The sequence below is a fragment of the Sminthopsis crassicaudata genome, chromosome 6 (genome assembly GCF_048593235.1).
Source record: "Sminthopsis crassicaudata isolate SCR6 chromosome 6, ASM4859323v1, whole genome shotgun sequence".
Taxonomy (NCBI): domain Eukaryota; kingdom Metazoa; phylum Chordata; class Mammalia; order Dasyuromorphia; family Dasyuridae; genus Sminthopsis; species Sminthopsis crassicaudata.
In genome coordinates this window covers 241,630,233-241,691,180 of record NC_133622.1, presented here as the reverse complement: position 1 = coordinate 241,691,180, position 60,948 = coordinate 241,630,233, and the positions used below count along the sequence as shown (strand labels likewise).

The window sequence follows — 60,948 nt, the reverse complement described above, 5'->3', positions numbered from 1 at the left end:
TTGTCCTCCTTTAATATTCATGTCAGGTCCTTCTAACTGGAGAAAACTTTATTTCTAAAAGGGATATGCCCTACTAAACAAAAATGGAGGAATTGCTTTCATGATAATTCAGCTCCCTTCCTTCCAAACCAGCTTCCTTAATGCTTGGAATCATTGCAAAGTAGAATAAAGTTCTGGGATAGTAATGGGGTAACTAGATGTTTTCAAGTAATCATTAGATCAAGTGCATTAAAACAGATTACTAAACAGTTCTTAGGCTGCATATTTTCTAAGGTCTTTTTCAACTCTAAGATATTGAGAAATTCTTTGGATGGAACTATATGTTTGGAGATATTCTATCTAAAATTTTTTTGACTGCACTTTTCACATCTTTGTTTCTCAGACTGTATATAATAGGATTGAACATGGGGAAAACCACAGTATAAAAAACAGCCACAACCTTATCTGTATCTGGGGAGTATTTGGTGCTAGGACGCAAATACATGAACAAAAGTGTCCCATAAAATAAAGTTACAGCTATCAAGTGGGAAGCACATGTAGAAAAGGTCTTACTTCTCCCTCCAGATGATTTGATATTCAGAACTGTAATGAGAATACAGAAGTAAGAAATGAAAATGATCACAAAAGTACTGGTCTGGATGAAACCACATAAAGCAAAAAGCAGGATCTCATTGAGGGAAGTGTTGGCACAAGACAAAGCTAATAATGGTGGTATGTCACAAAAAAAGTGATTTATAACATGGGATCGGCAGAATGGCAAACTGAATGTCAGACTTACATGAACCAGGGAAGTCATGCTTCCACTGAAATAGGCCAAGACAATGAAACAGACGCACACTTTCCTGGACATAAGCGTTGAATACATCAGTGGGTTGCAAATAGCTGCATAGCGGTCAAAGGCCATAGCAGCCAGAATGAGGCATTCTGCATCAGCAAAGCAAGCAAAGAAGTACATTTGAAGGGCACAACCATACAGAGAAATGTTCTTCTTAGAAGATAAGAAGTTCACCAGCATCTTGGGAGCTATGGCTGTGGAATAGCTGAGGTCTAGAAAGGAGAGATTACTGAGAAAATAATACATGGGAGTTTGAAGATTAGAATCAATATTGACCAAGGCTATTAAACCAATGTTTCCCACCAAAGTCAAAACATAGATGACCAAAAATAAAAGGAACAGAGTGATTCGGAGAGGTAAGTAATCTGTGAAACCAGTAAAAATAAACTCAGTTGGTGGAGTGTAATTTCTTTCAGACATCTTTTCTGGGAAGAACTTCATAAATGAATTAAACAGTAGGTAGGGTTTTCAGCTGAGTTGTGTATTATTGGATAAATCCAGAATGCATTCTATCTTACTTCTGTAAAAATGAATAGAGAGATAAGAATGTCTTTTCTGCCTCATCAAAAATACATCCTCTATTCAAGTCTTATATTTAAGGGAAAGTCTTAAATGATGTGAAAGAATGGTGTCAAGGAGCAAAGATTTTAGGTAATCACAAAATGTTATTTCTAATTAAATAATAATGACCACAAATATTTGTATGGACTTTTAAAATGCCTTATAAACTTACAATTTATTTTCTCCTTTATACTCAAAAATTTTACAAGGATAGTACTTTATTTATACCCATTTTGAAAGATAAAGATATTGAGGCCACATGATTCAGCTGATTTATCAACTGCCAGAAGATAATTTTGAATTAGATGTGACATTTAAACTCAGTTGTTTCTGACAAACACAGTTTTCTATTCATCTTGTCTTATCATACCTTTCAAACTATAATAATAATAGACAATATTTTGGATAGACCCATTTTGAAAGATTAGGAAACTGAGGCCAGATAATTTAAGTGGTTTCTCCATTGCTATGAAGATAATTTTGAGAAAGATGTGGCATTTGAACCCAGGTGTTTCTGACAAACACAGCTTTCTATTCACCTTGTTTTATTGTATCCTCCAAACAATGAAAATAATAAGAGTTTGAGGAAACAATATAAATTAATAACAACATATTACATTTATACTAAATGTCTCCTGAGGAATTCCATTGCTTCCTAAAAACAATAAAAATAAGAACAAGACATCTAGGTGGCATATAGAGTACTGCATAAAATGCCAGGAAAACCTGGATTCCAATAAACCCACAGACACTTATTAACTGTGTGGTCCTGGCCAATTTATTTACTCTTTCTATGCCTCAGTTTCCTTATCTGTAAAATGTGCATGATAATAGTATATACCTCCAATGGTTGTTATGAAAATGAAATTATTTTTAAAGCATTTGGAAAATATTAAAGCCATATTTTAATTCTACCTATTAACAAGAAGGAACTGGAAATGGTAGACATCTATGGTGTTTAAGAAAGCAGGACTAAAAAAATCCATAAGGAAGTTTTCTTTCTTAAACTAGAAAAAGCTGGAATCCATATCAGTGCAAAGTAATTAGAATTTGTTTACTTTTATAAAGTACATTGAAGACAATATAGTAGAAAACACATTGTTCTGGAGTCACAGAACTGAATTTGAATCACTATTCTCACCTTTACTGACTTTGTGACATTAGATAAGCAATAGACTAATGCGGAATGGAAAATTAGATGTGTGATTTCATTGACACAGGAAACTCATGAGGAAGCTCCTTGCCTGCCCCTTTGCTGGCTTATATTTTCTGATTTAGGGAGTTTCCTAGAGAGAGTATAGATAGCTTTCCAGTGCTATGTAGTCAGTTTATGACAGAAAGAATATTTGAAACCAGATTTCCTAGGCACAAGGCTGGTTTTTTATTCATTTTGATACCCTTCGTCATAGGCATTTAGGTGAATGAAGTCATATTTAGAATCATCAGAGATGTTAAGGATCTTCCAAGACTGATCATGGCTTTAGGGATAAGGTATTGTACTTAGACTCAAGTAACATCTTGATTCAAATACTATCTCAAACACTTACCAGATGTTTGATTCTCCATAAAGTTGTTTAATTTCAGTTTGTCTTTGTTTCCTCCTCTGTAAAAGGAAGATAATAGTACTTACTTTAAAGGGTCATTATTATAAGACTATTGTTTTCTTATGATGAGATAATATTTGTAAAGTGCTTTGTTCTCTAAAACAGGATATAAATGAAATATTTTTTTATTGTGTCTTCTACCTCATTAGTAGAATATAATCTCCACCTAGAAAGCTATTCTTAAATTTATCTCTTGCATAAAGTGCCGTATCTATTTATCAAGTTGGTATTGAATTACCAAATAATTTATTGAATACTAATTCACTGAGACCTTAATTTTAATGGATTTCAGGATGAGTTCATGCATAAGGAACACATTTTAGGGAAATCAGCTACTCAAAGAATAGCACATTCAGGTAGTTACCAGAATTCTGGTTCTCTGATGAAAGGAACTGTTTTCTTTAAGGAAATTTATACCCATTTGGATTGGCAATCGAACTGACATGTAATACATACACTGCAAATTCTCATCCAGAAAAGTATCTTAAAATCATTGTGTAAGCATCGACATTGTAAGGTGGACATTTTCTAATCATTACAATGAGGAAGAAAAGCCAAACTGCATACACCTAGAAACTGCTAAGGAAAAATGAAATCAGGAGAGGTAAAATTATCTCTCATAAAAAAGACCAGAAAAGCTTTCATAGAAAAGGGCAAAAAGAGGGAGGTAAAGGGAAATGAAAGAATTCTTATTCTTATAAGAATTAATAATAAGAAGAATTATAATTCATAGAGGGAATAATATACACATTCAATTTGGTATAGAAATCTATTTTACCCTATAGAAAAATAGGAAGAAAGGGGGAAAAAAAGGGCATGGGTGATAGAAGGGAGAGCATATTGGGAAAGAGGTAGTCAGAACCAAAACACTCTTGAGGAGAGGCAGGATAAAAGGAAAGAGAGAATAGGACAGATGGAGGAGAAACATAGCAATAATAATTGCAAAAAGAATTTTAAAGCAAGTTTCTCTGATAAACCCTTATTTCTAAAACATAAGGGAAACTGAATCAAACTTATTAAAAAATACCCATGCCCCATTAGATAAATGATCAAAAATATGAGCTATGCCCCAAACTATAAAATTATGTATATCCTTTGATTTAATGTTACTATCAGGTCTTACTCCCAAAAGAAATTTAAAAAAAGGAAAAGAATTGTAAATTGAGGGGATTCCCATCAATTGGGAATGACTGAATAAATTATGATGAAATACTCTTGTGCTATAAAAAATAATGAAAATTGGGATAACAGATGAAGGAAACCATGGAGTAAATGCTCAAGTTGATCCTGCTTGTTACAATCTACTCTTAAATTTTCATATTTATACCTCGGATTTCAACATATGCCATCAATCAGAACTTGATTTATTATTATTGATAATCTACTTTAAGAAGTTGATAGAGATCATATTAATAATGAAGATTAAATTTAAAATGTATCTTGCATAATTTTTTTTTCAAAGATCCAATTCAAATGTATCAGTCCTTCCTTGGATGATTCAGTGTAAAAGATGCTAGAAATTAGACAATGGAAGATCTGGAACTGAGTTCCTGTCCAGCCTCTTGTTTTCTGTATAACTGTAGATAGATCATTTAATTTGTTTTTTCCTCTATTTTCTCATCCACTAAATAGCATTCTTGCACTGGGTTATTTCGAGAAAAGCCTTTGTAAACTATAAAATAATGTATTAGTGAGTCAAGGTGAGCTGGTATAATGATTCCTAATAAAAGGGAAGATGTGTATTATATATTGTCATAGTGAAGTATGATCAGAATAACCACTGCTCAGTGCCTGATGCAAGTTTAGTATTTAATATTTATTGACTAACTGGCATAATTTAATCCTATAGAATTTGACAACCTCTGAATCTTCCATTTGAAATTCATGGAAATCATTTTTGAAACAGATTAAAATCACATGTCAATCTAAAAAAATTGCTAGATCTCTTTAAAATTCAAAAGGTATCCTATCAAGTACAGATGACACTTAATGATATGTCCTATTATGACAAAGCAAAATTTTTCATTTTACTTCTCTTGAGTTTAGCTTATCTTGTCTCAAGCTCTAATTATTTGTATTGAAGAGTATGTCTTAATTATACTTCAGCATGCAATTTTATTAATTTCTTTATATTTTATTCTAACACAGATCATATCATATCTATCCTGAAACTTACTAGACAGCCAGATTTATGTCCTGGTAGCAAAATTGGTGAAAACTTTCCATGATCAGTGATGCTAGTTGCTAGCTAAATAAGATAACAAATAACACAAAATGATTGAATATAGAATTTTCAATTTTGCAGGATCTCCAAAATTTTTCAGGGCACTGACATATATTCAAAGACCCACTTTAATCTCCACTGTGTAATAACAAAGTGTGATATTTTGTTAACATGTTTGTTAAGGTGTTGATAAGGAAATACCTTATCCAGTCAATATTTCCTACAATTGTATAGAATACAAAAATAATATATTGTTAAAGCTTAAAGGTATGTGATACATAATTTAGAAATAAAGGGATCGTGTAGCATAGAATATAACATAATAGTCTCCACAAGGAACCTTAGAATAAAAAATAGAGAGTCTTGGAGTAGGATAATACTTTTGTATATAGAATATAAAATAGAAGTGCTACTATGTATAGAAAGTTATATTTGGTAGGCTGCAGTTTCATGTACAATCATCTTTTTCCTATATTATGCTTTATGTATTTTTGTATTATGCTTGTTTTATTGCATCAATTAGCAATAAAAACATTAAAAGTATTGTGAGGGTCCCAAAATATAATACATAGACTACATCCAAAGTATCTTTTGGATATAGAATGCTAAGAATATAAATGAATATTAGAAATGGAAGGATACTTCAATCATAGATAGTTAAGGGTAAAACAAAACTGAAGGATGGATATATGTATGCATGATATATATGTGCATATGTTAAATGTATGTATATGTATGAATCCATCTATCTGTCTTTCTATATAAATCTTAAGGATCACCTATTCTAGCCTTTCCTATTTTAAGATGAGGAAGACTTAAATCCCAAAAGTCTTATGTTCATATAGCCAGTTTCCTGTTAAAATTCCTGTTTAAAAAAAACTAAAAAACAAAAAACAAACAAAAAAAAAACAAAGAAACAAATATGTATACATCATTTTCATTCGTCTCTTAGTCTGTCAGTATCTCAGATGAAGGGATTTTGGTTCACATTTCCTCATATTCTCTGTATTGTCTAGCATAGAACATAATACTGGTGCTTACTTCCTACTTGTTAAGTGATAGATTTTCACAACTCTAGCCTTGGAGGATGTGTTACAAGACACTGTTAATTCATGCAAGAAGAGCCCTTCTCAAATCAATGTTTACTAGTTTGGACATCAAGAAAGCTATTTAGACAAGGTTTTTATCTACAAGTTAATAAGGCCATTCCATTTATAATTGTATATAAAAGATGTGATGTTAAGCCTACAGAGATTTAAGGACATAAAGCTTGTATTTTCCAAAATAAAATCTACTTTCAGATATGTAAAGTCTAAGATTAATTTCTTGCAAAAGTACTGCTTAAAATTAAACTAAATTTAAAAAAAATCAACAACAACAGAAACAAACTAAACAAATAAAAACCAGATAATAATAATAAAAAATAATACCAATCAAATTTCTACAAAGACCAATTATTTGATATTTTTGCAAGTTAAGGGGATATGGCCAGGCTTTAATGACCCACTGGCAGCCATTCACAATTATAAACCTGTCAGCTTTAATATTCCCAATATCCACTGAGTTAATACTTACCTCACTTGGACAACTGCCCCCTAAGAGTCACTGATATTAATGTATTAAGATAATGTATTCCTCAATATTGGAAGCATAACCTAGTCCTGGTCTTTCAGAATGCAAGCAATAGAACCATTTTGTACAAGATTCCCAGCTCATTATTACCTCCACAATTTTGTCTTTCTTTAAGCAATTTTCAAATATGTGATCAAAATGTACAATGATTTTGGACCCCTTGAAAGTCTCCTTTTCAGAACTTACATGAACAATATAGGGACATTTCTCTCCTTGATATTATGAGCCACTTGTGTGAAGAATGAAGACTATTTATATCTTTCCCTTTGGCATGTGGGACATTTTCCCTGGAGCAACTTTAACTCTGTGGCTGAGGATAAGTAATTAACTTCATCTCAGAGCAGCTGGATGTTTTAGTTTTTATTTTTTTATTAAAATGATGTTGAATACAAGGCAATGTGCATGACTTCCCCCCTTCCACATGTATTCTGATGTCATGAGATCAGGGGTTCCCAATTGACTACTGCCAATCAATGAAAAGTAGAAAGGAATGCATCAGAACTAAGTATTAAAGTTTCATATTTCTCTATGTTTCCCCTTCATATTCCTACAGAGTGTAAAACAATTATTGAAAAGTGAAGGAATTTTCAGGATCAAATTTGATATTTTTGAGAAAACCAGTTGCAAACTTTCTGTACATGTCATTCAATTTTTGATTCTTTTTTTGCATATTGAATGTAATTTCCATATATACTCTTTTTATATCTTCTCTTTAATCTCTAGGTCTTTTCATTCTTCTTGATGTCTAGTTTATATCTAGCTTCATCTATTGCTACTTTTGCTCAAAAGTCCTATGGAAACATATCAATTTCATCTATGTCTAATAAGATCCCAGGCAGGAAATGGTCTTTATTTGGAAAGAAATGGATATTGAAGGGAACATTTTTTTTTTCTTTTGGCATATTTACTGACAACCATTAGAAAATAAGTTTCTTTTTGAAAATAATTATAAAGTCATAGGATTATAGGATATTGCATCTAGAGTTATAAAAATCAGAGACCATTTTTTACAATCCACCCCCTCACTGCAACATTCACAATTAAACCATGAGACAATAGAATGTCTACAAGTGTTAAATAATTCCTAAGGTTCCACAGGTGATAAGGGGCAGGTGGGATATGATCTCAGGTACAATTCCTCCAAATTCAGTGAATTTTTCCATTGTAGCATACATGTGGAAAAATAATACATCAGTACATATTTATAAATATATTCTGGGTACTGTCCAAAAAACTTGGAAACCAAATATTACAAAACAAAAATGCCTCTCTATCTTTAAAGAATTTTCATCCTGATGATAGTAAACATGAATCAGCATACCTAACATATAAAAAGTGCTTATTAAACAACTCATTTAATTGTCTGTAAAAACTTAATTTGATTAAAACTATCCTTAAGAGAATAGGAGAATATTTTTGTTCAATGTTTCCTAGACCTTTTGAACTTCTTAAAGATTTGTGTAATGTTCTCTTCTTTAAATTGTAATTGTTCTCTGTGAGCAGGTTTCCTGGGGAGCTTCTGGAGGCAGCCTTAGTTTCAATTCAGTTTCAGTAATCCCAAATGTTACATTTGGTAGTATCTTGAATCCCAAATGCAGCCAGGAGTTAAAGTCCAAATCCTTTATTTTTTTTCTTCCAAGTCTTGTCTCCTTCCTTGGGCCCAGTTAGCTTTAATAGAGGACTATCTCTCTCCTTGGTGCCTGAGAGGTCTTGTCCAAATGTCTCCAGGCAGCACAAAGATGGAAGATGGAAGGAATCTTGACTCCACCTGTGAGAGTGGGACTGTGGGTTTCTGTGGGCTTGTGAATATCCCAGAAGTCAATCCTAGTTGTGAATCTCTTAAAGTCTCCTCAAAGTCGTCCTTGACTCTGAGAGCTTCCTGCTTATATGCTGCCACTGAGCACACACCACTCATTTCATCACTAGAAAACCATTATTTGTTGTATGATTAAATCAATGCTAAATTAGATTTAACTATTGTCTCCTCAATTCCACTCAATACCTTGTTTCAAGTTCTGCCCCATAAGATCTCCTTATAGGATTAGATCAATCATACTGAACCATGCTAAATTCGATAATTATTATCTCTATTCATTCCAGTGACTTAGTACCTTGTAAGAATCCTAACAGATTTGTGGAATGAAAACATTGCAAAAGTTCATGTGTTATGTAAAGACTAGTTATTAATGAAATTGTAAGAACCTTGATAATAAATTCAGAATACCTGTATTCAAGTCTTAGCTTTTTTTTTTTTTTTATATTATTACTAATTAGCTGTGTGAATGAATATATAGAATGGTAGGATCATACAATACGTACTAGAAGGTCTTTTGGAGGCCATTAATTCTAGCTCATTTATATTAATTTTAATTAGGAAATCATAGAAATTTATGGAAATTAATTAGGAAATTAGGAAACCATGTATCAGATATATGAAATAACTTTCCCAGTGGCACACAATTAGTAAGTATCTGAGCTAGGATTTGATTTGAATCTTCCTGATTCTAAATTCAGTACCCTAAATACTATGCTATGAGTTGAGAGTTTTCATTTACAAAATAATCATAACAGTAATGTATTTCTCTCGTTGACCTTTTTAATGAATAATATTAATGTAAATATTAAAATTCTACTATTACTATTATATTGAATTATACAGAGGTATTCAGGATATAGGATAGATATTTCAAAGAGGACCAGTATAAGATATGAATGGGATGTCTTTATTTTATTTAATGCAATGAGTTTTTATGAAGTGCTTACTATGTGCACAAAAATGTGCTCATAATTTTTACAAAGTCATTATTAGAAACATCTCTTGATCTTAAGAATTTGAAAACAATAACAATTAGATGATGAGAGTATTTTTCCAATGAGATCCCAAATCCATTGAGCAAATAATTTATGAAGATCTTCTATAAGAAGGGAATGCTGCTTCACTCTTTCAACCTCTTCCTAACTGAATTTTTAAACTTTTTAATAATGCTTTTGAGGGTTCTATTTATAGGACTGATACAAAGGTTAATTTTGAAGGAACCCAGAATACAAAAGTAATAGAGAGTATTCATAAGTGTGAAATGTTAAGGAGCCTTTAGAAAAATCTCTTTCAGTTCTCCTATTGATAATTTAATGCTTTAAAATTCTAGCTATGTCAAACTATTCATTTAACTTGTACTTTTTTTATCTTAAGGGAAATTGTTATAATGCTCATTCGTTATTAAAAAAATAAGTTCACAGTAAACATAAAAGTAATTGATTGTCGTTAAAGTATGAATTGTTAAGCTTGGCCCATTGGAATTCACAGAATTTTTTTTATTATTAATTGTAGCATTCTGGAAAAAAAAATGACATTTTTCCTTAATGGGGATTTTGACAATCATCTCAGTAATATTTCAGGATATAACATGTTCTAGGGAACAGAAATCATTTAAGATATTTTAAAGAGATAATGGTAAAAAGCCTGTGACAAAATCATGGGTCACAAATGAAAAGATATTTTTTAAAATGTTGCATGAGTATGGAAAAAATACTCTTTTTTATTCCTTCATGTCCCTATTTTTTCTTCAAATTCAAGTAGAGTGTTTGAATGCAATTCTTAAGGTGTTTACACACACACACACACACACACACACATGCACACACACATACACACACACACACTCACTCACACACACACACATACACACCAGAATATGATTTAGTAAAGAGTTCATTAGAATTAAAATAATCCTTTTGACATTATGCTGATGTAGTATCTTAGGGAACTCCATTATTGTTTTTCTTCTCAATTTTCTCACCTTCAAAATGGAATAATAGTTATATTGCCCAATTTGCAGAAGTATGACAAATACTGTTTTAAAAAATAAGATGTGTGTAACATATTTAAAACATTTTGTAAACTTAGAATTACTTCATCCATTTCATTTACTTTGTTTGTTTTATTTTCATAGTCCAAAATGGTAAATATTTGTCTTTTTACTATCTTTTCAAGGCAGTTTTGTTTTATATTGAGGCACCTAGATGTGGCAGTGGATAGAGTACTGAGGCTGGAGGCAGAAGACTCAGCTTCCTGAGTTCACATTTGGACCTCAGATCCTAGATAAATTACTTAACTTAATCTACCTCAATTTTTCATCTGTAAATTATTTTGAAAGTAAATAGCAAATCATTCCAATAACTTAGGCAAAAAATCTCCAAATTGGGGTCACAAAGAATCAGACATAATTGAAAAATGATAAACAAGAATAACATGGGTATAAGAAAGAGCTTGGCAATTATTTTGTCGATTGCCATAGCGACCAGAGTTTATGAGTGCAGTGTAGTAATTATAAACATTAAGTCCATGCCAATAAATAAACAATGAAAAATGTATGTTCATACATAAGAACATATAAATGCTTAAACATAATTATGAAGAATGCATATGCATATCCAAATACACACAAATACACACATCTACTTGGATGTAAATTCATTTTAAATTTAATTCTATTAAAATTATTATTATTTATTATCATTATAGCTTTTTATTTACAAAACATGCATGGGTAATTTTTCAACAGTGACCCTTGCAAAATCTTCTGTTCCAACTTTTCCCTTCCTTCTCCCCACTCCTCCCCTAGATGGCAGGTAGTCCAATATATATTAAATATGTTAAAGTAAATGTTAAATCCAATATACGTATATAAGTTTATACAATTATCTTGCTATACAAGAAAAATCAGATCTAGAAAGAAAAAAAAATCAGAAAAGGAAAACAATAATGTAAGCAAACAATAATAGAAAGAGTTGAAATGCTATGTTGTGGTTCACACTTATTTTCCCATAGTTCTCTCTGTGGGTGTACCTGATTCTCTTCATTACTGAACAATTGGAGCTGGTTTGAATTACCCCATTGTTGAAAAGAGACACATGCATGAGTGATCATTATATAATCTTTTTTGTTGCCATGTATAATGATCTCCTGATTCTGCTCTCTTCACTTTAGCATCAAGTCATGCAAGTCTCTTCAAGCCTCTCAGAAATCATCCTGTTCGTCATTTTATGCAGAACAATATTGCATGACATTCATATACCACAATTTATTCAGCCACTCTCCAACTGATGGGCATGCATTCAATTTTCAGTTTCTAGCCACTACAAAAAGGGATGCCATCAAGATTTTTGCACATGTGAGTCCCTTTCTCTTCTTTAAGATCTCTTTGGGATATAAGCCCAGTAGAAACACTGCTGGGTCAAAGAATATGCACAGTTTGGTAACTTTTTTGAGCATAGTTCCAAACTGCTTTCCAGAATATATGGATTCATTCACAATTCCACCAACAATGTATCAGTGTCCCAGTTTTCCCTCCATCATTTGTCATTTTCTTTTCCTGTCATCTTATCCAATCTGAGAAGTGGGTAGTGATATCTCAGAGTTGTCTTAATTTGCATTTCTCTAGTCAATAATGATTTGGAGCACCTTTTCATATGACTGGAAATAGTTTCAATTTCTTCAACTGAAAATTGTCTGTTCGTATTGGGTGTAAATTCTTATAATGATACAGACAAATATACTCAAACAAACACATAACTATATTCATATAGGTAAAGCATTTTTTCTAAGGAACTATGAGATGATACCAAATTATGCTTAAACTATATCAAAATGGTTTAAATATCATATTAAATTATATTAGTCAATGTAAATTATCACTTTGTTTAAGAGGTAAAAATCATAACAAAATGGAATATTAATAGTCAATAATATATGAATAAGACTGCATATTTTAATAGGTCAGCTAACAATATCAGAGTAAAATTTTCCACAATTTAATCCAATGTATGTTAATAACTTAGATTCATATCGAGACCTTTTAGTACATATGTTATTTTTATTTTCTATACATCACATGCTGAAGAATGTGATTTACTCATTTCTATGAGGTCAAACCTTATACAGGAAAATGGTGAAATTGGAATTCAGCTTATGAGAGATCACAAATCAAATCTTAGAGAAATTTAACTTCTCATAAATCTACTTCACCTTTCTACTTCATAATTACTAAATATTTTTTTTCCCTTCATCACGCACTCCTGTTATGCAAACTCTTTCCAACAATGTATATGATAAGCTTTGACTCTTTAGTAAATCTCAAATAATTGTCTAATACACATAGAGATTAAAAGATTTGTTCAAAGATCTCACCTACATAGTGTCAGAAGTAGATTTATGCATAGGACTTCTTGACTCCAATTCTAAAATTTCATTTGCAGAATTGAATTGCCCTTTCTATCGGGCAATGATGAAACAAATTAAGTTGCTGATTCTTCTTTTTTATGAAGCAGGATTTTCAACAGGCAAAATCAATAATGCATTACCTTACTAATATTAAGAAAATTTTCTGTACTTCCAAAATAAGGGTCACACTCTTCCAGAATAGTGCTTTCCTTGTTGAAGCTTCTTAAACTTCATTGAGGTCAGGTAGATGGTACTTACTGATAGAATGTCTGCCCTATAGGAAGGAAAACTCATCTTGCTGAGTTCATATCAAGTTTCAGACAATTACTAGCTATATGACCCTGAACAAGTCATTTAGATTTTTGTATCAGTTCTATACCTATAAAATGATCTGGAAAAGTAAATGGAAAACCCCTCTGAATTTTTACCAAGAAAATGCCAGATGAGCTCGTCAAAAGTTGTACACAGTTGAAATAACTGAAGAATCTTCATTGTAGTGATATGATAAAAATGGAACATATTTTACTTTCTTAATATGTTGTTGATGTATACGTGATTATTCTGGCTTATTCTGCTTTATTCCTTCAGGAAACCCATGCATGTATGTTGAAAAAGATAATATTGAAGATGAAAGATTCGGGTTAGAGGAAATATCCTTTGTAATATCTGAATGCAGAGGTTTCAGTGCTCAAATTATGTGGGTTAGAAGAAGATCTTAGGAAGTAACATCACAGTATTTCTAATCTTCAGTATTTTGTGCCTAGATAATGACACTAATCTCTTAAGTACTTGTTTTTTCATAACTTCTCTGTGATACTGCTTAATTATTGTTATTATTACTTAATTATAATTATCTTTATTATTTTCATCACTGGGAAATGATAACTAAAATTTATAGAATGCTTGAAGATTTGGAAAGTGTTTAGCATACTTAACAAGAAGATGCCCAGCTTTGCCAGAAAACTTGAAGGTATAGGGAAAAATCTTTACCTCTTTAGAAGATCTAATTGCCATTTTCATAGTTCGAAGTCTTTAGTAAGTGACACTATCCTAACAAAAGTTAGAGTTACCCCTTTGCAATTCTCATCTTTTGCTCCTACTTCTGTCCCTCTGGGGCTCAGGCAGAACAAGATTAATCTTTTTTCCCTCATGTAATGCCACTTCATCTTATGAATATCAATTAAAAATACTGTCTTGTGACTACATATACAGTTTTAAAAATAATAAATTATGCTCCCAACTATCCTATGTCATATCATTTACTCCATTTTAAACTCCCAGAGAGAAGGAATTAAGTCTTTTTCCTCTCTACATCTTACTTTATGTTAATCAAAAGTCTCTGCATATAAAAAACAATCAATGAATATTTGTTCAATGAATGATCACTGTGAAGACTCACCTCTGACTAAAATACATCATTAACTTTTAAACTTTGGAAGGGAAGAAGAATATTTATTCAACTTTGCATCAAGGTTGTCTTCATTATATAGATGTTTAAATATTTTAAAATGGTGAATAAATGGGTGGATGAACCCTTAAAAGAAACTTTTAATATCAAAATGTATAATACTTTAGTCCTTAAAATTAAAAGTCAATATGTAAATAATATTCTGTATATCTGAAAGAGCCACTTTCCTTCATAGGAAACCTGCAATTCACTAAGGAAAATAAAGGAGCATCTATAGCTATGAATTTTAGGTTTGAAAGAGACTTGTATGGGTATTCAAGGAGGACTAGTACCTTTTATGTGAAGCATTTCTGAGCTTTTTTTCAAGGCTGTTCATCTACCTTTGAAGTCCACCTGTAACTTCACTTTCATATTTAGCTCATCTGTAGTATTACAGCAGCACACTATGGTAAAACTATGCAGTTGGGCTAAACCTGATTGAGGGTATCCAATGAATTATGAACCCTTCAGTAATTTTGGCAATGGGAATAGTGCAAACATGTGAAGACTTTCCCTATTGGAAGGGGCAGATATGTATTGTTTATTCCAACTACCATGAAGGCGGGAAAGCAAGCTGTTCAGGGTAATATTATGGGCTAGAACTTGAAACAAACTAATACTTATGTACTTAGTTCACACCTTTAAAAGAGTTCACACATTAGTTTATATATTGGAATTCACACTTTTAGAAAGGAGCTTCAATTAAGATGGACTTCATGAGATTCACAAGACAGAAGCCCACAAGCTCACTCTTGGAGGCAAAGTCAGATTCATTCCAATTTCCACCTTTGTGCTGGCTGGAGACATTGGGAAAACGAGAGGCTGAAGCTGGCAGAGACAAAGGACTAGCAGCAAGAATTCTCAGAACCAAGGAGAGAGATAGGCCTCTAAGAAAGCTAACCAGGACCAGGGAAAGATTCAAGACTTTGAAGGAGAAAGTAAAGTATTTGGACTTTTGATCCTGGTTTCATTTGAGGTGATTATTATTCTGAACTGAAAGGAAGTCTTCCTCCAGAAGCTCCCCAAGAAACCTGCTCCCAGAGAACATTATAATTTTGAGAAGAAAATATTACAGAGCAATTAGAATTTGGTCAGTCAACACAGTCACCAAGATCATGCATTGCATGTTGGAACATCGCAATTGGACTTTGATGACTCTGGAAGAGAGAGTGGAACCTCTGATTTTATACAATTATGCTTCCTTTAATCCAATACATGCACATCAAGACACTGACCTTTCATACACTTGATCCTCTTTCAAGATGAACAGGAAACAACAACATATATGAATGCTGAAATGGTTAAATTCCAAGAGGTGAGCTTCAGAGATTTTAAACAAACTATAATGTAAAGAACCTATAATTCAAAGGGTCCACTTATAACTGAATCATTAGTGGCTATCTATAAAAAAGAAATATTAATAAGCTTATCATTGATCTATGTATGTATGCATATATATGTACATATAAACATACACAAACATACATATATATTCCTGTATGCAAATAGAACCAAGCACTATACAAAATTCAGCTCTTAGTTTTATGATGATTGTTTTCAAATTGCTTACAATATAGTTGAAAAATGCAATGTACACATAAGAGGAATCTATACATATACTGTCACAGAATCAGTGATTTTCAGAATTTTAAGATATCTGAAATAACATCTAATCCAGTCCCTTTATTTTCTACATAAAGAGACTCAAAGCTGGAAAGCCTACATGATTTGACATAGGTCAAAACTAATTAATGTAGGAACAAGCGTATCAATGTGTGTGTGTGTGTGTGTGTGTGTGTGTGTGTGTGTGTGTGTGTGTAATTTCCTATATTCTACAAATGCATTCCTTAGCAGAAGACTAGACACAGAAATATTAAAGGAAACAAAACAACAATAACAACAAATTGTAAAATAATTGAATTGAAGGATTTGGAGGATTTAGGGTTGATGCTGAAGAAAATTGCTTAACATTCGAGAATAATGTATTTGGCAAGAACTATCATATAACAGTCCCTTGGAAAAAACTCTGAAATATAAAATGGTGGATTAGACCCATGTGATTGTGATACTGTGTCAGGTACTGAGTATGCATTTTTGAATTTGTCAGAAAGATCCCGTAGATACAGGTTGTTACTTTTTTGACTTTTGGCTAGCCAATAATCTTCCCTAGATTTCACTTTTGTGACCAAGAATATGAGTGTGTGATATTTGATTTAATTTAATTTCCTGAGTAGGATATTTGATATTCCTCCCATTCCAAAGATATCTTCTTTCTTTGTCATATATAATTTTGATTTTTTTAAGGAAGTGACAAAAAGTGCATTGGTAAATCTTTCCAATGATTATTGTAAATATTAAATGAAATAGATTAATTCAAAGTTCAAAAATCCTAAGAATGCCAAATCTTTTCTTTTTTTTTTTAATTTTGTAAAAATCTTTAGCAATTTGAACACTGCCAAAGCCAAGGACAGCTATGTGGTACAATGTATGGAACATTTGAATTGAAATCAGGAAGATACTTTTATGAGTTCAAATTCTGCATCAAACACACTTATTTGCTGTGTGTCCTTCAACAAGTCATCTAATCCGGTTTATCTCAGTTCCTTAATCTGTAAAATAAACTGGAGAAGAAAAGAATACCCCAAATTAGGTTATGAAGAATCACACATGAATGAAATGACTGAAAACCAATAACAACAAAGGCGATATACACATCATCAGAATAAGATTTAAAAAAAAAAAACACACACACACACAATTAATTAAATGCAAAGATTACAAAGGTAATCAGTAATAGTAAACTGCAATTATTGGTTTCTTTTAATAAAATGGATGTCATGTGAAGAACTTCTATTCTACGTGTAGTCCTAGAACATTAAAACAGGTTCTCCTCAAATAAAATAGAGAAGCTGAGAACACAATCCTCCACCTATCTATATTTAGAGTCTTAAAAACAGAAATAATGCTTTTATTGCTTTAAGGTCAAAATTTCATTTGTTAGCTGTTTACATTTCTTATTTAGGGCTCCAACATTCTTTAGAATTTAATGTTACTTATTTTGAAGGATTTTTTAAACTTTCCAAGGAAACATTGTTTACTTTATTCTCCTATTTAACTTAATCTAAGTTGTCCTAATAACAGACTTTCAATGCAAAATTTCATTTAAAAGTTTATGCCCCAAAGGATTCATTACCAGACACACTTTGTAGAAACATTTTTTTAATTTGTATCCAGAGAAAAATTAAAGTTATCAATTCTGTGGGGATCACTGAACCAAACAATCATTGCACTGGCAATGAAAACATCAGTGAAGTAACAATAATGAAAATAACAAAAAAAAAAAAGATTATTTTGTTTCTTCTACTAGTAATAAGTCCCATTGAGCATTGTTAAACAACATTCATTGTCCCTGTGGAAATCAGAAACTTTTTGCCCATTATTACAATTATATTTTATTCATATCTCTGGTTGAGGGGAAAATACTCCCCCCCCCCCTTTTCTTAAAGAATTCACAAAGAGGCATGATATGAAATATCTACATAGATTAAAATATTTGCAATAAGGGAGTGATTCCCAGAAGGATACTTTTCTTTTCAAAACAAAGGGAGATATAATCTAGGTTTTTGTTCTTCTTTTGAATGAATCTTACAACAAAGACACTGATGCCTTCCAGGATATGTGATGGTTAATTACTGCACCGCAACACTGAATCTCATTCACTTGTTTGCCAATTACACACATGTTTTTTCTTGTCTTTTTATGTACCATTCATAAAAAAAGGGAAAAAAATATTTAGTATCTTTAGGAAGGACTTCTAGAAGATTGGATTAATCCATTTTTTAAAAATCATTTACAATAGTCTTTAGAAAGATTTGGAGTGTGTTTATTTTCCTTTCCTAACAAAGTATCAAAATTGTATAGGGCAAGGATAATGGATGATGTTTCTGAACATGGGAGAGATATCAAATATGTTAACCTAAAGGAAGAAAAACAAAACAAAACAAAACAAAACAACAACAGCTAAGTTATTTAGAAGCCACACCTTTACAAATACTTCCTAATAACTGGATTATAAATGGATATATAGTCTAAACTTACTGATTTATCTATTGATGCAATTGATAATGATTTGTAAAAGAGTTTGTGGAAGAAATATGAACTGAAATCTAGCTCTAACAAAAAGACAAATGTATTTGTATATGTTTATTTAAACAAAGTTACATGGCTTCAACATATGCAATATACATGCTATACATATACATGCTATATGTATACATGTATATATACATATAACTTTTAAAGTGTGTACAAACACACAATATTAGAAGTTATATTTTCCCAAATATAAATATACAAATGTATAGTCATAATCAAATTAATCACTAAGCATCTATTTGATATGTGTATATATATGCTTTATACTAAAGACTTTGTGGAGTGTGAATTTTCCTGGTGTGTAATTAATTTCATTTTAAAATACAGCATAAGCATATACTTTCCTATTTTACCAACATGTGGAGAAAACATTATATTATTTCCTTAAAAAATGATGTGTGGAAAGTTATTATGTCATGAACTTTAGAAACCATTTTACCAATCTATCTAATCAATGCACTAAAATAGTTTCCATTAGCTCTTTTAAAATATTTCAATGTGTATTCCAGTAAAATCAATTCTTTCTCTGGTGGTGGATAGCATTTTTCATCATGAGTCTCAAGGGGCTGTCTTAGGGCATTCCATTTCCTGAAAATATTGCAGTAATTTACAATTTACAATGTGCAATATTGTTTTTCTCCTCATTCTGCCCACTATACTTTATATCTGTTCATGAAAGTTTTTTCCAGGTTTTCTGAAATCATCCTCCTTGTCATATTTATAGCACAATAATATTCCATTACCATCATAATACTATATCTGGTTCAGCAATTCATGAAATGATGACTCAGTTTCCAATTTTGCCTACCATGAAAAGAGGTTCTATGAATATTTTTTTATAAATATTTTTTCTTAATTTTTTGGAACTTTTTGTATCTCTTAAATTATTAAAGATCATTTTTCTCCCCTCCACACCAAACTTTTTACTTTTGTAAGGTAAAAAACATTCTCACTTCACTCGACTTCACTTCATGTGGCGTAATCTTGAATTACTTCAACATCCTAGTTGTTCTCCTATGGATGGATAATTATCTGGCAAGATAGAAGATATCCTTCTTTAAAAGGCTTACCTATAAAGGTCACAAAACTCCAAATATATATTGACCAAAATAACAGATTAGAAATCTAAATTTTTTGGCCCTAGGAGTTCAGCCTCTAATTCTTCAGCCTGAGATTCCTTATTTATTTACATTGAACTTGAAGTCCACTTTTTTTTTCTGAGAAAATTAGACTTAAGTGTCTTCTCCAGGGTCACACAACTAGCACTTTTTAATATTAATTTCTTCATGTTCCCCACATTTTATTTGTTAAATTAAATTTGGATAAAAGTGTATACTTGTATTTTGCCCAATTAAATTCAATTTTATTAAAATCTGTGTAATATAATAAACTATTGATGGTCTTTGGGAGCTGAACTTATAGGTAATACAGAGGCAGCTAAGTGGTACAGGGAATACAGAGATGGTTTTGCAATCAAGAAGAGTCAACTATGACTTCAACTCTGGAATCAGACATTTACTACCTATATGACTCTGAGGAAGTCACTTAATCCTGTTTTCCTCAGTTCCTCATCTGAAAAATGGGTTAGAGAAGGAAATAATAAATCCCTAATATACTTGCAAAGAACAAAACCACAATTCATTGTCATAAAAATTTGGGTAAGACAGATAAATTAACAACTTATCATCTAACATGTTATCTATATAAATAGATGTTGTGTTAATGAAAGCTTTTGCCAGCTGTTCATTTATTATTTTGTCAAGCCATTGAATAAATTGTTATATAGCCTGAAATAAAAAATTAATCCCTAAGGATTCCACCAAAAGGAAAGGACTTCTGTCTTTCTCTAGAATATTTTCATATCTCCCTATTTCTTCCTATTCTGGTGAAATGATTCCTCAAAGGTAGATGCTAAAAAGTTTTCTGATTCTTTTCCATTGGATATAATGATCAAAACACACCTAGATTTTCTCCCAAAAGGTTTAATAGCACTGGGAATTAAACTACTATAAAAAGAAAAGAGAATGCATAATTGAATGAACTTTGGGAAAGGGAAAATAATAGCAGCTGGAGTTGTGAAACTGATCAATATCTCTGTTCTGGTGGGTCAGAAATCATGAAAGATATTTTGAATATGTGTTTGGATGTATTATGAAGATATGTTTTATATTATGAGAATCTGTATTTTTTGGTATATATTTTTTCTTCTATATCTTCAAACTAAATTTTTAAAAGTTAAAAAAAAAGTATTGCTTTGGGAAACAGAAGAAATTTATTTCTTAAATTTAAGAGAACAATTTATTGCTCCCAGGGCTCCTTTAAAAAAAAAAAAGTATTAGTAAAGGTATCATCCATTTTATTTTAGAGTTCATTTAATTTAGGTTTTGAGATGGCAAAAAGGTTTGCATAGTCAAAAAACTCATAATGGCCAGATCTGAATATTGAACCAAAACCTTCTTCTGAGTTATTTCAAATCTATTAAATATTTTCAGCATCCTTTGATATTTTACACTTTCTAGATTTGTGAATTGAGAACAAATAGGAGCAGATTACAATGGTAGGAAAGGTGTCTTCATATCTCATCTATGATCTATTGAGTTAGTGGCTGTCACATATGTTGTTAATGTTGTTTAATAGTCTTCATTGTGTCAAATTCTTCACGATCCATGTGGGCTTTTTCTTAAACAAAGATACTAGAGTATTTTGTTATTTCCTTCTCCAGCTCATATTACCAATGAAAAACTGAACCTAATGGAATTAATTGACTTGCCCAATCACATTCAAATAAAAAATATCAGGCAGGATTTTGATTGATCAAGATGAGTCTTCCTGAATCCTATGCCCAATGCTTATTCCACAGCACCACTCAACTGTTCCTTAATATAAGTACTCAATAAATGCTTGTTTATTGATTGATTTCACAATTTATAAAATTCGTTTCCTAAAGGATTCTAATCATATTTTAATTAAGAGAATCCTGACCAATCTTACGTCTAGCAAACTGATTATAGGAACACATATTTAAAGTTGCCACGTGTCTTTAAAAGCATACAATCTCATAAAAAAAAAATGAAACCATATCGCAGAAAAATTGTAAAATATTCTTAATAGCACAAATTATATGATTATTTAAGATACACCTATGCACCTAAATTAAATGATTTTTCCCTTGAGGAAGATTTTTTTTTTTTATCATTTTCAAGTTTAGTTACATATATTACCTGTCCCTTTCTTTTATTTTTCTTTTTTGTTAGTTTTGTATTTATTTGAATAATTGCCTACCATTTAAATCTCTAGTATAAAGCATAGGGTACAGCAGATTCTTAATAAAGGATAAGAAAAATAAACACAAAAACTATTATGTTCACCTTTACATAAGCAAATACTTTATGAATTATTGAATATAAGACAATAAATACAACTTATCACACTTTCCTACCTGACTTGATTACAGAAGCAGTTTGTAATTGGTAAATTCTCAAACTTATTCTTTAGTTAAGTCATTCCTTCCCTCACAATTTTGTTTATTTGTTTTTATTCTAGGATTTTTCCAGTGTGTGATTGTGCTGATATTTGGAATAAATGTCTGGAAAAAAATCATACTACAGTGACTGAATTTATCTTGCTAGGATTAACAGACTCCCCTGAACTTCAAGTTTTGCTTTTTATATTATTTTTGATGATTTACCCTCTCACAATGATGGGAAATGCAGGGATGATTACATTAATCAAGATAGATTCTCAACTCCACACACCTATGTATTTTTTTTCTGACTAATTTATCCTTGGCTGATATTTTTTATTCTTCAACTATCACTCCAAAGATGTTAGTTGCCTTATTGTCTGAAAGAAAAATCATCTCTTTTGCTGGGTGCTTTTTGCAGATGTATGTCTTCATTGCACTAATCTGTAATCCACTGCTTTACCCAGTAACATGTCAAGGACAGTGTGCCTGAAGATGGCCAAGGGGGCCTTCACAGCAGGATTCCTGAACTCAATTATTCATACCAGTTACATAAGTAGTTTATCTTACTGTGGCTCTAATGTCATCCATCACTTTTTCTGTGACAGTCCCAATTCTCAAACTCTCTTGCTCTGACACTCAAATGAACGAAACTATCATTTTCATTAGTGCTGGGATAAACATGTTGGGAACACTTTTGATCATCCTTACTTCTTATATCTATCTCCTTTCCTCTATTTTACGCTTGAATTCAGTTGAAGGGAGGCGCAAAGCTTTCTCAACTTGTGCTTCTCATCTTACAGCTATTGCTATATTTTATGGAACTGAGATTGTTACTTATTTGTGTCCAAGTTCAAGTTACTCTCCAACTCAAGGAAAAGTTATATCTGTATTTTACACAGTGGTTATCCCCATGTTGAACCCTTTAATCTACAGCCTAAGAAATGAGGAAGTGAAGAGAGCTTTAAAGAGTACTCTTACTAGGAAAAGGATCCCAACCCTTATATGACTTTTTTTAGGATAATAAAATTAAATTAAAATTCAAATATGTAGTTAATTTTTTTAACTTCTAATTGCTGACATTAGCTGAGGTAGTCTTAGTGGGTCTTTTGTTTGTCTGTTTTACTTTATAGGACAATGGAAGTTCTAATTTTAATAATTCTGGAGAACAGAGTGGCAATGAAAGCCACAGCAGTAAACAAGTAAATACACAAACAAATTAATAAATGAAAAAATGATTAAAATTAAATTTAATGGAGTAATTTAATGTAGGCCCATGTGAAACTTATATTTCCAATATCAGTTGAAATCCTGGGTAATAACCCTAAAAAGACAATAAGAGGATGTTTAAAATATGGAATCAATGTTTTGTTTTGTGAATTTTTTTGAAGAGGGAGGGGTGTTGGAAGTGGAATAAAGGAAAAGAACACTGCAACAAGTTAGCCGTTGTTTTATTTATAATAGTTAAGAGAGTGTTTTATAATGCATTTAATACAGAACAAAATGAGAAATATGGGAATTCTAAGGTCTGTTTTAATGAGAGGTTATTAGACATCTACAAATGACTGAATTATTTCTGAATTTTATCTCTCCATATGTAGATTTGGGTTTGATAAATCAATGATAAATAAAAAAAATTATAATTGTTCACATTTTCTCCATATTTAGATTAAATTATCCTAGAAGATTTCCTACCAGTTACATGATCCTCGGAACAACCCTCATAATTAAACCTCATAAGTAAATTTAATGTAATCATTGAACTGCAAATTATATATTATATAAAAAAAAAAAACATTTTCCATAGTAGACAAGATTAGACAACATTTTGTAACTAGAGAGGCTGAATAGGGCTTTTGAATGAAAAAAAAAATACTATTTTGTTTTGCTCACACAAACTATAAAGATACACTATTATAATGAAAAAATACAAGCAATAGATAAATCAATACTTAAAATTGGAATAATACTAGACTATTCAAAAACAACATAAGAAAATATCAAAACAAGACAAACTTATTGAAAGATCTTTAAAAATATGCCTGCCAAGAATTGATAAATAGAGCGAATATGAGTATTTTATATAAATAGAAAATAATTTAATTTAGAGAAATTCATGATGTGACAGATTAATCAGTAAAAAGCAATAAATACAAAATCAGGAGAAACAGCAGAGGAAGACTTCCAAACTTGCTGAATTTATGTTAATCAGAAAAATAAATATGTGTGCTTTTTTCTTTTTATGATTTATAACTAACATTTAATATGTGAAAAATATTGTGTGTCTGTAGGCATTATATGTGTCATCTTCATATCCAAGCAAAGGAACAATATCAAAAATTCCTTGTTGAATATTTCAAATAGCATCTTTCAAAATCATTTCAAAAATGCCATCTTTATTTTTAAAGCTCACCTAGTATTATCACAAAACTCAAATATACGTTGAACAAAGAAAAAAATATTGTACAACTCTAAATATTTTGTCCCCGGAGATACTGATTGCATTATTTCAATATGAAATTGTTTATTGATTTATATTTAACTTAAAATCCACAATGTACTCTATATAAATTTCTCCTCCCTATTCCAGTTTTTTTTTTTCAATTTCAATTATTTACTTGTAATTTCCCCCCACAAAAATCTTTGTATTGGACTTAATTAAAGTTTATTTGGTTATTTTTAAAATATCATTCAAAGTTACTTACTCTTTTGCTGATCTTATTATCTAACATGTTGTCTCTACATCCTGCTGTTGTGTTAATGATATATTTCATCATTTTATCTTTAATTTTTCCAACTCATTGATTAAATAACTAAGGAGCCAGAAATCAAGCAATCACAGGAAAGAGTTTATGATCTCCTGTTACTTTTCACATTTACATATTAAAACATATTCTTGTGGAATGATTTCCTCAGAGATAGATTTCCAAAGAATTTTCTGAATGCAGTTTGATTGAAGATGGAAGTAAAAACAAATCTAGATTCTCTCCCAGAAGAATTAATAGCACTGGGACTTAATTTCCTATAATGAGAAAAGAGAATACATATATAAAGAAGCTAACTGAACTGAAGAGGAGACTAAAACTCCATGAAGATGTGCAATTGTTCAAACGCTCTGTCTTGATGGGAAAAAAAGTATGGAAGTTATTTTAATTTTTTCAAAGATAGTATTTGCATCATGAAGTGCTATAATTTTGGTATGTATTTTCTTATATATTTTGAATTTAGTTTTAAACACTTGAAATAGCACATTTTCTGGCAGCAGATAGGAATTATTTTAAAAATAAATAAAACAGTTTATTTTCCCAGAGTACCTTCTCACAAATACTGAAAAATAATCCCTTTAATTTTAAATGGCAATGAATGAAGCTTTGAGAGAACAAATGGGTTGGTTATAGTCACCAAGTCCATAATGATCAGATTTGTGTATCAAATCCAATCCTTCTTCCTAACTCAAATTCAAATTTCCAAGTTAAATATAAATCAATAAACAATTTCATATTGAAATAATTAAATCAGTATCTTCTGTTCCAGAGTGTAGAGTTGTACACTATTTCTTTGGTCAACATATATTTGAGTTTTGTGATAATTCTACGTGAGCTTTTAAAGAAAGATAATCACTAGCTGCAAGCATCCAAAGAAAATAAGAAGTTAGAGGGATTTGAAACTATGACTTGTGAAAATGGGTTGAGAGTGTTTAACCCATAAAAAGAGTAGGGAGTGAGAAGGAGTATTTTTAAAAATTTAAGGCATGGATAGATAATAGGGTTTGAGTTGTAATGTGTCTTTAAAAGTATCCAATTGAACCTCCCAGAAAAAATAAAAGTGATGAAACTGAGGTTGTGATTTACCTAAGAGTTCTCAGGTTATATGAAGATTTGAAACCACACCCTCTGCGCCTAATTTAATTGGAACAAATTTTTCATTGTTCTGAAGATTGTTGGGTTTTTTTTTGCCATATTTCTGTGTTTTCTTTTGTTTTTGCAAATGTATGTTTCTGTTGTAGATTTGTTTTTGAGTAGTTGCCTTTAAATTGCTAGTAAAAAGCATAGAGTACTATATTTAGCTTATGCTTAATGTAAAGAAAAGAAAACTCCACTATTTAATATACACATACTAATTGAGTTGTTCCGGTTGGGGGAGGGGGAACACAACATTTATAATTCATGCTACCAGCTTCTTACAACTTATTCACATTTATTCTTCAGCTAAATGATCCTTCCTCCCCCTTACCATATTACTTTTTTAATCCTAGGATTTTCCTATGTGGGACTGTGCTGATAATTGGAATAAATGTCTGGGGAAAACTTTACCACAGTGGCTGAATTCATCTTGTTAGGGTTAACAGACTCACCTGAACTTCAAATTATACTTTTTATTTTATTTTTGGTTATTTATACTCTCACAATGATGGGAAATTTAGGAATGATTACTCTGATCATAATTGATTCACAACTCCACACACCAATGTATTTTTTTCTGACTAACTTGTCCTTGACTGATATTTTTTATTCTTCAACTATCACTCCCAAGATGTTAGTTGACTTATTGTCTGTAAAGAAAGTCATCTCTTTTGCTGGATGCTTTCTGCAGATGTATATTTTTATTGCTTTATCCACCACTGAGTGTATCTTGTTTGGATTGATGGCTTATGATCGCTATGTGGCCATCTGTAATCCACTGCTTTATCCAGTTATCATGTCAAGAACAGTTTGTCTGAAGATGGCCATGGGGGCCTTCACAGCAGGATTCCTGAACTCAATTATTCATACCAGTTACATAAGTAGTTTATCTTACTGTGGCTCCAATGTCATCCATCATTTCTTCTGCGACAGTCCCCCAATTCTGAAACTTTCTTGCTCTGACACTCAATTGAATGAAACTATCATTTTCATTTGTGCTGGGATAAACATGTTAGGAACATTTCTAATCATCATTACCTCTTATATTTATATCCTCTATTCTATTTTACGCTTGAATTCAGTTGAAGGGAGGCGCAAAGCTTTTTCAACCTGTGCTTCTCATATTACAGCCATTGTTATATTTTATGGAACTGTGATTGTTACTTATTTGTGTCCAAGTTCAAGTTACTCTCCAACTCAAGGAAAAGTTATATCTGTTTTCTACACAGTGGTTATCCCAATGTTGAATCCTTTAATTTATAGCCTGAGAAATGAAGAAGTGAAAAGGGCCTTTAAAAATGTTATTATTAGGAAAAGAATACCAACATTCATATGATTATGTTTTTCTTAGGGTAATAAGCAAATCAAGCATATAGCTTTTTCAGAAACTCAATTTTATTACCAATTTACTAAAATTAACTGAAATAAGCTGAGAAGTTTTTTGTTTATTTATCTTTTTGTTTTCCCCTAATAGAGAGTCTAATTTCAAGGACTCTGGAGAACACCACAGCAGTAAAACCAATAGATACACAAATTTATCAAAGAAAAATAATTAAATCCAAAGTAAGTTAAAAAAAAAATAAATGTTTGGGATGAGAACTGGTGCTTTGAACATCAGGAGAAATGTAACATAATATTCTTGAAAACTATTCAAACTTGTAGAATTGTTAGAATCATGTGTTTCATTTGTTTATATACTCTAGACAATAGAGGACTTTCAAATATGGAATCCCAAGGATTTTGTTCAATTTTGTGCTTGAAATATCATAATAGGTCATCAATTTTATTTTTCTCAACAGATATTACCCAGTGTTTTATATATCAAGTTAAATACAGAACAAAAAGACAAAGACAGGAATTCTTTTAGTTGGTTCATTAGAGATACTTATCTATTTAAATTAATTGCCATGCTCAAAGTGAATTCCTCCAATATATTGCACTCAATATGTCAAAGATAAATTCCTTTTCTAGTTCCCAAAACACATCCTTCTTTCAAACTTCCTTATTTTTTCAATTTTGTCCTATCTATATAACACATACATTGATGCATATACGTTTGTATACAAGTGTCTTTATGTATTGTCTTTCTCATTAGAATTTAAGCACCTTCTGATTTCTAACTAGGTTTTGATATATTTAAAAAAAATATTCGCAGTAGCTATAGCAGAGCTTCTCACAACAAGGTATTTTATAAATAAATGTTGATTTTTTTTGAAATTTTCAACATTTTAAACAATGAGAGGATTTTTTTTAAATGTATGATCAATAATACAATGAACTAAAAAAAGGTTTCAAAAATCTTAAAATTTATTAAGAAATGTTCTTTATCATAATTCTCAAATGGCATTAAAGCAAAGATAAAAATGAACCTAATAACCCCAAAGGCAAAGTTTCACAATCTTCATCATTAAACTTTATCAACCTGATCATATCTTTTTTCCAGTAATTTGGCTATGGATGACATATGTTGCATTTGTCATCAGAAACAAAGAATCAACTGTTAAATATTTAATATAAATATAGGAAATAAAGAAAAACAGCAATAGCAACAATGAATATTCAATGTACAAAAATAGTACAAAGGAAAACAAACTTATATCCTAATTGTTCATTAATGTGAAATACCTTGAACAAATTATGCATGATAAATGTGAAAAAAATCAAAAGCAGTTTGACTTGTCCTTTATGAACTAATAAAAACAGGAATATTAAAGAATTTTATTCACATTATTATTATCTGAGGTAAATATATATTAGAATATTTGAATGAAGATTCCTGATGGTTTTCAAAAATGAATGTTATGATGTGTGCTCATGTTTGTCTCTGTGGTGAAGCAAACAAATCTAAATATATTAAATCACAAAGAAAAATTGGATGCTTATATTGAATTTCAAAATACCTTTTAAAATGATTTTAAAATATTAAATGCATATACTTGAATAAAATTAATTTGAATACATAATTCATCTATTTTATCTCTTGCTTCACTGTCTTGAAAGAAAATTAATGAATTTGCATAATTAGTTATATGTAAAATGTTATATAACCTCAAGAATTATCAGCAACTATTAACATTAACATATACAATGAACTAAAAAGGTAGAAAAAGAAAAAAAAATCTAATATGAAAGCAAAAATCATTATTTTATTAAGTTTGTTGTTTTTATTTTATATATTGTAAATCTTAAAGGTGGCATGATATTTCCAATTCCTTCATGCTTATTTGTCCTTTTTTTTTCCCCTCCCCTTATCTTCTGTTTAATTTTATAAATGCCTTGATGCTTTCCAGTTTTTTTTTTTCTTAATTTGGTTCTTTGTTTCATTTTTAATATCATTATGTTTATCCTCTATTCCAGTCAGTTTTCTTCATTATTCCCTCCACAAAGACCATTTCAGAACAAACAAGAATATAAATGTTCAAAATGATTATTTTTTCCTTTCATGAAAATGTATTTCTAAATGTTAACCTCTCATTTGTCATCTCTGTTATTTCACTTCCTAATCCTGCAGAAGACCTCAGCTGAAGACAACCCCAAACAAGTTTAATTATGTGGCTATTACCAGTTAATCATATTATTTTACAGGACAAGATCTACTTCTTTGGAAGACTTTATTGAAAGTATACTTTGATTCTTGGCAAGATTATTTCTGTATTCCATTCAATAGTGTTGCCCGTTTAAAACTTTAAAATGAAATACAGAATGTGGGTTAGAGAATTAATAGATTATCAATTTAATCAATGAAAATTGTTCAATAAAGACTTATGAATAGGAGAAATTAAAAGAAATTCAAAATAGATTACATCAATATAAAGCAATATAATCCAAAAGAAAATAATTTTCATTGTGAATAAAAAAAAAAAACCCTTCCAAAGTGAATTTTAATTGTGATTAATGGAAATCTAGTGAGAGTGGTAGAAAAATAATAATGAAAGCTGATTCTTATCTTCGAGGGAAGTTGTGAATTTGTTATGATGCACTATTTTTTATATCATCAGACAAGGATTTTTTACCATATTTATTTTTCTTTAATTGTTTTTCTTCCTCACAAAACTAAGCTGAATCTGTAGGTTAGATTAGAAACAAGTATTATGTAAATACTAAAGTTATCAATAAAATATTTTTAAAAATTAGATGGCTTGTTCACTTTTCATTGGATGCATTTTTGGGGAGAAGACTTTAGTTTTTCTGAAGCTAAATGGGCCAAGGCATAGTTTTTGGAAATAATGACTAGCTTAGCAATAGTTAGCAAGTCTCTAAAAATATTGATGAGAAAGAGGATTAAGGTAGGTGAAGAAGGAAGAAAAAGGTAAAATGGGAGATACTATTTCACAAGAAGAGGTGCAAAAGGCCTATAAGAGTAAAGGGGAAGATGTGAGGTTGGGCAATGAGCATCATTTGAAATTTACTCTCATCAATATTGACTCTCAGAGGTAATAATAAATCAATTGAATATAGGAATCTATCTTATCAGACAGTGAAGTAGGGGGAGGAGAGATTAAGTAAAGAAGGGCTGGGGACTAGAAGGGATGACATATATATCGATCAAATTAATGCCAAGAAATTACTTTATAGAACTAGAAAAATTATAACTAAATTCATCTGGAAGAAGAAAAGATCAAGAATTTTAAGGGAATTAATGAAAAATGCAAATGAAGGTGGCCTAGGTATACTAGATTTTAAATTATATTATAAAGCAGCAATCATCAAGATCATTTTGTGCTGGCTAAGGAAAAGAGTAGTTGATTAGTGGTATAGGTTAGATTCACAAGACACAATTATCATTGATTATAGTAATACAGTGCTTGATAAGCTCATGGACTCTAGTATTTAGGATAAGAACTCACTATTTGACAAAATTTCCAGGAACATTGGAAAATTGTGTGACACAAAGTAGGCATGGAACAGCACCTAACACCTCCTACCAAGATAAGATCAAACTGGGTTCATGATTTAGACATATAAATACATTAGGGAAACAAGGGAGAGTCTAACTCTTAAATCTGTGGAGAATGAAGAAATTTATGGATAAAGTAGAACTGGAGAACATCATGAAAGCAAAATAGAAGATTTGGATTATATTTAATGGAAAGTTTTTTGTACAAACAGGTCCAATGTAGACGAGATTGAATGGGAAGCAGGAAACTGGGAGAGGGGGAAATTTACATCAAAGTATTCTGATAAAAGTCTCATATCTAAATATATAGAGAATTGACTCAAATTTATAAGAATACAAGCCATTCTCCCATTGATAAATGATCAAAAATATGATGATGATTTCCAGAGGAAGAAATTAAAGGTATTTTTTAGTCATATGGGAAACATGCTCTAAGTAACTCTTGATTAGATAAATGCACATTAAGACAACCCTGAGGTACCAGTACATGCCTGTCAGTTGACTAACATGACAAGAAAAGATAACGATCAATGTTGGAGGGGATATGGGGAAATACTAATAGATTGTTGCTAAAGTTATGAACTGATCAAATCATTCTGGAGAGCAATTTGGAACTATGTCATACTCTTTGATCCAGCACCATCTCTACTAGGCTATAAGAGATCATAAAAAAGAGGAAAGGACACACAGGCACAAAAATGTTTCTAGAAGTCCTTTTTATAGTGACAAGGTACTGGAAACTAAGTAGATGCCTATTAGCTGGGGAATAGCTAAATAAGTTATGGTATATAAATGTAATAGAATATTATTCTTTTATAAAAAAAAAATCAATAGGATGTTTTCAGAAAGGCCTGGAGAGACTTACTTGAAATAATACTAAATGAAGTAATTAGAACCAAGAGAATATTATCGATAGCCACAAAACAATGTGGTGATCAACTCTGATGAACTTATCAATTTTAAATAATGAATCATGATAATTGTAATAGATTTGTCATGGAGAGAGCTATTTGCATACAGAAAAAGGACCATGCAGACTGAATGTGGATCACAACATAGTATTTTACCTTTTTGTTGTCATTTTCTTATTTCTCTACCCTTATAAATCATCATTTCTTTATATAATTAACAAAACCCTGCATCAAGAGATGGAGAAATTCTATCTAAAATAATAATAAAATATATGAAATACTTAGGATTCTACCTGCCAAGACAAACCTGGAAACCATATGAAACAATTACAAAATACGTTTAACACAAATACAGTTCAATCTAAAAAAATTAGAAAAAAAAATGTCATTTGCTTATGGACAGGCTGAGTCAATATAATAAATAATAAAAAATTCCAATTTGGCCTAAACCAATTTTCTTATTCAGTGCCATACCAATCAAACTACCAAAAAAAAAAAAAAGAAAGAAAACAAAAGAAAACATTATCTGATAGATTCAGAAAAAAAATCATCTAAAAGAGCAAGAATTTCAAGGGGACAAGTAAAAAATACTAAGGAAGTTCATTAGCAATACCAGATCACACAGTAGGCATAAATCATCAAAACTATCTGTTGCTCTCTAAGAAATGGTGTGGTGGATCAGTGCAATAGAATTTATACAACAAAACATAATAGTTAGCAACAGAAGTAACTTAGTGTTCTCTAAACTAATTTTTAGATTATCTTTTATTACTGTAGAGTAAACATTGGTTTATTTTTTTTTTCATTTTTACACCTTTTTCCCCCAATGAATAATCCACTCACTCTCTTTCATGAATGAATCCCCTTCTTTTTGACTAAATAAAAGCATCTTAGATATTGTTTCATTCTCTAACCAGATATTACCAAATGATAATTTTAATGTTTTTATTGATAAGAGAAAAAAAGTTATTTCTCCATATATAAAATATTTTCTTTAAATTTTATTTGTGGGGAATAAAATAAGAAGGTGCCTCCGAACTACTCTTCTGAAACCCGATTGCTAGGGTGAACTCATAAAAATCTTGAGCCCTATCCTTCCTGTTGAATTATGTTATGTTAGTTGCTAGAAGCACAAGTGCTAGCAAAAGTGTATACTCTTCTATCAATTCATGGATTTAAAAGAGAAAATGGGAGAAATGGAACAAGCTTCTCACATTTTAGGATAAAAAAGTGGAATATTTTAAAGTGAAGACAGAAGGGTTAAATTTAATTCTTAGTTCTATACATGTTATCTGCATGGATATACACAAATGATTTGACTTCCTAAAACTCAGCTCCTTCAACTGTAAAAGAGTTTGATTAGCCTGGCTGATCTTTTGGTCTCTAGACCATCAGAAAATCTCAAAGAAACTTCCTATTTTCAGATACTTTGACATAAAGAATGTAGAGCTTCTGTGAACAATATTGTCCTAGTGGGTTTAAAAGACAAGAAAACATTGTTCCATCAGTCAAACAAATCCAGGATATGAGGAAATCATTTCTATATTTGCTTCCAGAGCTTTTGGTAAGTGAATCCAATGCTGTGAATAGTTTTTAGCTTAACTCTCAATATGGAATATAGGAGGGCATCCAACATTCTTTAAAAGTGAGAAAAATGTTTTCCTTCTTCCCATAAGTTTTCCCCTTTGTTCTTCCATAGGAAATTTGGATAAACTATTTAAGTTAAGATTAAACATTTAATGCTCTTTCTTCTCATTTTTATGCCCTGGCTTTAAAGTCACAAAATATTCCACCTTCAACAGGAAGCCTTTCCTCCATCTTTCATTTAATGTCTTCTCACAGTTAATTATTTTCTATTTATCCTGGATATAATTTGCTCTTACTTATTTATTAGGTTCTCATCTTCTTCTTTTGATTATGGGCCATTTGTAGATGGGAACTGTCTTTTTCCTTTGTTGTTTGTTTGTTTGCATTGTTATGGTTGTTTTGGGGGATATTTCCAGCATTTAGCATTGTTTCTGGAGCATAATAGAAGCTTAATAAATTCTTATCAAATGAATTGACATATAGAATCATGATGATGCCAAATATGAGGACTGCAGGTTGTACACATTATTTACCTAAAATAATCCCAAAGAAATTGGCAAAGCAAATGATGAAATATAGTTCCTTTCCTTTGAACTCTTTTACCAAACAAAGGTGGAAGTGGGAATCACATTTGTGGAAAAGGAAAAAGATGCATAGTATATAAGTAAGTATTCACTATTGACTTTTATTTTCACTAATTAAAGTTTACATTAATATGTGACTAGATTTAGAGATTGGGCATACCTGAAACACAATTGAGTTTAGATCCTTTTTTTGAAATTGGAAAAAGAGAGGGGGTAAAATGATTAAATGACTTGTGATAAGTGACACATAAGAGTAAGAAAGCAGTTCTGCTACCAAATTAACTGCTTATTCAAGTACATCACACTATCTTGTGATTTTTGCTAAGTCAGGAATGAGATACCAGCCCATTTTTAGGTCATTTCTTTGTTTAGTAGCTCCATTTAATATTGTATTTTTCTTTTCTTCAGGAAATTAAAGTTCACCTTCCAAGTGCTGCTTATTTTTATAAATCATTCTTCAGGGAATGTGAAATACCATTATATTCTGAAGAAACTTGATTTTAAAACATAAACATATGAGGGCGGAGCCAAGATGGCGGAGAAGAAACACACGACTCTATGAACGTCCTCACTCCCTCACAACCAATTAGATAAATTAAGCCTCAGAAAAAGCCCTGGACTCATAGATACCACAAGGACTGGAAGCACAACTTACCAGCTGAAGAGAATCTGGAGTTTCAACAGAAAAGGTCAGTTCCCAGGGGAGGAAGAAGAGAGGCCAGCACAGACGGCTGGGTGCTAGCATACTGCACCGATTGGGCTGGGGAGGGCTCTGGGATCAGAGAAGCCACTGAGATAAAGAATCTGGCACAGGCTGTTGGCTCTTCTATGCTTATTATATAGCAGTTCAGAAGAAAAAGCTAAAATACCTTAAAAATTCAGATAGATTAGATTTTCCAGGACCCTGGGGGTGACTCAGCAGATCTTGGCACCAGGGGGCGTGGCCTCAGCTACCTCCTGAGATAGTTAAGAGATTGACAAGTGAGTGGATACGGCCCAAGGCAACACACACTGCCTAGTTTAGCTGGAGGGAGTGGAACTCAGCTCCAGGAAGTCCCAGAGAAGCGGAACCTTTGAACTAGGGACCGCGGTTTCTGGCAGACACTTCCAGTTTGAGCGCAGGGGCTTTTCACGTCACCTGCTGCAAACATCCACGCCCCAACGGGACACATAGGCTAGGCTTTGTGCTGCCTTTACTGTTCAGTCTCAACCTCAGGGAAGCCACTAAAACACAGCGCCCTCAAGGAACAGCAGTGCTAATCACCTCTGAGGCACTTCCAGGGATGGGGTGGGAAACTCTCTCCCAGAGCTCTATCTTAGCTCAGGCCCAAGAGCCACTGCATCCATCCGGTCTGGGAGGAAGCTAGTAAAGAAGTAAATAAATAATTTCCTACCCCAGGGACAGATCCCAAAAGATTTTTAAAATATGAACAAAAAAGCCAGAAAAACCATAGATTCCTTCTACACAGAGAAAGAGTGGGTATCCAACCCCGAGGAAGTTAACAGCAGAGAGACAGCAGATAACAACCTAAAGGGGAATGATACCTGCCCCCCATCACATAATTCTCTCCTTGAAGAGACTATTAAAAAATTAAGGGAGTTTGAAGAAAAATGGGGAAAGGAAAGGGAAGCTATGATAGAGAATAACAACGTCCTGAAATTGGAGTTGGAAAAAATAAAGAATTCACAGGAGATGCAGGGAAACAAAATTTGTGAATTAGAAAAGGTTAAAAAATCACAGGAAAGTAGGATTTCTGAATTGGAAAAGATAAAAAAAGTCTCAAGAAAATAGAATTTCTGAATTGGAAAAAGAAAATAATTCTCAAAAAAAAAATTAGGGAAATGGAAAAAAATTCAATAGAGCAAAATAATTCATTTAAAAACGAAATTGGGCATTTACAAAAAGAACTAAAAACTGTGAAAGAAGAAAATAACTCCTTAAAAGTCAGGATGGAACAAATAGAAATGAATGATTCACAGAGAACCCAATAATCAGTCAAACAAAACAAAAAAAATGAGAAGCTGGAGAACAACGTCAAATACTTACTGGGAAAATCTATAGACCTGGAAATAGATCTAGGAGAGATAATCTGCGGATCATTGGACTTCCAGAAAACTATGACCAAAAAAAGAGCCTAGATTCTATTTTACAGGAAATTATCAAAGAGAACTGTCCAGAGATAATAGAAACAGAAGGGAAAGTAATGTGGAAAGAATTCATCGAACTCCTTCTGAAATAGACCCTAAAAAAAGAACACCACGGAATATAGTGGCTAAGCTGCAGAATTACCACACAAAGGAGAAAATCCTGCAAGCAGCTAGAAAAAAAACAATTTAAATACCAAGGGGCCACAATAAGGGTCACTCAAGATCTGGCTGCTTCCACATTAAAAGATAGAAGGGCCTGGAACCTGATATTCCGAAAGGCAAAAGATCAAGGACCGCAACCAAGAATGAACTACCCAGCTAAGTTTAGCATCTTTTTCCAAGGAAGAAGATGGTCATTCAATGAAATAGAGGAATTCTATATGTTTCTAAGAAAAAAACCAGACTTAAAAAAAAAAATTGATCTACATCACAAGACTGAAGAGAAACAGAAAAAGGTACACAGAACCCTTGAGAACTGTAACTCTGTTGTGGGTATATAAAAAGTACTCAAGGATAATTTGATTTTACTGATATAAAAGAAAAAAAAAAGGGGGGTGTAGTAAAGGGAAGGAGGTCATTTCAGAAAAAGGGGAAGGAATGATAAAAAGAGGGAAACTACATCCCAGGAAGAGGCATAGAAAATACACCATATCTGAGGGAACTTAGTGAGGGGGAGAATCATTGTGTGAATCTTACTCTCATCAGGAGAGGCTCAAAGAGTAAATAATTAATATATTTGTTTTTCAGAGAATTTTCTCTCACCTCATTAAAAGGGGGGAGAGGATAAAGGGAAAAGGAAAAGGAGAATAAGTGAAGGGACTTGGAGGGAGGGGGGAGGGATACTAAAAAAAAGGGATGGTTGCGTGTCACAAGGGGGGTCTGTAAATTAAATATCAGGGAGGGGGATCAGGGGGGTCAAGGGAAAAAGCATAATCTGGGGATAATATGATGGCAGGAAATACAGAATTAGCAATTTTAACTGTAAATGTAAATGGGATGAACTATCCCATCAAACGGAGACAGATAGCAGATTGGATCAAAAATCAGAACCCTACAATATGTTGTCTACAGGAAACACACTTAAAGCAGGGAGATACATACAGAGTAAAGGTAAAAGGTTGGAACAGAGCCTATTATGCTTCAGGTAAAGCCAAAAAAGCAGGGGTAGCTATCCTTATCTCAGATCAAGCAAAAGCAGAAGTAGATCTCGTTAAAAAAAGATAAGGAAGGAAACTATATCATGCTGAAAGGTAGCATAAATAATGAAGCCATATCAATACTAAACATATATGCAACAAGTGGTATAGCATCTAACTTTGTAAAGGAAAAGTTAAGAGAATAGCAAGAAGAAATAGACAGTAAAACTATAATAGTGGGAGATCTCAACCTTGCACTCTCAGATTTAGATAAATCAAACCACAAAACAAACAAGAAAGAAATTTAAAAAGTTAATAGAACATTAGAAAAACTAGGTATGATAGACCTTTGGAGAAAACTGAATGGCAATAGAAAGGAATATACTTTCTTCTCAGCAGTTCATGGATCCTATACAAAAATAGACCCTATATTAGGACATAAAGATCTCAAAATTAAATGTAGGAAGGCAGAAATAATAAATGCCTTCTTCTCAGATCACAATGCAATAAAAGCTACATTCAGTAAAAAGTTAGGGGTAAATAGACCAAAAAGAAATTGGAAACTGAATAATCTCATCTTAAAGAATGATTGGGTGAAACAGCAAATTATAGAAAGAATTAATAATTTCACCCAAGATAATGACAATGATGAGACATCATACCAAAATCTGTGGGATGCAGCTAAAGCAGTAATAAGGGGAAATTTTATATCTTTAGAGGCTTATTTGAAGAAAATAGAGAAAGAGAATTTTAACGAATTGGGCTTACAACTTAAAAGGCTAGAAAAAGACCAAATTATAAACCCCCAACCAAAAATTAAACTTGAAATACAAAAATTAAAAGGAGAAATCAATAATATTGAAAGTAAAACAAAAAAAAAACTATTGAATTAATAAATAAAACCAAAAGTTGGTTTTATGAAAAAGCCAATAAAATAGATAAACCTTTGGTAAATTTGATCAGAAAAAAGAAAGAGGAAAATCAAATTGATAATCTTACAAATGAAAAGGGGGATTTTTCCACCAATGAAGAGGAAATTAGAGAAATAATAAGGAGTTACTTTGCCCAATTTTATGCCAATAAATTTGATAACTTAAGTGAAATGGATGACTTCCTCCAAAAATATAGGCTCCCTATATTAATAGAGGACGAGATAAATTGCTTAAATAGTCCCATTTCAGAAAAAGAAATAGAACAAGCTATTAATCGACTCCCCAGGAAAAAATCCCCAGGGCCAGAAGGATTCACATGTGAATTCTACCAAACATTTAAAGAACAATTAGCCCCAATGTTATATAAATTATTTGAAAAAATAGGGGATGAAGGAGTCCTACCAAACTCCTTTTATGACACAGACATGGTACTGATATCTAAACCAGGTCGATCAAAAACTGAGAAAGAAAATTATAGACCAATCTCCTTAATGAATATTTATGCTAAAATCTTAAATAAGATATTAGCAAAAAGACTTCAGAAAATCATCTCCAGGATAATACACTATGATCAAGTAGGATTTATTCCAGGAATGCAGGGCTGGTTTAATATTAGGAAAACTATTAATATAATTGACCATATTAATAATCAAATTAATAAGAACCATATGATCATCTCAATGGATGCAGAAAAAGCATTTGACAAAATCCAACATCCATTCCTACTAAAAACTCTTGAGAGTATAGGAATAAATGGACTATTCCTTAGAATAATCAGGAGCATATATTTAAGACCTTCAGTAAGCATAATATGCAATAGAAATAAACTGCAACCTTTCCCAGTAAGATCAGGAGTGAAACAAGGTTGCCCACTATCTCCATTACTATGCAATATAGTACTAGAAACGCTAGCCTTGGCAATAAGAGCCGAGAAAGAGATTCAAGGAATTAGAGTAGGAAATGAGGAAATCAAACTATCACTTTTTGCAGATGACATGATGGTATACTTAGAGAACCCCAAAGACTCTGCTAAAAAGCTATTAGAAATAATTCAAAATTTCAGCAAAGTGGCAGGATACAAAATAAATCCACATAAATCCTTGGCATTTTTATATATCACTAACAAAATGCAACAGCAAGAGATACAAAGAGAAATTCCATTCCAAACAAATGTTGAGAGTATAAAGTATTTGGAAATCCATCTACCAAAGAAAAGTCAGGAATTATATGAGAAATATTACAAAACACTTGCCACAAATATAAAATCAGATTTAAATAATTGGAAAGACATTCAGTGCTCTTGGATAGGCCGAGCGAATATAATAAAGATGACAACACTCCCCAAACTAATCTATTTATTTAGTGCTATACCAATCAGACTCCCAAGAAACTATTTCAATGATCTAGAAAAAATAACAACAACATTCATATGGAAGAATAAAAGGTCAAGAATTGCAAGGGAACTAATGAAAAAAAAACTCATAGGAAGGTGGTCTAAGTGTACCTGATCTAAATCTATATTATATAGCAGCAGTCACCAAAACCATTTGGTATTGGCTAAGAAATAGACTGGTAGATCAGTGGAACAGATTAGATACAAAGGACAAAAAAGGGTACATCTATAGCAAGCTAATCTTTGACAAACCCAAAGATACCAACATTAGGGACAAAAATTCATTATTCGGAAAAAATCTGTTGGGAAAACTGGAAATTAATATGGCAGAAATTAGATATGGATCCACACTTAACACCATATACTAAGATAAGATCAAAATGGGTCCATGATTTAGGCATAAAGAGGGAGATAATAAATAGATTAGAGGAACAGAGGATAATCTACCTCTCAGACTTGTGGAGGAGGAAGGAATTTATGACCAGAGGAGAACTAGAGATCATTATTGATCATAAAATAGAAGATTTTGATTACATCAAACTAAAAAGTTTCTGTACAAATAATACTAATGCAAACAAGATTAGAAGGGAAGTAACAAATTGGGAAAATATTTTTAAAAACAAAGGTTCTGACAAAGGTCTCATTTCCAAAATATATAGAGAACTGACCATAATTTATAAGAAACCGAACCATTCTCCAATTGATAAATGGTCAAAGGATATGAACAGAAAATTCTCAGAGGAAGAAATTGAAACTATATCCACTCACATGAAAGAGTGTTCCAAATCACTACTGATCAGAGAAATGCAAATTAAGACCACTCTGAGATACCACTACACACCTGTCAGATTGGCTAAGATGACAGGAACAAATAATGACAAATGTTGGAGGGGATGTGGGGAAATTGGGACACTAATACATTGCTGGTGGAGTTGTGAAAGAATCCAGCCATTCTGGAGAGCAATCTGGAATTATGCCCAAAAAGTTATCAAACTGTGCATACCCTTTGACCCAGCAGCGCTACTACTGGGATTATATCCCAAAGAAATACTAAAGAGCGGAAAGAGACATATATGTGCCAAAATGTTTGTGGCAGCTCTTTTTGTAGTAGCTAGAAACTGGAAGATGAATGGATGTCCATCAGTTGGAGAATGGTTGGGTAAGTTATGGTATATGGATGTTATGGAATATTATTGCTCTGTAAGAAATGACCAGCAGGAGGAATACAGAGAGGCCTGAAGAGACTTAAATCAACTGATGCTGAGTGAAATGAGCAGAACCAGAAGATCACTGTACACTTCCACAACAATACTGTATGAGGATGTATTCTGATGGTAGTGGAAATCTTCAACATAAAGAAAAGCCAACTCACTTCCAGTTGATCAATGATGGACAGAGGTAACTACACCCAGAGAAGAAACACTGGGAAGTGAATGTAAATTGTTAGCACTAATATCTGTCTGCCCAGGTTGCATGTACCTTCGGAATCTAATGTTTATTGTGCAACAAGAAAAGGATATTCACACACATGTATTGTATCTAGACTATATTGTAACACATGTAAAATGTATGGGATTGCCTGTCATCGGGGGGAGGGAATAGAGGGAGGGGGGTATAATTTGGAAAAATGAATACAAGGGATAATATTATAAATATATATATATATAATAAAAAATTATTAATTAAAAAAAAGATAACTCTGAAATACCACTACACACCTGTCAGATTGGTTAAGATGACAGGAACAAATAATGATCAATGTTGGAGGGGTTGAAGGAAAATTGGGACACTGATGCATTGTTGGTGGAGTTGTGAATGAATCCAACCATTCTGGAGAGCAATCTGGAATTATGCCCAAAAAGTTATCAAACTGTGCATACACTTTGACCTAGCAGTGTTACTACTGGGCTTATATCCCAAAGAGATACTAAAAAAGGGAAAGGGACCTGTATGTGCCAAAATGTTTGTGGCAGCCCTTTTTGTAGTGGCCAGAAACTGGAAAATTAATGGATGCCCATTAATTGGAGAATGGTTGGGTAAATTGTGGCATATGAAGGTTATGGAATATTACTGTTCTGTAAGAAATGACCAGCAGGATGAATACAGAGAGGCCTGGAGAGACTGATGCTGAGTGAAATGAGCAGAACCAGGAGACCATTATATACTTCAACAACAATACTGTATGAGGATGTATCTGATGAAAGTGGATATCTTCGACAAAGAGAAGATCTACTTTAATTCCAATTGATCAATGATGGGCAGAATCAATATACCCAGAGAAGGAACATGGGGAATTGAATGTAAACTGTTTCCATTTTTGTTTTCCTTCCCAGATTATTTTTACCTCCTGAATCCAATTCTTCCTGTGCAATAAGAAATTCGGTTCTGCATACATATATTTTATGTAGGATATACTATAATATATTTAACATGTATAAGAATGCCTGCCATCTAGGGGAAGGGGTGGAGGGAAGGAAGGGAAAAATTAGAACAGAAGTGAGTGCAAGGGATAATGTTGTAAAAAATTACCCATGCATATTATAATATAAAAAGAGTAGAAGTTTAAATGCAGTAAGCCTACAGAATTAAAATACATGTTGATTTTATTGGAGGAAATTTTGACTCACAGACAAATGCACAAATTATTGTCCACTTAAATGAGAATGAACTTGATCCAGTAACTAGTTTGTGTTGGGAGCTTAGTTTGAATAATTTCTAAGAATAAATGGCATATACTACAGTCAGAAAAAAAACAAAAAAACAAAAACATAAACATATATTAAATAAATGTCTGGAAAAAAATCACACCACCGTGCCTGAGTTCATCCTGGTGGGCTTAATAGACTCTAGTGAACTTCAGGTTATTCTCTTTGTGTTATTTTTGATAATTTATACTCTGACTGTTGTAGGTAATATTGGAATGATTGCACTTATCATTCTAGACTCTCGACTACACACTCCCATGTATTTCTTCCTGAGTAATTTGTCATTTACTGATGTAGGTTATTCATCCACCATTGCTCCAAAGATGCTGGCAGATTTAATGTTGAAGAGGCTGTTTTGCTGGCTGCTTTCTACAAATGTATGTCTTCATTGCCTTGGCCACTACAGAAAGCATACTCTTTGGATTAATGGCCTATGATCATTATGTAGCTATTTGTAACCCACTACTCTATACTGTTACCATGTCCAGGACTGTCTAAAGATGGTTGCCTACACAGCAGGATTACTTAATTCTATGATCAATACAAGTTACTTAAGTAGCTTATCATTTTGTGGTTCCAATGTTATTCATCACTTTTTTTTTTGTGACAGTCCCCCACTCTTTAAAATTTCTTGCTCTGACACACACATGAATGTAAGTATTTTTCTATGTGTGCTGGAATAAATATGGTAAGCACAGTGCTGATCATCTTTACTTCCTACATCTATATTCTTGTCTCCATCATGTGCATGCACTCAAGGGAAGGAAGGCACAAAGCTTTCTCAACCTGTGCCTCTCATCTGACAGCCATCATATTATTTTATTCAACTGCCATCTTCACTTATCTGAGAACTAGCTCTAGCTATTCACTGAATCAAGATAAAGTAGCCTCTGTGTTCTACACAATGGTGATCCTCATGTTGAACCCTCTGATCTATAGCCTGAGAAACAAGGAGGTAAAGAAGGCCTTGAAGAATGTAATTAGGAGATAAAAGATTCCTGCTTTCATTTGACTCCATTTTTGCCTAGGGAAGCATATGTAGGATTCATTATGCAGTGCTCTATAAAATATTTTAATAGATGGGATATTATACTCTGGTTAGGATAGTATATAACACTCACCTAATTCAATTATTACTCTTGAAATATATTCTATTTTTCTTGATGAATGGATGCTGGCCCCAGAAAGTTCCAGTGTTTGAAAAAAAAAAAGTATACAGATGTTAATTGGTCCTACAATAAACCATCTACCAAACACTATGCATTTTGATGAAACTCTTCTTAATGCATAATAGAATTACAATTTAAGTAAATTTTACATTTTTCTTCAACATCTCTCTTTTTTGGTACTCATTTTATTTAGCTTCCCAACTGATGCTTTTAGGGATTTCATTTGAGCCTATTTTCATCACTTCAAAGGAAATGAAATTTAATTTGGTAAAATGGCTAACAAATAATTTTTAGGAATACATTGTTTCCTTTAAAATTTTCTCATAAATTTGCAGAATTTCAGACCTAATAAGGGTCTCTGAAGTAGATATGAGTAAACTGCACTTTTAGTCACTGATTTATGTGATCTACCTCACAATTTAAGGCATTATTGACATATATTTACACACATATTATATGTCCTTTAGAAATAATAAATTTTTGACATATCCACAAATATTTAATAAAAACTTACTATGTAATCTTGATTAAACTAGGCATTGGAATTAGAAAGACAAAAATTCCATAAGGAATTTTCTCAAGGATCTCATATTCTGTCATAAGAATATATATCCATGTGTGTATATGTCTGTAAATATGAAATTTAAATTTAGTAAATTAAGATGAAGAGGAGATGTGGAAATTAGGAAAGAATTTATGAAGTTAGTGACACTTTTCCTGTACCTTTAAGGAATTATAAATTTCAGAAGTAGTTGGTGAGGAAAAAATTCATTCTTGGCATTAAAGATGGTCTATCACAAGAAATTGAGTTGGAAATGAAATTATTCACAAAGGACAATTTGTCAGAACCATAGAAGGGTGTAAATTGGCTTGTAAAAGTATGGTAAGCCTGCAATTTGAAGAGCTTAAAATAAAAACAGATTTACTCATTCTGCTTGTTCTTAATTATAGAAAAATAGGAATAACAATTTTATAACTTTATGAGTGATATATTTAGTAGCAGATAGACGAGTTATGAAGTACCTAGTTAGCACAGTAGATTGAGCACCATTCCTGGAATCAAGATGAGTTAAAATGTGGCTTCCAATATTTACTAGTTCTACAATTCTAGAAAAGTTACTTATCCCTGTTTGTCTCAGTTTCCTCATCTAATAATATGAGTAGAAAAAAGAAATAGGAAGATATTCCAATATCCTCTCTAGTATATTTGACAATAAAATTCTAAAGAGGCAGACAGGACCAAAAATAATTGAACAACAGTTTTTTTTTTCAGTTGAACTCTTCATTTTTACCTCATGCATTGAGTTGGAAATATATTTATTGATGAATGAAATGAAAAAAAAAATTAATTCGAATCTTTAATGTCAAAAGTGACAAAACTGAACCCAATAGAAACTATTTGCCTTGACTAAAGTCACAGATAGTTAGTGATCAAGCAAAGATTAGAAATAAAACTCTCATTCTTTGGACTTCTGGCCAAGATGTCAGCGAGGAGGCACACAGCTGCTTGTGCTCTGTGTTTTCTCTCAGAACTTACTTCATGACAAGCCTCAGAATTAATGCTTGACAGGGAAAAAAACCCACAAATAATCACCAACAGAAGACATCCTTGAAATTCACCATAAAAGGTCTGTGTTTACTTGGGAGGAGGGGACAAACAGACTGGGCACAGACTGAAGGCAAGCAGGGAGGGCAGGACAGGCAGTTTACCTGCTCAGACCTGAGGGGTAGGGGTGTGATCTCTGCCAGTGTGGATATTCCATCTTGGCAGCAAGCCAGGAGCAGCAGAGAAGGTTTAAACACCAGAGGTAAAGAATAAAACCGTGTAAAGCTAGTGTCTCTCAGGAGCCGGCCACCCCCACCCCCACCCAGACTGACTTAGCTCATTTTTAGAGCCTCAGAGCACAGACACAGCACACTGACATCCATGTCTTGCTAGTGCCTCACTGCTGTCTCCTTCAATCTGTAGAGGAAGACCAGTAACAACATCCAGGCCCATCCCCACCCAGAAACAGAACAATTGTTTCTCTTCAATTTGTTTTCTTTGATTCCCACTCTGACAAAATGAAAAAAAAAAAAAGTGCTCTAATCTGTATGGATAGAGAGCAGACTTCAAATATTGAGGAGACTAAAAGCAGACTGTCTCCAGAGGAATCACGTAAGGGGAATATGAGCTGCTCCTCAATACACAAAACTCTCATAGAGGAAATCAAAAAGGCTCTCACAAGAGAGCTAGAAGAGAAATGGGAAAAGAAAAGGGAAGCTTGGCAAGAGAGTCTGGAGAAGTCATCCGAGGCATTTAAAGAAAGAGTGGATAAAGAAAACAAATCATTGAGAAATACAATTAGTGAGTTGGAAAAAGAAAACAGCTATCTAAAAAATAAAATGGATGAAATGGGAAAAAATTCCACAGAAGAAAAAAACTCACTTAAAAACTCAATTGGACAATTACAAAAAGATATTTAAAAAGTGAGTGAAGAAAATATATCATTGAAAATTTAATTGAACAAGTAGAAATGAATCTCAAGGAGAAACCAAGAAGTAGTCAAGCAAAACCAGAAAAACAAACCAATTGAAAACAATGTCAAGTACCTTATTGGAAAGACAACAGACCTAGAAAACAAATCTAGGAGAGACAATATGAGAATAATTGGACTCCCTGAAAAATGTGAAGAAAAAAAAAAAAAAAGCCTGGATACTATTTTCCAGAAAATTATCAAAGAGAACTGACCAGACATTTTAGAAACAGAGGGTAAAATAGACATTGAAAAAATTCACATACTGAATGGAACCCTAAAATCAAAATGCCAAGAAATATGGTGGCCAAGTTCAAGAACCATCAGAATGAAAAAAAAATATTGGAAGCTGCTAGAAAAAAACAATTCAGACATGGAGGAGCCACAATAAGATAACCCAGGATCTGGCAGCGTCTACTTTAAAGGAATGAAGGACCTGGAATATGATATTCTGAAAGGCTAAGGAAATTGGTATGCAGCCAAGAATAACTTGCTCAGCAAAAATGAGCATCCTTTTCCAGGGAAGAAGATGGAAATTTAATGAAATAAATTAATTCCATCTATTCTCTATGAAAAAAAAAAAACAAAAACAGATCTACACAAAATATTTGATCTTCAAATACAGAACTCAAGAGATTTCTAAAAAAGTAAAAAGAAATCTTGAAAACTATATTTCTGCCATAAAGATAGGTAAAGAACACATTCATAATTTGTCCTAGAAACCAGAGGTGGAAAGGAAATTATATCATAAAAAAGGGTAAAGTGGTTGTGCTACATCTCATGAAGAGGCAAAGGTAACCTATTATATCTGAGAGAAAGAAAGGAGGGGAATGAACATAATGTGTATCAATAGACATATTTGATTTAAGGTGAAACTTCTACCACTTCATTGAAAAGTGGGAGGGAAGGAGTAAGCTAAGGGGAAGGAAATACAGAAATTGTGACAAAAAGGGGTAAAATTAGGGGAGGAACTTTAAGGTGGGGTAGGGATACTAAAAAGTATATATAAATACCAGGAATGCAGGGCTGGTTCAATATTAGGAAAACGATTAGCATAATCGACCATATCAATACCCAAATTAACAAAAAACATACGATCATCTCAATAGATGCAGAAAAAGCATTTGATAAAATCCTACATCCATTCTAACCATTCTGGAGAGGAATTTGGAATTATGCCCCAAAAGTTATTAAACTCTGCATACCCTTTGATCCAACAGTGTTACTATTGGGCTTATATCCCAAAAGGTACTAAAGAAGAGAATGGGACCTGTACACTCCAAAATGTTTGTGGCAGCCCTTTTTGTAATGGCTAGAAACTGGAAAATGAATGGATGCCCATCAATTGGAGAATGGTTGGATAAATTATGGTATATGAATGTTATGGAATATTATTGTTCTGTAAGAAATGACCAACAGGAGGAATACAGAGAGGCTTGGAGAGACTTACATCAACTGATGCTGAGTGAAATGAGCAGAACTAGGGGATCATTATACACTTCAACAATGATACTATATGAGGTTGTATTCTGATGGAAGTGGATATCTTCAACATAAAGAAAAGCTAATCCAATTCCAATTGATCAATGATGGATAGAATCAGCTACACCTAGAGAAGGAACACTTGGAAATGAGTGTAAACTGTTAGCAATTTTTTTTGTTTTTCTCCCCAGGTTATTTTTGCCTTCCGAATACAATTCTTCCTTTGCAATAACAACAACAACAAAATTTGGTTCTGCACATATACATTGTACCAAGGATATACTATAACATATTTAATATATATGGGAATGGCTGCCATCTAGGGGAGGGGGTAGAGGGAAGGAGGAGAAAAATTCAGAACAGAAGGGAGTACAAGGGGTAATGTTGTAAAAAATTACCTATGTATATGTACTATCAAAAATGTTATAATTATAAAATTAATAAAAAAATAAATAAAATAAAACTCTCATTCTGTAAATCCAAGACTTTTGGCACTATACCACACATGTATTTGTTCATATTGAGATAATATAATACAGATATATACATTCAATATAAACAATATAACCATAAACATATATATGATAGTTTCTATTTAAATATATAATAAAACTGCCAATGATTTTTCTCTATTAAAACTACCTTTTCACTGTAGAATGAACATTTGTAAAATTAACTTAATTGTTTCTTTTACCCCTTTCCTAAGGAAATATGAATTCATTCTGTTTTATTACCATTTTCTCTTTCCATTTGCCTAAACCAGAGAATCTTAGACACTGTCCATTTCCTAAACAAATATTGCCAAATGGACATTTTGTTAAGTTGGAGAAATGATTAGTCAGAAAAACATCTTATTTGGTGAGATGATGCATTAGAGGAATATATCATTTGTCCTATTTTAAAATGTTGTTTACATTTTTTAAACTTTTCAGAAGGAATACAAAGTTTAGACACTACACAGGTGATAATTTATCATTCCATGAGCAGCTCAAAGGATAATATATTGCCTAACATACAATACATTTTTATATAATGAATAGATACTTTTAAAAAGAGTGATTACATAAAGATTATCACATAATACATAACAGTATTTATTTAAATACTGTAAATTAGAACTTGGTGAGCAAAGCCTAGTCTATGTAATTTTTTAAATGAAACGCATAATGGATAAACTAGAAGTTGCTTGCTAGAATGTCATTTCATCCCTTAAAGAGAGAGTGTTATTTCATAGAAATTTATATTTGAAAAATGTCAAGGGTCACCATATCTAAATAAAATTTTCTTTTAATTTTAACAGGAATATTGGCCTGTTGATTTTTATTAGACCTACACATAACAAGTCTCCACAATCCAGTGAGTATACCCTTGAAACTTAACCTTAAGCTTTAGGGAGTGGGTATCAGGGTTATGTACCCCATAACACCTTGTTTAACCACACCCCCAAGGGATACAGCAGTGACTAACATTGAGCTATAAAGGAAAGTTTGACTAAATTATAATAAAAAGGGTTGGTAAATCTCATGCCAGCCACCGCGGTCATACAATTAACCCAAATTAACAGCATAAAGTGTGTTTAAGCAAAATAACACTTTAATAAAGTTAAAAATCAACTGTGCTGTAATACACCTTAGTTGTTATTAAAATATGCAACTAACATGACTTTACCCTCTGCTGAAGACACTAAAGCTAAGGCCCAAACTGGGATTAGAGACTGCACTATGCTTAGCCATAAACCGAGGTAATTAAACAACAATATTCACCTAAAGATATGAATACACATATCTGTCTTTTCTTGAAGATTTCATTGAGGTATAATCATTAATTTAATGTCAAGATTATCAATTTGGAGATAGAACTTTGTCAGGTTTATTTTCAAATCAATTCTCTTCAAAAGTTGTATTCATTGCTTTTAATTCTCCCAGTCAGAATTAAGTACAATATGAAAAAGATTGTGCAAACATAAATTCTCTTCTTAATTGAAAGGAACAGTTCAATTTAGCCATCCCTTCTCTAAAGTAATCCTTACATGTTTTGCAGGTATAAGATAATATCCTGAGGCCCTCACCACCCCTAAAAGTTGGGTTAAATTTATATTTTGGTGACCAAAAGACAGAGTATTGGGACACACTGCATTCTGTCTTTTTTTACGAATGAATGGGGAAGGGAGGAGTGTTCTATTTTGTAACCTTATCAAGAAGTAGCATTTTTAATATTTAACACCATGCTAAACAGCATAAAAACAATTTTTTCCATTGCATTAATGAACAAAAAATATTACCTATGTAAATAGAATCACAAATCAAATGACTTCATAAGATATTTTCTTTATTTATTGCAACATACTTAAAATAAAGATTTCTTCTATACTTTCTACCTAATAATGTCTTACCTATTTCTACATATTCTATTCACATGTTCAGGGATGGGATGGGAGTGGAAATAAATGATTTTCATGGATGCTATATTCAATTTCAATGATTAATATGCTACAATAATAGACTAAAACCTAGAAGATATTTTGGTGGCTATCTAGTAAATTTCCCTCCACTTTACAGAAAAGGAAACACATTGTCAATGCATCATTCAATAAATAAGAGATGGAAAGAGAACAAAATATAAGGGAGAGAAATATTTTTTTCAATTGAACTCTTTATTTTTACCTCATTCACTGAGTTGGAAATATATTTATTGATGAATGAAATGAAAAAAAAATGTATTTAATTCAAGCCTTTAATTTCAAAAGTGACAAAACTGAACCCAATAGAAACTATTTGTCTTAACCAAAGTCATAGATAGTTAGTGATCAAGCAAAGATTAGAAATTAAACTTGAAGTAGCTCTTAAATAACTTCTCTAAGTTTGCCCAGGAAACGAGTAATGGATAGAATAAGGAATCATATATTCAGACTCTCAATCCAGAACTCATTCTTCTTCACCAAACTGCTCTCATTTTATTCTGTCCAGAATGGCTTTATTTATTTATTTTTAATAATTCTCACTTAACACTTCCTAGTTTAGTGACCTTGGGAAGTCACATAACTCCAATTGCCTCAGGAAAAAAAAAAATCATTCTCTATGCCTTATCCCTCTTATCTGTCACTATTCACGTACATACACATAATATATGCACCCCTTCTCCCCATACTATGACATTTGCCCAGTCTCAATCTGAAAACTGAGCATAAAGGGAAAACAAGATTCAGAGAAATAATGGTTGTTGTTGTTATGTCTGACTCTTCATGACCCTATAGACTAGAACATGCCCTCTCTTTTTCTTCTCTACTATCTCCTAAAGTCTGTTCAAGTTCATGTTCATTGCTTTCATGCCATTATCTATCCATCAAACATTATTTGATTTTCCAGTAAATAACCTGAATTAATTTAAGTATTGGCTGATTTGATCTCCTTGCTGTTCAAAATACTCTCAAAGTCTTCACCAGAACCACAATTCAAAAGTATTAATTTTTCAGCACTCAACTTTGCTAATAGTCCAACTCTCACAACACTTTGCTAATGGAAAATCAGCAGTTTAATTGTACAGTCCTTTGTTAGAAATGTGATATCTCCGTTTTTAGAATGTTATCCAGATTTGCCAAAGCTTTACTTCCAAGGAGCAAATATCTTTTCATTTCATTACTGCAGTTACTGTCTGCAATGGCATTTGAGGCCAAGAATGTAAAATCTGACAATGGTACTATGTTCCAATTAATTGAAATAAGAGGGACAATTAAAAAAAAAAAATCAACACAATTAAAACATTTGTAAGGGAACTGCTCTATTAAAGATAATTTCTTAGGCACTGAAAATGAAAAGAAAGTCAGGAAGCAGTTCTGACTTCAAAGAGCTTTCATTTCATTGGATGATACAAATTAATAATAGAAAATTTGGAAATAAACCTAAATTCAGATGGAGAGAGAAAAGGAGAAAAGAAGGAAGGGATAGGAATAGTTCCATGCCAGTTTAGTTAGAACACAAAAAGAATGAAATATGATGAGGTATGGAGAAATGAGTGGACAACAGAGTGTAGAATTTTCAATATTAAGGTATGTACTTTTTTTTTTTGTCCAGAAGACAATAGAAAAGTAGTCTGATCTCATTACACTAAAGGAAAAAAAAAAGTTTAATCACTAGCTCTATTAATCACTACCAATGTAAAGTCCCTTGACCTGCAACTCAATTTTCTCCACTGTAAAAGACCTCTATAGTTGTTTTTAACTCTCAAATAAAATCTAATCTTTAATAATCAATATTATATTGATACATAGTAAAGAGCAGATTGGAGTTGCATCATATCCAGGACCATTCTGCTAATGATGTGTATCCAGTACGAAGAACAATAAAACTAGAATGTTCCCAGTGGTTTTGTAAATCAGAATGATTCATTAATGGATGCTTGGAATCCTGGGGTTAGATTCCGAAGACCTGGCTTCTCATTAAGAAATGAAAAGAGACATAGGAGAGAAGCTATCCCCATAGAGGAAAATAGACTAGGAATCGTGTATATTTAAATATCTTTAGGTGCTTTCCAAGGTTACTTTTAGACAAAAGTTGGTCGATGTACTTTTTATTTGCTTGTTTGTTTTTAAGAGGACGTATTTTAATATTTAAAGAATGGATTTATTTTTCTCCATCTGACTTGCTTTCATAGGTATATGGAGCTCTTAAAGAGGTAATGCTTTAGTGAAATCACATTGACAATTATCCTATCACCTATAGTGTGAGAGAGCTTTTATGTTACCTATAGTTTAAGATCCTTGCCTTTAATCACATACTTAAAACTTAGCCAAAACAGGACTTTTACTTAATGCTTTCTTATTACAAGGCTGACCCTCTAGCCACTATCCCATGCTGACTGCCTCTGCAAATATTATATATATATATATATATATATGCATTTATATTTGCAGAGGCATACACAAAATATGTAATGTGTATACAAAAAAAAAAAGGATAGTTCCAGAGACTCTTTCTGTAATTATACTGGCTTAAGAATTTCCCTTTACCAACAAAAGTCAAGCTTTTCTTGTAATTTTGAAAGTTGTCCAAGATCTTGAGGGGTTAGGTAAACTTTCCAGGACTTCAGAGGCAGGAAATGTAACCAAATATTCTGGACTTCTAGATTAATTCTCTATTCAAAATTCTAAGCTTGCTCATGTACTTATTATGAATCTAAGTGTATTAATCAAAGCTAGAAGTAGATGAACTTTGTATCCCATTATTGCTGGGGGGAAATGTATTATTTCACTGTCAACTTCTATGTCTCTGATTTCAGGAATGGGTTTTTGTTTTTTGCTTTTGTCTACTGTTGTGGTAATATTCTTTAAGCTTTAGAATAGTTATTGATTCTATGATTCTATATAGGGAGCAATATGTGGCAAAGTCAATGGCATTGTTTACATAATACCAGAAGAGGAGTCTAGTGATCCTGCAATGTAGATATATAACATAAATGGACTTTGTTGAGATTACAATTATAAAGACAACAAGCAATACCGAGGACAGGAGAGCAGTTTACAAAGTGTATAATTCATTTTTAAAGCAAGAAATTGTGAGGATCACAATTTAATTAAGGTGAGTAATACATGGTTATTGATAATGGTCAACCCTAGTAAGTTGTATGTCAAAAGAATGACTATTATTTAAATTATTTACTGACTAATGAAATAAATATACTTTGAAAAGTAAACAAAGGTATAAAGAACTCAGTGTTTATTATAAAAATCCTCAGTTTCCTCATTTGTAAAAAGAGCAAATAAAAGAAATGGTAAATTTCTTTAATATCTTTGCAAAAACCAAAAGCAAACATGAACAATAGCTAAAAAAAAGAAAAACATGCACAAAAAATCAGATATAATTGAAGCTACTCAACAATTAAATACTATACAATAATAAAATGAACTTTTGGGTGGCTGCCCTATTTTTATATATAAAGGAGAAAAAGTGTTTCTCAAAACTCTAATCTTGAGCATTTGGACCAACTCAAATAAGCAAAATATTAAAAAAAAAAAAGGAACTATGGTTTCTTAATTCTCTCTGTGAAGATTCATGTTTTCTTCTTTTTATTCATGATGCTGTGACAATTTTACATATAACATCAATATCTGATACATGTTTTTTGTGGCAGCTCATGTAAAGATTGTCTTTGATCTACTTGTCCACTAAGTAAGTAGGTTTGACTACTGTGACAATTTATTAAATGCTTCTTTGGAAATGGCTCTTGATGATTCAATCAGTCATAAAGAGAAACAGTATTTAGCTTTAATGGTAATCATTGGCAAGAAGTAGTAAATTAGATTTGGGGTTTTTATTTCAGCATCATATTATAAATAATGTATCTAATTAATTTCTTCACTTTACTGATGAGACAATTGAGCTTCCTTAAGTTTAAATGAATTACTGAATGTCATTTAACTATTAGAGAACAGACTCAGATATCACACAGAGATCTCTTAGGTCCAAAGACATATATTGTTCTTGCTACTACACTGGACCTTAAGTGACCACTCTAATTCCGTGGAATGAGGTATTCCTTCCTCTTTTCCTTCCTTCCTTCGTTCCTTCTTTCCTTCTATCCCTCCCTTCTTCCCTCCCTTCCTTGCTTCCTTCCATCCCTATCTCCTTCCCTCCCTTCCTTCCTTTTTTCCCTCCCTCCCACTCTTCCTTCCTTCCTTCCTTCCTTCCTTCCTTCCTTCCTTCCTTCCTTCCTTCCTTCCTTCCTTCCTTCCTTCCTTCCTTCCTTCCTTCCTTCCTTCCTTCCTTCCTTCCTTCCTTCCTTCCTTCCTTCCTTCCTTCCTTCCTTCCTTCCTTCCTTCCCTGGATTCAATAGGAGTAATTAATTTCTACCAAATCAAATTCACAACTGTTCTGAAATTTATAATTGTAGGCAATAACTTGTGCTTTTTTAGACTTTTAAGTGGCTTGTCCACAATCATAAAGTTAGAATGTGGCAATAGTGAGGCTTCAGTTGAGGGATTTATGATTCCATTGTTCTCTAGTCACTTTCTTATTTTGGCAGCTGCTCTGAATGAGCTGAAAGGTAATTGAAGTTGCAGGTGTTAGGGATGGTGATGAGCATATTATGGAAATAGCACAAATGATAAGAAGGAGCAAGGACTGCAGAGTTGGGGTTGAAGTAAAACCATGTGAGGGGATAAAGACAACTCCCTCAAGATTGTAACCTAGATTAAATGCTTTGTGAGTGCTTATTCTCTTCTTTCAGTGCTCATGTCAAATTGATGTCTTCTTAATGCTATGAGGACTTAGAGCCCTATTTCTATTCTATCAATCAATAATGAATCTTAGAGATTCAGATAGGCCTTCACATGATAAAGTTGAGAATTTACTGAACTGAGGGATCTGAAAGTAGAAAATAAAAAGTTTCAGAGTAGGTGGTATTTGAAGAGATGACCTCACCTATAACACTTAATTTTGTAAGAAAAAAATTGAAACCAGAGGGGAAAATTGCTTGTCCATCCTGAATTCATTGTTTCCACAGATGGAATACACAGAAAAAGTGACAGAAGGAAATTGCACTGTCATCATGGAATTTATTCTTCTGGGATTTTCTGACCTCCCACATCTCCAAGGGTTTCTATTTGGAATTTTTTTAATCATCTATATGACTATCCTCATAGAAAATGGTCTCATCATTGTCATTACCAAAGTTGCTCCAACTCTCCAAACTCCTATGTATTTTTTCTTGGGTAACTTTTCCTTCCTGGAAATCTGCTATACATCAGTAACTCTTCCCAGAATGCTAACACAACTTTGGACACAGAACAGAGCAATTTCTTTGATAGCTTGTGCCATACAACTTTCATTATTTCTTATTTTGGGAGTCACGGAAAGTTTCCTTCTGGCTGTGATGGCCTATGATCGTTATGTGGCCATTTGCAAGCCTCTGTACTACCCTCTTATTATGAACCACAAAGTCTGTGTCCAGTTGGTGATTGTTTCCTGGATGACTGGGATTCCTATTCAATTAATACAGACATATAAGGTAATTTCTATTCCCTTCTGTTTTAATAAACTCAATCATGTTTTCTGTGATGTCCCTCCACTGCTAAAGTTGGCTTGTGGAAATACCTCCGAGCAAGAGTTCTTTGTCTATGTGGTTGCTGGGCTATTTGGGTTAGTTCCCTTTCTCATAATTTTTGGATTCTATTTCAAAATTATCACCACTATCCTGAAGCTACCATTGGTTACAGGAAGACAAAAGGCCTTTTCTACTTGTTCTTCTCATCTCATAGTTGTGAGTTTATTCTATGGATCTAGTATTATTACATATTTCACACCCAAATCAAGTCAGTCAGGGATAGAAAAAATTCTCTCTCTTTTCTACACCATTGTGACCCCTATGTTTAACCCTTTGATATATAGCCTAAAAAACAAAGATGTTACTGCTGCATTAAAGAAATTACTATTCAAAATATTAGCCTAATGGTGCAACTATCTGTCTTTGCAAAATATTTATGCCTTACCATTTAAAATAACAAAATCTAACTTGGAATAATCATAAAAAACATTTTGTATTCGTAACTCTACAACATGTTTGACAATATCTTATTTTGGACATCTAGTCTTGATGAATCTACATTCTTCAAAAGAAGCCTATTCCATTTGGGGATAGTTTTAATTGTTGGTCAGTTTTTATTTTTTTTTTTATCAAACATCAATATGTCTCTCTAAAAGTTCCATCTATTGTTCCATAACTGTCTAGCTCCTTTTTGAAAAGGTGGCATTTCATTAGCAACTTACCCTCAAGCCCTACTTCCTTTTTCCTTCTGTCAGAAATGTGTACCATTTCTTCCAAAATCTTCTGTTCTTAAATATTTTATTCTTCTCTTTGATTCTTGTTGTTTTCCCCTTTAATTACTAACTTTTATTTTTTTTTTTCATTTTTATCAGAATTTTCTTCCCTAGCAATTTTAATTAACCTTAAAGCTGTCTGCTTCAGTTTGATTTCTATTTCCTTAACTTCAAGTCTTTAAGTTCATACCCTCAAGCTCTTTTCAATTTTTAGCTTCTCTCAAGTCATTTCTCATTTACCTCTCCAAATTTAATTTTCAGATTTCAAAGTTCCAAAGTTCTTCAAGTGATTTTCATTATGAAGTTCATCTTTTTTCTACAGTTCAGGCTAATGTCTTTTATCTGCTCCTCATACCTTAAAATCTCCACAAATCTCCCTCATGGAATCCTAGAAGTAGCTCCACCTCTCTTCTTGTTATCTCATTCAATATGGTTACATTTGCCTCAAAGATTTTGGGCAGGGACTCCCTGGTCTTGCTGTTTCTTAATCCATAAAGCACCATTTTTCATGTTATTTTATATTATACCAGTCTTCCAATTCCAGTCATCAGGTTTCATAGCATTTAATCAAAGAACTTGTGAAGTATTCTATTATGATATCTTTCTGGTTTCATTTAATAGACAGACAGAAAAGCTCAGAATATTGAAATCACCTAAATGAGATTCACAATCACTTCAAAAGAGTAGAACAGATAAATGCTTGGTATACATGAGGATTTTCTAAAAAAACAGCAATAAGCATTTCATTAATTTTTTTTTTTTTTTTGCTAAGGGATAAAAACAAAACAAAAAACAGTGAGATAACAACATAAAGAGAGAAAGGAACATGTGAACAAACAACATATTCCATTATTATCCATAACATGCAAGAGGATGAGAAAAATATTGTCTTGTTTGTTGACTGAATATTTTTGGTAAACATATGAAAGAACATGGTTAAAAGTTGGATAGAATAGATAGGCATGAATGGGTTGAGTTCTACCTCATCTAATAGTCACTGATGAGATCAATTTTTTTCAGTATTCTACAGTTTTCATGTAATACTTATTCCTTCTCAGTTAAAATGAAGCCTTTTACTTTAGGATAATTATGTGATAATTATATGACCATTTATGACAATTAGAAATTTTACTACATGACTCATGGTTTTTATATCCACTCTGTCTCTTGCCATGCTCTTTAATTATTTCAATATTCACTTTAATGATGGCTTAAATTTCTTCGTGATATAACTCTCAAACATCTCAACCCAACAGTGTCTTTTCTCCATGGGATTTTACTTATGTACTCTATCATACCAAGATTAGGTAGTAACTATGGTTGGACATGGGAGTACTTTCATGTAGTGAATAACCTTCCATACCCAGGATGGCTCTAGCTAGAATTAGAAGTGTTGTTTATTACTACAAAGTAAGTTACAATGACAGAACTAAAGACCTAGGGAAAAGGAAGTAACATGTGAAAGTGGCTTAGTGCTTATGTGAGGAGTTATAACTAATAATTGTAAAGGGATGAAACTCTTAAAAGGTTGAATCAGACAACCGAGCACTTAAAGGTTAATTACCTATTGGACAATAACTCTATTAGCATATGTTTGGAATTTTTTTCTCTCAGTTAATGCTAGCTCAATGCTTGGGGTTAAGAGAATTGTAGGTAAAGACCAGAGGGTTGGAGTGAGAGAGGCCAGAGAACTTCACTTGGCAACAGGATGGAGAGGAGAAAAGTGTGGAGATTCTGGACTCTAGAATCAAGGAGGGATCCTGGACAAAATTTCTGGCAGTTTTGTCTATTTCCTTCACTTCTCCCAAGGACTTTTGTTTATCCTGACTCTGGCTGATTCTGAGGCCTCCAGGGAGCTAGCCTGGACTTTACAAAAAAACACATATTTATATCTATTTACCAATCTATCACCTATTTACCTTTACTTTCTCACATAAGCAAAGTGTTTGCGTGTGTGTGTATATGTGTGTGTGTGTGTGTGTGTGTGTGTGTGTGTGTGTGTGTGTGTGTGTGTGTGTATGTTCATGCTTCATGGGAACATTTAGGTCTCAGAAGTGCATAGAAAAAAATTAAATTTGATTTTTTTGTCAAATAACAGATTTCATTATTTGTGAAATTTGACTTTTGACAAATAGTAATACTAATGTTTTGTTTTCACAATTACAAAGTAACCACATTTTAAAACAGCTTTAAGTCAAGATTGACAGGGAAGATTTAACAGATGTGTTTATTTATCCATGGTGCTATATATATTTATGCATAATTAAGGCCTTTCAAGCCTTATAAAGGGAATGCTATTGATGACCAATAGATAACTGAGACATTTTAAGATTACCAAATTGTACAGAAAAAATATATGAATGCAGATGTACATCCATAAAGTAAATCATATATCAATTCAAAATTATCAAGAACAAGATTGTTTCTAGTAGTAAAGAAGGGTATCCATTTTTTGAAAATATTAATGCAAAGAGATGTTTTGTACCATAAAAGATGTTAGAAAAAAATTCAGAAAACTTTTAGAAGACTCAATTAGACTGAATTAATTGAACCTAGAAAACAATTTATATAGTAATCACATTAGAAATTTAACACACACAAACACAATTAAGATCACTTGAAGTCTTTTATCAATTCAATGGTTACCTATCTATAATCTGGAAATAGTAATAATATATTGAAAATATTACTCATCTCTTGAGAGCCTCATAAAGGACTTGAGAAGTAAAATAGGGATGAATATATATTTAAGACAATTAACATAGGAATTAATTTTGTTTCCATAATTAGATATTTTTGCTATAATTAGATATGTTTTTATAAGGGATATGTTATTGCTGATCTTGTTTTTGTTTTGCTTTGATTTTCATTTCTTCATTGGAGGATGGAAGTTTGAGAAATAAGGAAAGATAGGGCAAAATAAAATTATGGAAAATCCATTTTAATGCAGAAACAAAACTAAAAGTATAATAGAAACACATGAAATATGCAGTTTTATATGAAATCATCATTGTTCTATTTTGCTATATATTGCTATATATATATATCTATATATATTTGCTATATATTTTGCTAATATTCCATTTCCATTTATATTTGTTACATTCAGAATAAAAAATGTAAAAACTCATGTGTTCTTATTAGTTTGTTCTTGTCTAAAATATTAAAAAATTAAAATGAATTCATGAGGCATAGTAGAATGTCTATATGATACTTAGAAATATACTTTTATTACAAGATAGTAAAATATTTCTTTAGGCAAAAAACATTTATGTTAGATTCTCTTTTTAAATTTGTCATATTAAACAGAAGAATAACAATCTCCTAAAAATAAAGACAAAGACCAATAGTACCAAACAAATAAAAAATATGTTGTTTCTAGGTAAATTAGTTCATTTGTCAAGATGGTATTGATTCCTTTTCATTTAATGAAGAAGGGTACAACGAAAAAAAAATTCTCAAGCAAAGGAGGGGGAGAAGCAGGAAATAAATTAAAGAATGAAAAATATTTGTTAAATGGTTACTGTGATGAAAGCATGACCCCAACATATGTAGATTAAGTGTAATGGTAATTGTTGTAATGAAATTTAATTAATTCTAATTACTACTTAATTAATAATTAGTAACATACTAAGTTATTTAAAATAAGATTAAATATAAATAGTAAATTTCCATTGTAACTGGAAAAATGCTTTATAAATAGTTAAATAGCATTAATACTAACTGCAGATATTTTTCAAGGTCACAGTCTAACAGTGGTTTTCTGACCTTTAACCTTTTTAATCTCAGGGTAAATTAATCTCTTTGGGCTTTGATTACTTCATCTGCTAAATAAGGGGAAGTTAGGCATGCAATAGACTATCTTCAGGCATTTTGGAGTCTAAATCTGTAATCCTGTTATTTGAAGAGTCTATGATTAATGAACATTTATTCAGCTTGGAAACTAGAGTCCTTAAGTAGTCATGACATAAGGATAGTTGTTCCACATTCATACTGTAAAGAAGCAATTTAGGTAAGATGTAAAATCACAATGTTTTCAGTTATTATTCAAAATTCATCTGCCATTTGCTGCTGCCAAGGTAATTTTCATCATAAGATCCTTGGCTTTGGAGCTGGAAGAAACTGGAATTATTATATCATTCAACCATTATCATTTCAGAAAGAAGCAATCTGTTCTAAGATAGAGGAAATCCTATCCTATTTGGTATTGGCATAGGATTTATGAATAATTGAACTAGCATTTAGTCATATAAATATTGGACATTAAATTCAATACTCTTCCCCACAAAATATATGGCCTATTTTTTCCAAAAATGCATTAGTGACCTTTCTCAAGATCTGTCAGGAGAATCATGCTTATCATTGGATTGCTATCTTATATGTGCTGCCCTGTCTAGTTTTAACTCTATGGAAAAAGTTGACATTACTCTTAAACTCATACCCACGCTATTCATTTAATCTTTGATTGATTCCATCTGCCTCAGGCTCATACTCCCTCTCTTTGGAAGGATAGAAGTTAGATATCAAACTACTCTCAATTCCTTTCTTAATAGAGAATAAAAACTGGACTCTCAGATGACTCCATGTTTTATCTGCTGCCTCTTTGGTTTGAATTTCATGAAACAAAATGCCTTC

The 60,948-nt window shown here is 32.1% G+C and overlaps 3 protein-coding genes and 2 pseudogenes across 3 annotated transcripts; 4 read left to right on the top strand and 1 right to left on the bottom strand.

Moving 5' to 3' along the window:
* Positions 1-316: 316 nt before the first annotated feature.
* On the bottom strand, positions 317-1,255 carry OR5AS1 (olfactory receptor family 5 subfamily AS member 1). Its single transcript, XM_074275899.1, has one exon. It carries the CDS (start codon positions 1,253-1,255, stop codon positions 317-319), a length of 939 nt encoding a protein of 312 aa, XP_074132000.1.
* Positions 1,256-2,870: 1,615 nt separating this feature from the next.
* LOC141547500 (olfactory receptor 5F1-like) lies at positions 2,871-23,150 on the top strand (annotated as a pseudogene).
* Positions 23,151-26,434: 3,284 nt separating this feature from the next.
* On the top strand, positions 26,435-27,379 carry LOC141547141 (olfactory receptor 5F1-like). Its single transcript, XM_074275543.1, has one exon. It carries the CDS (start codon positions 26,435-26,437, stop codon positions 27,377-27,379), a length of 945 nt encoding a protein of 314 aa, XP_074131644.1.
* Positions 27,380-42,356: 14,977 nt separating this feature from the next.
* Positions 42,357-43,327, top strand: LOC141547499 (olfactory receptor 5F1-like; annotated as a pseudogene).
* An 11,673-nt stretch (positions 43,328-55,000) lies between these two features.
* On the top strand, positions 55,001-55,945 carry LOC141548090 (olfactory receptor 10AG1-like). The gene has a single exon (XM_074276891.1). It carries the CDS (start codon positions 55,001-55,003, stop codon positions 55,943-55,945), a length of 945 nt encoding a protein of 314 aa, XP_074132992.1.
* Positions 55,946-60,948: the final 5,003 nt, after the last annotated feature.

Excerpts from the sequence above, each read along its gene's own strand:
- LOC141548090 (XM_074276891.1), top strand. The coding sequence starts at position 55,001 with ATGGAATACACAGAAAAAGTGACAGAAGGAAATTGCACTGTCATCATG.
- OR5AS1 (XM_074275899.1), bottom strand. The coding sequence starts at position 1,255 with ATGTCTGAAAGAAATTACACTCCACCAACTGAGTTTATTTTTACTGGT.
- LOC141547141 (XM_074275543.1), top strand. The coding sequence starts at position 26,435 with ATGTCTGGGGAAAACTTTACCACAGTGGCTGAATTCATCTTGTTAGGG.